The 56,149-nt window shown below is 42.5% G+C and overlaps 5 protein-coding genes across 64 annotated transcripts in view; 1 reads left to right on the plus strand and 4 right to left on the minus strand.

Moving 5' to 3' along the window:
* Window positions 1-3,285: 3,285 nt before the first annotated feature.
* Window positions 3,286-8,601, minus strand: LOC118384286 (ras-related protein Rab-35-like). Of its 2 annotated transcripts, none has more exons than XM_035770682.2 (8): window positions 8,179-8,601; window positions 6,621-7,376; window positions 6,292-6,463; window positions 5,761-5,811; window positions 5,486-5,609; window positions 5,070-5,194; window positions 4,197-4,321; window positions 3,286-3,808 (listed from the first exon to the last, which is right to left on the minus strand). In XM_035770682.2, the coding sequence occupies exons 3-8, from the start codon at window positions 6,350-6,352 to the stop codon at window positions 3,659-3,661; spliced, it is 636 nt and encodes a 211-aa protein (XP_035626575.1). In that variant the 5' UTR covers window positions 6,353-6,463; window positions 6,621-7,376; window positions 8,179-8,601; the 3' UTR covers window positions 3,286-3,658. The 2 variants fall into 2 exon arrangements, with proteins under 2 accessions (XP_035626575.1, XP_035626574.1); XM_035770681.2 differs by having other exon boundaries at window positions 6,602-7,376.
* A 341-nt stretch (window positions 8,602-8,942) lies between these two features.
* Window positions 8,943-14,390, minus strand: thoc6 (THO complex 6). The gene is made up of 13 exons (XM_035770663.2): window positions 14,225-14,390; window positions 13,796-13,887; window positions 13,498-13,562; window positions 13,191-13,294; window positions 13,028-13,065; window positions 12,811-12,859; window positions 12,643-12,714; window positions 12,328-12,430; window positions 12,172-12,221; window positions 10,349-10,411; window positions 9,901-10,011; window positions 9,618-9,746; window positions 8,943-9,181 (listed from the first exon to the last, which is right to left on the minus strand). Exons 1-13 carry the CDS (start codon window positions 14,237-14,239, stop codon window positions 9,101-9,103), a joined length of 972 nt encoding a protein of 323 aa, XP_035626556.1. The 5' UTR covers window positions 14,240-14,390; the 3' UTR covers window positions 8,943-9,100.
* Window positions 14,391-16,523: 2,133 nt separating this feature from the next.
* Window positions 16,524-30,111, minus strand: srrm2 (serine/arginine repetitive matrix 2). Of its 9 annotated transcripts, none has more exons than XM_052518377.1 (16): window positions 29,830-30,087; window positions 28,420-28,674; window positions 27,740-27,832; window positions 22,667-22,852; window positions 22,452-22,538; window positions 22,278-22,340; window positions 21,823-21,855; window positions 21,608-21,721; window positions 21,261-21,399; window positions 20,081-21,109; window positions 19,985-20,026; window positions 18,966-19,924; window positions 18,033-18,773; window positions 17,803-17,892; window positions 17,490-17,597; window positions 16,524-17,186 (listed from the first exon to the last, which is right to left on the minus strand). In XM_052518377.1, exons 2-16 carry the CDS (start codon window positions 28,665-28,667, stop codon window positions 17,132-17,134), a joined length of 3,987 nt encoding a protein of 1,328 aa, XP_052374337.1. In that variant the 5' UTR covers window positions 28,668-28,674; window positions 29,830-30,087; the 3' UTR covers window positions 16,524-17,131. The 9 variants fall into 9 exon arrangements, with proteins under 9 accessions (XP_052374337.1, XP_052374335.1, XP_052374333.1 ...); XM_052518375.1 differs by having other exon boundaries at window positions 18,966-19,948; window positions 29,830-30,086; XM_052518373.1 differs by having other exon boundaries at window positions 18,966-20,026; window positions 29,830-30,086.
* A 5,061-nt stretch (window positions 30,112-35,172) lies between these two features.
* Window positions 35,173-40,865, plus strand: LOC118384259 (nuclear pore complex protein DDB_G0274915-like). Of its 50 annotated transcripts, none has more exons than XM_052518397.1 (8): window positions 35,173-36,028; window positions 36,775-36,870; window positions 37,818-38,051; window positions 38,223-38,382; window positions 38,639-38,680; window positions 38,792-40,054; window positions 40,127-40,198; window positions 40,307-40,865. In XM_052518397.1, exons 1-8 carry the CDS (start codon window positions 35,306-35,308, stop codon window positions 40,477-40,479), a joined length of 2,763 nt encoding a protein of 920 aa, XP_052374357.1. In that variant the 5' UTR covers window positions 35,173-35,305; the 3' UTR covers window positions 40,480-40,865. The 50 variants fall into 50 exon arrangements, with proteins under 50 accessions (XP_052374357.1, XP_052374363.1, XP_052374356.1 ...); XM_052518403.1 differs by having other exon boundaries at window positions 40,127-40,162; XM_052518396.1 differs by having other exon boundaries at window positions 40,163-40,234.
* Window positions 40,866-50,393: 9,528 nt separating this feature from the next.
* Window positions 50,394-56,149, minus strand: part of LOC118384289 (protein yippee-like 3) — an 11,289-nt gene continuing 5,533 nt past the window's right edge. Inside the window, exons 2-6 of one of the 2 annotated variants that reach the window (XM_052518452.1) lie at window positions 55,383-55,499; window positions 54,030-54,148; window positions 53,307-53,350; window positions 52,695-52,803; window positions 50,394-52,522 (exon numbers count right to left, since the gene is read on the minus strand). In XM_052518452.1, coding sequence (XP_052374412.1) covers window positions 52,433-52,522; window positions 52,695-52,803; window positions 53,307-53,350; window positions 54,030-54,146 — 360 coding nt within the window. In that variant the 5' untranslated portion in view covers window positions 54,147-54,148; window positions 55,383-55,499 and the 3' untranslated portion in view covers window positions 50,394-52,432. The remainder of the gene's footprint in view (window positions 52,523-52,694; window positions 52,804-53,306; window positions 53,351-54,029; window positions 54,149-55,382; window positions 55,500-56,149) is intronic. The other variant, XM_052518451.1, reaches the window with a different exon arrangement.

Here is a 56,149-nt window from a genome sequence, read left to right on the forward strand (position 1 = left end):
TTATGGTTTACAAGTTAAGACTTCTGTTAATACAATTATGAAGCACCTTTTTATAGAGACACATTCATGCAAAGAGGATTATACATTTTTTGAAAAATCAGTGGGGCAGTGACATTATCTTGGCCCACGGGGACTAATCATTCAGCTAGGGTGGCAATTTATTTATATTTTTAACTTTTACCCCTTTTACGTGGTATCCAATTGGTAGTTACAGTCTTGTCTCATCGCTGCAACTCCTGTACGGCCCCGGGAGAGGCGAAGGTCGAGAGCCACGCGTCCTCCGAAACACGACCCAACCAAGCCACACTGTTTCTTGACACAATGCCCGCTTAACCCGGAAGCCAGCCACACCAATGTGTCGGGAGGAAACACCGTACACCTGGCGACCGTGTCAGCGTACATGCGCCTGGCCCGCCACATTTTAGCAGACAATTTCAAAGGGACATTTTTGTTTACTCAAATAGACACCAATGGACATTTGCTAGTAGCGGTCGTCAACCACATGGACAGGTTATGTGTTGTGTAATATACTGTATATAGATACTGTTCTAGTCCTCCAAATTACTTACTCTAGAGGAAATTGAGGAAATGTTTTACATTTTTATGAGAAAATATCCATCCAGTCAGATAATAGTTGGTGGGGATTTTAATATTTTAATATGGTTTATTATGAGACTGATAGATTGCCCCATAGGCCAAACATTGGTGTGAACAAATTGGTGACTTTCTGTCAAATCCTGGACTTAATTGACATATGGAAAGTTAGAAATCCTGGAGAGAAACAATACACATGGAGTAAGAGAGATCTTCACTACAATCAAGAATTGACTTGTGGGTGATGGGCTCAAGACTAGAGGTTAACACTGTAGAGGTAAAAATACTGCCTGCAGTCCTGATGATCATAAAGTCATATGGCTGACTGTAAGAATGTGCAGTAATGATGATAAGAAATACTCGGGTGGTTATTGGAAATTGAATAACTCATTGTTATTGCATGGTGATTGAAAAACTGTGATTAAGAATCTAATTTCTGTTTACTGAAATGTAGCTACCTCTAATGCAGAATAGGGGAAATATTGGGAACTGCTGAAATTTAAAAATCCACTCTGCCTGTATTACTTATGGGAAATGGCTTGCTTTAAGAAGATGTGAGGTAGCTGAGCTCTCTGAGAAAATAGCTGATATCACACTTCATGAGGAAGAATCAACTACAGTAGATACATTGTATGAGGAAAAGGCTAGAGGTGCCTTCATAAAGATCCAGAAAACAATGTCTTGAAAAAGGCTAAAAGAACAGTAGATACTTTTGAATTTTGAAAAGAGGAGAACTCAACATACTTCGAATAATTTAAGATTAATGGGGTAACCGCTGAGGATAGAGAGTTATCAGACGTTACCACTAAGTTTTATGAGAATCTTTACTCCTTAGATAACCGTTTGAGTGACTCTAAGGTTCTCCTTTATTCAATAGAAAATGTCAACTCGGTTAGTGAAGAATTCAAATCGGTCTTGTTGTCAAGATTTATCCATTATGGACAACAAATCTCAAGGTTGTGATGGATTAACCTCTGAATTTGACAAAACATTCTCTGAAGAAATAGCAACATTTTTACTTGAAGCCTTTAAGGAGGCTATAAAGAAGGGAGAACTACCTGCCTCTCTGAAGCCAGGGGTTATTACTCATACCTAAACCACACAAGGATCTCTTAATTATTGATCATTGCTGTCCAATCACACTCCTAGATGACGATTACAAAATTATAGCCTAAATCTTTATGAAAAGGTTAAAGATATGTTTGAATTGTGATGTATTGGATGACTTTCCTGTTACCTGATTTTTACATTTTCAGAAAGCATTTGATATTGTAAGTTTACAATTTTATCTTTGATTGTCTTAAGCATTTGAAGTTTGTTCATTTTTTTGTTGATACTAACTGTCAATCCAGCAGATTGTAACATCTCTGGAAAAAATATATTGTAACCTGCCTTGGTGTAAAGATCATCAAAAATCTTAAGGCTGAGAATAATCTTCATTTGAATCCTGTAACTGAATCTATAAAAAATGTATTATCCTCATGGTTAGGGAGGGATTTAAGTCTTCAAAAGAGGGTGCTTTTATCCAAAACTGAGGGGCTATCTCGTGCATCTGATCTTTTTTCATCTATTGACATTCCCAAATCCACTTACTGTAGATAGATAGGCTATTGTACAACTTCACATGGAAAAACAAGCCATATAAGATAAAAAAGAGATGTTATCACCAACAGGGTTTGTGATGGCGGTCTAAATGTCTTAGACTTCACTTTCTTTAATTAGATATAAGTCAACTGGGTTAAAAGGTACCTCAAAAAACCTCAGTTTCTGGAATATTGTACCTCATTTTGTTTTTCAGAAGCTCGGAAGGTTTACTTTTTTACTACAAAGTCCCTATATTGTGGGTAAACTTCCTGTGAAATTGGCAGCTTTTCACAAGCAGGTTTTAATGTGCTGGGCTTTGCTGTATAAACACAACTTTTCACCTCATCATCCGGACAGCTGAAGAATTTCTACACAAACGGTCAGAAACCATCTCAGGGAAGCTCATCTGTGTGCTCGCCATCCTCACCAGGGTCTTGACGTGACTGGAGTTCTGCGTCGTAACCGACTTCAGTGGGCAAATGCTCACCTTTGATGGCCACATGCTGGAGAAGTTTGCTCTTCACGGATTAATTCCAGTTTCAATGGTACCGTGCAGATGTATGACGTTGGTTTAAACACCGTTTCCCATGCTCGTTCAATGAACCATAAACAATTAATGAACATGCACCTGTAGAACGGTCGCTAAGACAGGTCACAGTTATGAAAACATAGGACACTAAAAAGAGGCCTTTCTACTGACTCTGAAAAACACCAAAAGAAAGATGCCCAGGGTCCCTGCTCATCTGCGTGAATGTGCCTTAGGCATACTGCAAGGAGGCATGAGGACTGCAGATGTGGCCAGGGCAATAAATTGCAATGTGCGTACTGTGAGACGCCTAAGACAGCGCTACAGGGAGACAGGACGGACAGCCGATTGTCCTTACAGTGGCATCCGAAAATCACACCTGCGGGACAGGTACAAGATGGCAACAACAACTGCCTGAGTTACACCATGCAGGAACGCACAATCCCCCCATCAGTGCTCAGACTGTCCGCAATAGGCTGAGAGGCTGCACTGAGGGTTTGTAGGCCTGTTGTAAGGCAGGTCCTCACCAGACATCACCGGCAACAACGTCGCCTATATTGCATATAAAGGTACACATTCACTTTATTGCTCACTGTTTATTTAGACATGTTACATTTTTCATTACAAATAAGACAGATACATCACTCTAGTCACTTTTGAAGTCATTAGTGTATTTCCTAAATTAGGGGTTTTAATGACAGTTTGACACAGTGGGGATCCAGTTTCCCTTTTAATGATAAAATGACATTATTATGCATTCATAAAAAATAACTGCTAAGGTAAAAATTCGGCACATAATAGTGGTTCTCTGTCCTTACCCTCTTGTAATCTTGCCTCAGTGCAATGTCAACATGTAATGTCCTGGCTCTTTCCCCATGAGTGCAGACAGACTTTGGATGCTCGACTCTCCATTGGTCTGTCCTGTTCTTCGAAAATCGCCTTCCTTTCTCTCCCTCAGCAACACTTCTTCCCCCTCTTCCTCCTCTCTCTGTGTCTGTGAGAATTGATGTCGACCGTTTCCTTCTCTCGTTCCCGCTCTCTCTCTGCACGACTCTGACTCTGCTTCTTCATCCGAAGGACCATGTGAGTGAAAGCCATAAACATCTGAGAGGGAAGGAGAGATGGGGAGAAGGAAAGAAACAGGGCAATGACTGTAAAATACATACACACCCAGATACATACAAAAGTGCTATTCCTTGGAAAGGGAATTAGCCACCAGAACTAAGTTGAAATAAATGAACTGTTTTAGAGATATGAGATGACCATGGTCACACTGGTGTGGACAATTTATTGGCAGTGTAATTATTATATATTTCTTGTCATTAAAAAAAGCATAATAAACTGATAATTCCCTGTGAGAGCCATATCAGGTCTCAAGCTCAGCTTTCCCAAAGACATCTGGGATATTTGAGGCTTAGTTTGTTTTTTATTATTATTACTGAGGAAGTGAATGAGGTACACCCTGAGTTTATAACATGGCTACTAGGGTCACCTCTTCCACGTTGATGTTTTCTTTGGCGCTCGTCTCAAATACCCGGACGCCAACCGACTCCCCGAAACGCATTGCATCCTGGGAGTCCACCTGCTTCTTGGAGGGGTCGTCATTCTTGTTCCCCACTGAGGGGGGGGCGAGAGAAAGAAGTGGGGATGAATGAAAGATGTTTTGGACAGCATAGTACACTACATGACCAAACTTATGGGGACACCTGCTCGTTGAACATCTCATTACAAAATCATGGGCATTAATATGGAGTTGGTCCCCCCCTTTGCTGCTGTAACAGCCTCCACTCTTCTGAGACGGCTTTCCACTAGATGTTAGAAGATTGCTGCAAGGACAAGAATCCATTCAGCCACGAGAGCATTAGTGGGGTCAGGCACTGATGTTGGGCGATTAGGCCTGGCTCGCAGTCGGCGTTCCAATTCATCCCAAGGGAGTTCGATGGGGTTGAGGTCAGGGCTCTGTGCAGGCCAGTCAAGTTCTTACACAACAATCTTGACAAACCCTTTCTGTATGGACCTCGCATTGTGCATGGGGGCATTGTCATGCTGAAACAGGAAAGGGCCTTCCCCAATCTGTCGCCACAAACACAGAATCATCTAGAATGTCATTGTATGCTGTAGCGTTAAGATTTCCCTTCACTCGAACTAAGGGGCCTAGCACAAAGCATGAAAAACAGCCCCGGCTGCTCAGCCATGGAAATCCATTTCATGAAGCTCCCGACGAACAGTTCTTGTGCTGACGTTGCTTCCAGAGGCAATTTGGAACTCAGTAGTGAGTGTTGCAACCGAGGACAGCTTCATTCCTAATTTTCTATCTATTTTACTCTTCATCCATCCATCCATCACCTCAGCACACCAAACTCACCTAGGATCTTACAGACGTTGTCACAGTTCTGAGTGATCTCATTAAGCCACCTCTTCACGTTCACAAACGACTCTGGGTTGGTGACATCGTAAACAATAATCACACCGTGGGTATTTCTATAATACCTGGTAGAAGAAACAGGGAGAAAGTGGAAAATAGCAAAGGATTGTAAAAGAGTACTGTATAAAAACAGGAAATCGCTGCATTGTTTTTCGGGTGACAGTTATCGTTGGCTGGCACTTTGTCCCGGGCTGGTATCAATAGCACTTTTCTGAGTTAATGACTATAAAACTGAAAGAATGAAACTAACTGAAATTGAGAGCAAATTCAAACCAACTATGGTGATAAACAGCGTTCGTATTGATATATAGCTTCTATACGTGTAGATAGATCATTGATATAGATGATAGATTTACGTTGAGGTGATGGTCCTGAAGCGCTCCTGGCCCGCCGTGTCCCAGATCTGCAGTTTGACTCGCTCCCCATCGATGTCCACCGTACGGATCTTAAAGTCCACGCCGATCGTAGTGATGTAGCTACCTGCAGGCCAAAGCAAGGTTAGAAACACACACAACATGCTAAGCACACATTCACAATCTTGAAGAAAATATTTTTTAAAACACAGTTCCTAGCCACTCGCATTCAAATTGTTTAATAGCATATATTGACCAGATAGAGAACAGCAACTCACCCGAGAAGGAGTTATCTGCAAATCGTAGTAGTAGACTGCTCTTCCCTACATCTAGAACAGAGAGGTCAGACAGGGATGAGAGGTTAGGTGATTAGGCCCTTCTTCATTCACTTCTGAGTAGACAGTATCAGGCTACTTACTGTCCCATTACTAGTAGCCTACATATGGCAAGCCACATCACTAGAGCATGGGTAAATGTTTTAAAATCTATCATATTGTCTGAAGAGTTAGCGACAAATAAGTCTCCTTTGTAAGTCATCAGAACTGTAAGCTTGGTGAGTAAGTGAGGCATGTTCATCATAATCACCCAATGACAAGCAGATTGACTGATATTTGCTGTGTTACTAAGGAGATTAAGCCGTATTATTAGCCTAATTCTTTAAATCACAACTCGCACAATATGAGCTGCCTGCTAAACATCAGTGTAACAGCACGGCACACTTGAATTACACTACTATTTTGACACAGACAGAGTAAGCACTAAGGGACCACAGGAACTTTGTATGAAAATGGAAGTTAAGATGCACTGACTGGAGTCTCCAATGATGAGCAGTTTGAAGAGATGGTTGTAGTCCTTTCCCGGCCCCGCCATTTCTGCACACAGGGCTGTTGGTTTCAGTAATCCTCTCCCAATAAATGCAGTTCCACAGGAACAGATTCCAGTCTTCCCAAATCCCAGGATGAAACAGTCTCCCCCCCAACGCTACCAGTTCAGAATGGAAGAAGATTTTGTACAGAAAACATCCACAAAACACTTACATTGCAATTTCATTTCCAGTCGATTTCCCAGATCAGTTTCAGTCCAGAATTATTATTCAATATTACAAATTATTCCTGTTACCTCGCAAGTGCAATATTACCAGTTAAATCAAGCGTATTTCCAGTTTAGTACATGGCATTCAGTTGTCGTGCTTAGGCCTCAGTTGGTTCTGGTTCCACCTCAGTTCCAGTTCCTCCCACTCCAGTAGGGGATTCCCAGTTATTTGCAGCACCACATTCCGACTCATCACAGGTTTACCTAAGTTCTCTTTCCATCAGTCCGGTAAAGTGTTTTTCCCCCTTAAAGTTGGGCTGCAATGACAGACTGGTGAAGGACTTCTGACACGTTAAACTCTACACATGGGCAAAGAGACTATCCTCATCAAATTGCGTTCTGGCAGTCAGTCACTACATCCATGAGCGTCTGAAAGTGCTCAGTTGTTAGTCTGTGTCCAAGGTAGACGGATTGTTGTTGCTTGATTAGCTAATACTTAAGATATTCCAGTGGGTAGCATACGGATGTAAGGATTCACGTGACTGCTCTTCTCAGTTACCACTCTTGCTTATCCCACAGTCATCTCTGCGTCAAGTTATCACGCACCTCTTACAAGAAACAAAACAACAGGCAGAGGGGCCTGAAAGGTTGTACAAGCAGAGATCAAAAGCAAAAATCTGAGAGGATGAAGTTGTTCCTCTTTCAATCTACAGTCCATGCAACGTTTTCATCCATTGAACTGCTTCGGTCTCAATCCCTTGGTTTCACTTCCTCTCTGAGCTATGGGTGGAGAAATGGTGGGCGCCTTCACAGTATTTGGTTTGTTTCAGGCTTTCCTCAGCTCCCTTCTTTGGACCATACCCTGAAAAAGAACCGCCTGTATGGTACATTTATCAAGGACAATATACAGAGACAGAGTGAGGAGACAACCTGTAGTCTGTCATTGTCAAAACTTCCCTGACTGTATGCCAACCCAGTCCCTGTATGCACCCTCCCTTCCCTGTTCACTAGAACAGCTGTCTCTAAATTTAACGTTTCCAACCGTTTGCCCTCTCTCCACACACATTAAATATAGGCCTATATTAACCACATGAAACATCAGCTTGCATGTATGGTTGAAGGTGAGCTGGATTGGGAAGAAGTTATATGGGAAGTGGGGGAAGTGTTGGGGGAAGTGTTATATGGTTAAATAGTAGAGAGGATATAGGTATCATAGAAACATACTTTTTATTTGATATTCACTAAGTGAGAAAAGTATTTTCAGGGACAACTCATGTCTGTCCGCGTCGCCGATTTAGGGCGAAAGAATAAAAAAAGACTGGGGACAGTTTTTTGTTCCATAATAAAAACAGGAAAGAGTACAAGGGGCGAGCAAGTTAGTTCTTGAAATCGAATCCTGACACATCGGTACATAGTTAAAATATTTGCTAAGGATTCTTCTTCATCGTGATTATCAATGAAAACATTACTGAAAATCCTGGGAAAGTGTCCCTCCCTAGTCCCTACAATCGTCAGCTGTCTGAGAAAAACAAGTTGGCTAGGTCGCAACAATAACACTCGTCGTAAATTAGGTACAATCGCAAACTATTCAAAAACAGTGGATGACACAAACCACAACGTTTGATTTAGTTTAAACCATAGAAATGTGGGTTTAACACACTTACCTACCATGTAACCAGAGGGCATTATCAGCAGCTAGGATCAGCAGTGACTGTCTGCGGCTAGATTCGTTTGTATCCGGGATCTTTGGGGATTGCCATGAGCAAGCCGCTCGCCCACAGACGAAGTTAAAAGTTACTTTCTCGTGGAAATTTGATAAACGCAAAACACAACTCGGCTAGATAACGGTATAGGGCTAATTCCTCTAGTGTAGCTAAATTTCTATGCGTATTTCAAACGCGTCGTGCTACAAAATGATCAATTGCGATCACCAAAACGATGACTTGTGCAATTGGTCAGTCCGAAGAAGAAATGCTAGGATCTATTGACCGTTCCAGACGTCTTGGTTCCGGGGGGGGGATGACTCAGGAAAGTTCGGAGCCTTAGATTGGTCCACGGCCCGACGTCTTCAGGCCACACCTGAGTGTTGTGGAGTTACTTTCATTCAAATCATGTGCTTCTCCTTCCTCTCTGTTCATCCCATCTCCCTTCTTGCTGAATGTGCTTTATCTTGTCTCATCAATACATGCAAAAAACGAAATAGGGCTGTTTGTACTATACTTGTTTAATGGGATTATTGTAGTATTTGGCAGGGTTACTTACACTCGCTGCAAATATGAAATAGGAAAACTGGGGAGGGAACCCAATATTCTAGAATTCTAAATGGAATAATCCAAGACTTTATGTAGACAATACATACAGATATTTCAGACAATGTATTCCTTCAGAGCATAAAACCGGGACAAATTTATCAAGACTGAAGCACAGATTTGGAAAAGTGATCAAAATATTTTATTATCATAAAAAACATGAATCCTGGAATGGGAGTCCTTCGAACAAGAGAGGCATGAGCAAAGGTACAGAATAGTGAAATACAAGTATCCAAGACAGCACATTATGAGCTTAAATGGGGTTGTGTGTGTGTCCTCAGAAAGACAACGAGAAGGTTCTGTAGGACAGGTTGGTGAATACGTCTATCTGGTGACTGCTTCCACCTACTGTGAGCACCTGGAACAGCAAAGACAACAGAACACAACATGACAACCACGTCCTCCATACACTGAAAGCCACCACTGTCCCTGCTTAACAAAACTCAACCATATCGACAGACCATATCAAAACTGAATATCAATTATACCATGTACTGAAGCTCTGATGTGGACAAAACTATTTATTACATTGTAGTCATTAGTAGACGCTCCATACCACACACAGTGCCTTACAGTAGTGAGTGCATAATAACTTTACTTTTTCGTACTGGTACCCCATGGGGATCGAACGTACAACCCTGGCATTGCAAGCGCCATGGTCTACCAACTGAGCCACACAGGATTTGTGAACGAGAACATGTAGACCACAAGCGGGACGAGCAAAGAAGGACATTTAACCTGAGGGGTTGGATGAGTAATGTAGTGTTCAGATGGTTTGTCTAAACGACTCTCACCCTGTTATCAGTGCTGTTGAGGTTCAGTGCCAGCGTGTTGAGGGAGTGGGGGGTGCAGGGGATCTGAGCCTTTACCTCTCCCCCCAGGAGACAGTGGGACACACACTGGCCCTCGCCCACCGACAAGATCTACAGGCGGGAGAGAGGTCACAAATACACACAAACAGACGGACTAGTGTCTACAGTTGGAGAAAGACAAACCAATAAACTCTTTCTCCCTTCACACACAGTCTGACCCACACACACCCTGAAGATTACACACACACACACACACACGTCTCACCATGTCCTGGTAAAAGTTGGCTTGTCGCTGGCATCCGGAGAGAGGGAAGATGGAGGTGGGTGACATGGAGCGGAGGTGCCATAGAGAGAGGGATGGACCTCCTCCACAGAGCTGGTGAGGGAAAATAAGGGACAGGGGTAAGGGAGAATTATTTAATTACATTAAAGGAGATCAAATTACAGGAGGAAAATGCTGAGTAATGTTACAGTATCTGCATTGCAAATAATTTCATCCCGAAGGAGTAAACGACAACAGCGCGAGGCATTCCACAGGGTGAGTTGACCTTGGCGACTGTCCCAACACATCGCCACGGCAGCCACACTGATAACATAAGTGCCACATTTCAGACTGAGGTACTGAACAAGTCATTACAATTTCTAGAAAGAGAGAGAGCTCATCCTATGGGGAAGGGACTGTTGACTAATTGCAAGGGCTGCCCTTTCCTCACCATCCAATCAGATTCTGTTGTCAGGCAGCTGATCCACTTGCCATATTGGGGGCGGGCGCATTCCTAGGAAGAGAGGGGGAGTGAGACAGAAGGGAGAAAGATTTTGTTTGTAGTTTGATGTGTATTTTGTTCAGCAATCTGCAGAAAGGTGCCATATAATATGGATGTCAAACGTTCAGCCTGCTGCACAAGCCCTATGCAGGCTCTAGTGAAGACCACCTGTCTGGTTAAATTGTGTTAAGGAGCATTTTGTCATCACTAAACTGTTAAACAAGTGATAATTGAAAAAAAATCTGTTTTCTTGTTTTACTATCATCCTAAATTAAGATAATTATTTTGCCATATCTAATTAAATGTATATTACCCAACTACACATCCTTTTACCTCAGATTGGTGATGTTATTATAAAAAATGTATAGTCAACACGATGACAAAATATCAATTGCTTAAAACATATCAATATGTTTGGTTTTGTACTGCTGATTTTGTCATACGCGCTGGGGTTCGCAGGACTTAAGACAGCCATCATTTTATTTCTGAAATGGCAGTTCTCTATAAAAGACGCTAAAAACACACCTATGCACAAATTTGACAGTCAAACTATCACTTAAATAGCAGCCAACCGTTGTCACTGTTGATATCCTATGGAGGGTTGTGATTAGTTGAAGATACAACATTCCAAAATATAGATAGAAATATAGATAGAAGCCTTGTACACATTCTCATCTAAACAACAATGTATAGGTTATTCCAAGTTTCCGTGTGGCCTTGAATAGTGTTAGATCAAAACAGAGCGACACCCCAAACGCTGGCCCCGTTCTATTGATTCCAGCGTGATATCGATGGAATTGATTAACAACAAAAAGGTGTGGCGTTATACTTACCGCGTTGGCGACCCACTTGAATCAAAATACAACTTCAAAATGGAGCTACCTGTCTTCTACAAATTGTCCTTTAACCAGTGGTGTATACATTATTCCCAGATCCCGTGTGGTTTTTGAGCTGTGTTAGTTTTAACAGGACATGCAACATTATTACATTTTAGTCCTTGAGCAGATGCTCTTATCCAGAATGACGTGCAATAGTGAGTGCATACGTTTTCTTACTTTTTCGTACTGGTCCCCTGTGGGAATTGAACGCACAAGCCTGGCGTTGCAAGCGTCATGCTTTACCAACAACCTCATCTCTCTCCTCTCGTGCAACAATTGATTTCAACGTGATAAATCGATAGGAGTGACTGACAAAAACCGTGTTGAGTTTGTCTTTCTGTTTTGGTGTCCCCTGTACCAAAACTCTAGCTGACTGTTCTGCATGTTTTCCTTGACACCAGTGATGTAAAAATACATCCAGTTTCCATGTGTATTTTGAGCCGTGTTTTTTTTCAACTGTGCATATACTCCCTGCCCCATCGATGAGTGATTTAATGTCACTTGACAAAATACAGGGTTTTTGGTGCATGTGCAGTTTATAAGGTGCTCCTTGATTACCATTGTTGCACACGTATCAACAGAAAGCAACAGCATCATTTTCAACTTAGTTTTAGGATACATTTAAATGGAACTTTCAACATTCATTTCCAATGGTATTGTACTTAAATCGGGTAACAACTGCTTAATTAGTACAAAAATAGGCGGAGATTGATTTATTTTGATGATATACCAGAAATCACCAAAACAGGTTATAAACATGTTATAAACACAAACATGTTTTTGGTGAAGAAAGAAATAACTGAAATATACTTTTGTATGTAAGAAAGATGCTACATTATAACTTCTGTACATATGGAGGGTAGGGGCAGGCACCCATCCATCCCAATATCTTACCTCGTATTTGTAGACTTCAATGCAGTGCACAGATTGGCCGGTCCTGTGGTCTGTAGGCGGAGCTCAGAGAGTGAGATACATGACAACACTACAGTATAATGTAATACAGCCATGCATTGATTCCAAATGTGTCAGTGACTGACAAGGGAACCTCACCCCATATCCTGACAGCGCCGTCCTCACCCCCAGAGAGGATCTCCCCCTCCCTCTCTCTCACACTCAGACAGTGGATGTAGTCTGTATGACCCTGCAAAACTGACTGGGGAAGGGAGGGAGAGCAATAAAGAGATTGAACATAAAGGTTAAGTGTGGGATGGCAAGAGAGAAGGATGAAGAGAGAAATAATTGGAAGAAAGAGGGAGAGAGGAGATAAATTAAAAGAGATGTAGCAACAAATAATATTTATATAAATGTTCAACATCACATTTCTGAATCTTGAGACACAATCGAAGAAATGAATTTCTCTCAAACCTTAAAGACACCACTTTCCAGATCCATTATGTGGATGTTATTGTCCCCTCCACCAATCACTAGACTGTTCTCCTGAGAGCGAGAGAGAGCGAGAGAGATAATTAAATAGAGAACTTGTCTCAGTACAGTGAGGTACTTAATGAATCTGAAAAGTGTCTGTGTACTTACTGTGGGATTGACAGTCATGGCATTGATCTCTGGGATCTCCAGGCTGGATCTGCAAAGAGGAGCATTTATAAACATACTCACTTGTTGGTCTACAAGCATCGGACAGCAAAGACAAACATCTGGAGATAAAATAACCAACACAAATGTACACAGTCCACACACAGACAAACTTTCATGTGTTTTCTCAAAACAAATGTACGGCCGAGTGGTGCCTTACTTGTAATTTGGCCTCCTTGTCCAAGCAGCCTTGGTATTCTGGGAGAGAGAGAGAGAAACAGAGTCCATCTCACATACCCTCATAGACTGTATAGAAATACATTCTGTTCACACTAAACAGCCATTCATTTTGGTAGGCTTACTTTATCATGTAACGGCCTTACCCGCTTGATAAGCTCCGCCCAGCTCCATGCACTGATCTCTCCATTGCCGGCACTCAGGAGGTGAGAGTCCGTGGAGAAGAGAGAGAAGACGGGCCCCTCGTGAGCTGAGAGAGAATAAACAAGTGAAGGGGAGAAATACAGAAAATTAAGAAATAGAAGAGGGGTAAGAGGAGCAGACGGAGAGACAGGTGTCACAATCTAGGGATGAAGGGTGAGATACAGCATGTCTTGAAAGCTATTTCACACTGGTGTTCAACCATAAAGTAGCAAGTAGAGAATGTTAACACATCAAAGGAAAGAGACTGACCAGTAAATGTGAGGATGGGTGTCTGGCTCAGATCTGTAGCATCTGGGCTAAGCGCTGAGGAGAGACTGGGGAAAATGATTAAAATAGCAATTTACTGTAAAGAACCCAAGTAAATAAGATACATTGGACGTGGGCGTCTCAGATAAAAATGTGCTTTATCCATTCAAACATTTAAATTATACATGTTTATTGCAGAGACAGGCTGATTACATAATCTCTGTTCATATCATTGTATTTGTCACTACTCAAAGTGCAAGCAGCCAGTAAACGACATGTCCTCGACTTCGCTTGGTCTCACCTGAACACCGCTATCTCGCCGTAGTTGTTGCCGGCGGCCAGGAAGCGCCCACAGGGAGAGAAACTCTGGGAGAACACGGACATGTGGAGGTGCTGGACGAAGAACAGTGACACATAGTTAATGTAATTAGGATATCAGATTTTTTTTAAACAATAGCAGCATTTTAAAACATATTGAATGGGTATGATACAAATAGTACTAGCTAGATGTTTAACGTTACAGTAACATTAGCTAACTAATGTAGATAGCTAGATGACTAATAACATGTCTGTAAGCGTTCATGTAGCGAGTGCAAATTAACTTAGCTGCGATCACATTGCTAGCAATCGTGTTATCGGAACAGGAGACTTGATTTCCGTTGATTGCATAACTATTCCTGATATGGCCAGAAGAAAACAGTGTAAATGCATAAACGGTAGAAACTGTTACCTCGACAGGGCCCATTGTGCAGACGAATATACAGTTTTAAGGGTCAGAAAATCTAAATATTGTTAAACGAATGTTTGAGAATGTCGTGTTTCCCATTTAAACCAGTCGCCAAAAGATGACGTCAGAGCACATTTTACAAGCATTCTGGGACATGAAATCGCGGATGCGATAGAAGCCACAGATAGAACAATGAGAATGAGACAGATAATACTCTTTTTTCCAAAACGACTGGTCTATATCTTAACATTATTAAATGTGAACTCATAGCTGTCAAAGATTGTGTGACACCATCATATTATGGTATTCCAGTAAAATAACTTACATATTTAGGCATAACCATTGCAAAGGATCAGAAGTCTAGAGGCTTACTAAATTTTAACCCTCTTATTTAAGAAAAACAGAAGAAGCTAAATCAATGGCTACAGAGGGACTTATCTTTAAAAGGTAGAGAGAGTCCTAATAACCAAGGCTGAAGGTATCTCTAGACTAACATATGGTGCTCTATCTTTATATCTTGACAGTAAAGTAAGCAAGGAGATAGACCAGATGCTTCTAAACTTTCTTTGGAGAAACTGTACCCATTACATTAGGAAAACTGTTGTAATGAACACTTATGAGACTGGTGGGCTGAATTTTCTGGACTACTACTTTAAATAATCATGTTAAGATCAATTGGATAAAACAATTCCTATGAAGATGCACTTCTATGTGGAATTTCATTCCTCATGTCTTCTTTACTTTTGGTGGCCTTAACTTATGTTGGTTTGCAATTATAATATTGACAAAGTTCCAGTGATACTTTCTGCTTTTCATCGACAGGTTCTTGTCATTGTCCTTAATTTCTAAGCACAATTTTTCTCCGGACAGATATTATATATGGAATATATTGTATAAAAATGATTTTGTTTTTAGAATATTGGTTCTGAAATATCCTATTGGTGAGCCAACTGGTAAATGCAGGGGGTCTTTTACTTAGTTATAAGGAATTCTCTCTTTACACGGTCCCTGTAACACCTAACATTTTTGCAGTTGTTTTAGATGCTATGTATTCAGGAACATGTCAAGACCTCACCCTCAGAGCCTACCTTCTATTGACACTGTTGACTCATCAGTAGGAAAGATTTGTTTCTCTTTTGGTCCATTCAACAACAGAGCGATACGATCCTTGTTTCAGCAGGACCTTATGTCATGCCTTATTGGAATAGATTTATTGATAATATCTGTTGGAAAAAAGTTTGGATGTTGCCACACACATTCCTACTTGTTAACAAAATTAAATAAGTTTCCTTTAAAATTATTCATAAATATTATCCTGCCAACCACCATATGAAAAAGTTTAAGGAAAACATCAACTCAAATTGCTCCTTTTGTAATGACCACCCAGAAACAGTGTTGCATCTTTTTTGGCATTGTATTAATGTAAGAAAACTGTTAAGACATCAGTAGATTTATAATTGAACACATTTATGAAGATTTTACACTATTGTGGAGAGATGTACTGCTTGGATTCTTTACATACAATAGAAATAAGCTGAAACAATTTGATGTAATTAATTTCATTATTCTTTTGGCCAAATTTCATATTGACAAATGACAAACTAGCAGTGTCCTTCGCGCCTGTCTGCCTAACACCTGCCATTCGCAGAACTGCTGCGGGGAAACTGTACCCGCCCCTTCTGTGGAGTTCAGCCGTGGCTGGCATCCAACGTTCTTGTGCATTAATGCCACCTATTGTACTGCCCCTGTCTGTCAGATTAAAAATGGACCAATATAAGTATAAAAAGTGTTCCTGCGCAAACAGGAACGTACTGAATTGCAGGCCACAATTGCACCCTTCGAGACACTTTCGATTAATAGCGAGGACAACATGTTCGTTACTCCAATTTCACATATATTATAGCGATATGTGCAGAAATTCGTTTCCGCCTACAATTCTCGCATAATTAATTTTACTGACACAAAAAAAGATGCCACCTTGTCTTGCGTGTTTTGTCGACATTTGGAAAGTTTACCTACAAAATGTTCTGTTTCCATCAACATAGTAACTTAACGACAAATGAACTGAACAAAATGAAATCAAATCAGAAAGTTTCTCAAAGAAGATCAACCAGATTACAGTACTTTCTTCGCATAAAAAGTGTGGATGGGAAACCTGGTTAGTAATTGCACTGTTTACTTACAAACTAATCCGTTGTGGACAGACGTATTTAACATAAAATGGAACGACATTTTCGTTCTAGGTTACAGAAATTACTTCCAAATGGTTGCATGGTTTAAAATCAATCACTGCCAACACAAATGAAGATACAACTTTTTATTTTCACAAAGAGAAACAAACCAAGAGTTGCAGTTTCTAGTCAACATATATGGAAACAGCACGTAATCCATTCGGTGATAACCAAAATACAGATGAGTCATATCTACATGTAGAATGGGCAAATACAGAGGGGCAGAAAAAGCGCAGTGAAAGTTACTTTGTTGTTGTGAGATAATTTAATAGGACTGTGTGTGTGTGTGTGTTTTGATACTGGAATGCTTCACTCCAGTTTGTATGGGTCTGCACAGAGGTTACTTTCCTATCACGGACTCTCACCTACCATTTACAGTTACATTTCTTCCTTACAGTACAGCATAAAACAAAATGTACAGAAACCCTTGACTAAAAGCAGACCTCTTGGCCTCTGTTGGGTTTCAAATTCTGCCTCTCTCTTCCTGTGGTGCTATCCTCATGCCACAGAATCAACAACGATGCTTAATTCACTCGGTCATTCACAGATCAAATGTCCTTAACTTCCCCCTCCCTATAATATCAAATGGTACAGTCCAGTTCAAACCAGCCCAGAAGTGTTTAGGAAAAATCTGAGGATTGAGGGGGAGGGAAAGTTAGTTACATTTCAGAGTGAAGGGTCATTTTCCTCTCCGACTGCTTGGAGATCGGCTTGGGGACTGCCTGCTGCCACTCCTAGAAAAAAAGAGGAAGAATAATCAAATAAATCAATACAGACAACTCCACAATCACGATTGACATACAGAGTAGTTTATTTACATTTTAGTCATTTAGCAGACCATATACAACTAGTGTATTCATCTTAAGATGGCGAGGCGAGAATCACATGTCAATTTTCCCTCCGTAAAACATTAACATGTACTTATTTCTCGAAACCTGTACCTTCTGTTGGAGTCAATCATTTTAAATATGAGTCTGTTTTGTCCAATAGGAACACAGAAATATGTTTGCCTTCAAATTGACTAGTTGGCTACTGACCTGCGGGTGGGTGGGGAATGTGCAGGTCGCCTCTGTCTGGGTGGAGAGTAGCTGAGTGAGCGAGAGTCTCTCAGCGAATCAGCTGGCACTCTGTGAGGTCGCGCCGGGCTGGAAGAGATGATGTCAAATGTCAAAGATCAACTGGTTCCTGTATGTTACAGAAATATTCCAGACTTTTTGAATAACAATAAATAACATTGTCATTTCCATGAATCATAACTAGAAGCATTAAAGTATAGGAGTTGTTCTGGTCACGAATCAATGGAAATAATAGATCTGTAACAAGTAGTTAACATTATGTCAGCATCATTACCTCTTCTTCTTGTCTTCCTTCTCGCTTTCAGAAGAGGATGATGAGGAGGAGGAGGAGGAAGAGCTATGGGCAGCCGCTATCCTGGCACCTCTGGGAGAGAGAGAGAGAGAGAGAGAGGAGGACATTGGAGAGAGGAATCATGTCAGCTCTATTTAGGACATCTCTATCGGCAATGTTCAATATATTATGATCCAAATGTAAAAACATGTCAGTCATTTAACACTCCTTACGCTTTTCCTTGCGCTGCATCAGAGTCAGAACTGTCTGATGAAGACGAAGAGGAAGATGACGAGGAGGAAGATGATGATGATGAGCTGGGGCTGCCCATCTTTCCTTTCTTTTTCTCTTTGACCCCCTTCTCGCTCACACCGTTTTCAGTCCTGACTGGTCGGTCTGTGGGGTGGGCAGAGCCTTTTGAGGGGAGCACCGCAGGTGATTGGGTCCTCGATGTATCTCGTAGAGAGACTCTGGTCTCTGAATGGCTGAGGGCCTGTGGCGACCTGGAGCGGGGCGGGTCAGAGTGCCGTGTTTCTTTGGGGTGGGCTCTGATTTCTGATTGGCTGGGAAGGGGACTGGTCTCCTTGGAGGGGAGCGGTGAGGAGATGGAACAAGCCTTCCTTCCTCTGTCTTCCCCTTTCTCTCGCTCCTCTCTATCACCTCTTCGGTCTTTCTCTACTGCTGGTTTCATCACCTTTTCTACAGGCAGCTCCTTTCTCTCTCGGGCCGGAGAGGGGGATGGGGATGAGGAAGAAGAAGAAGAACGAGAAGATGAAGAGGGTGAGCGACGGGGTGGGGGTACCTCTTTAAGAGGTTGACGCTCTCGCCTCTCTTGCTCTTTTTCACGTTGCCGCTCTTTTTCCCTCGCTCTCTCCAGCTCTCTATTCTTCTCTCTCTCCTGGTGTCTCTGCCTTTCTCTGGATAGCGAGTGACTGCTTCTCCTTTGTCGAACGGGAGAGGGGGATCGCCGGGACCTGAAAACAAATACAAAATATAAATTAAATAAACAATTCAGAATCTGGTTTGGCAATCTGAGGTCTTGGCAGATTTGATTTATTGATTATTGATTTATGTATACAGGAAGTTGCCCCACTGTGTGTGATGTTTGATTGATGTGTGTATAGTTGAGTTGCGTTTGATTTGGTGTGAATAGGTCCTGGTCCTACCTGTAGAGGGGACTCCGTCTTCTGGGACTCCTCGACCTGCTCCTTCTGGCTCCTCTGTCTCTGGAACGGTCCCTCCCTCTATCCCTCGCTCTCTGCCTCTCTCGGTTGTGCTCTAGCTCCCGGCTGCGGCTCCGCCGTGGGGCGTAGTGGCGAGTCGGGGAGCGGGACGGAGGGGAGGCTCTCCGGGTGGCGGCTTGCCGTCGGGGGCTGGGGGAGCAAGTGGGGGGGTCCTGGTACTGCCGTGGGGGGGTGCGGCGAGGGGGGGAGGGCCGCGGGACAACTGCTGCTGCAGGGGCTTTTGGGGAGGGCGCCCTCCTCCTCTCCCACTCTCTCTCCTGCTCAGAGGGGCTGTACTGCTCTGCCCTCCTGGCCTGGCTCTTCACCCCTCCCTCTCTCTCCTTCTCTCTTTCCACTTCAGTGGGGGAGTACCTCTCGCCTCCGCCTTGGGAGGCTCCTCTTCTGGGAGGAGAGGGTGGAGGGCTGGAGCTCTCTACCTCGGTGGGGCTGTACCTCTCCTGTCCCTTCCCTCGCTCCTTCTCTCTGTCTGTGGGGGGGTAGCGCTCTGCAGCAGAGGGGAGTTGGGAGACCGGAGCTTTTTGGGGAGCAGGAGGTGGGTTTTCCCTTTCAGAGAGCAGGAACCTGTCCCCTCCTGTTCTCTCACGTTCCTTCTCTCTCCCGGTAGCTCTCTGTCCGTCACTCTCTGAAGCGCTCTCTCTGCCCCCATTGGCCAGATACCTCTGGAAGGCAGCACCTACAGTGGGAGGGGAGATGAGCGCGGGGAGGGCTTTTTTCACTGGGCTGCTCTTCACCACGGTTCCCTTTTTCTTCTCTCCCTCGGAGGATGAGGAAGAAGAGGAGGATGATGATGATGAGGATGAGTCAGAGGATGAGGAAGAGCTGTCACTGTCACTCCCGCTGCTACTGCTGCTCTCATTCGCTTTCTCCTCTCTTTCCTTTGCCTTCTCCTTCTCTCTTTCCTTCGCCTTCTCTCTTTCCTTCTCCTTCTCTCTTTCCTTTACCTTCTCCTTCTCTCTTTCCTTTGCCTTCTCCTTCTCTCTTTCCTTTGCCTTCTCCTTCTCCTTCTCCCTTTCCTTTGCCTTCTCCCTTTCCTTTGCCTTCTCCTTCTCTCTTTCCTTTGTCTTCTCCAACTCCTCTCGCTCCTTTTCCTGCAGGCTTCGGTCTCTGTTCTCCCGCCTGTTGTCCTCCTCTGCTTGTCTTTTTCTCTCCTTCTCTCCTGCCCCCCTCTCTCTGTCCCTCCTCTCCCCCTCACCCTCTCGTTCTGCGCGGAGATCTTCAGTCAAACAGGTAGATGGCTGTTGGGTAGAAGACAGTCTGCCGGACCTCTCGCGCTCTCTCCCTCCATCTCGGTTTCGCTCCCTCTCTTTTTCCCTTTCGATCTCCCGCTTCCTCTGCTCCTCTTGTTTCTCCCTCTCTTTGCTCAATTCCCTCTCCCTCTCTTTCCCCCTCTCCTCCGGTTTCCTCTCTTTCCCCCTCTCCTCCGGTTTCTTCTCTTTCCCCCTCTCCTCCGGTTTCCTCTCTTGCCCTCTCCTTCCCTCGTGCTCCCTTTCTTTCTGTCGTCCATTGGTGAGAGGTGACTGAGGGACAGGGGATGTGGAGTCACGGGATGAGTTTCTACCTCTCCCGCCATCACTTTTCCGACTAGGGGGAGATCCTTCTTTCTCACTCACCCTCCCCCTCTCTCTGTCAGCTGGGGCTCGGGCATTTCTTTCCTTTCCTCGCTCCCCCTCTCCGCTCCTTCCTCTCCTTGCTCCCTCTCTTTCTGGAGAGGGAGACGAGGAGTCTCGTCTTTGTGGTTTGTCTTTTCCGCTCCTCTGTTTCCTGGTGTCCAGTTGTTTCGGGGGTGGAGAGGGGGATGAAGAAGAGTCGTGTCTGGTCCTCTGCAGCATTGTTCTCTCCTTTCCTCGATCCTTATCTCGCTCCCTCTCTCCACTTCTGGAGCGCCTGCCTTTCTCTCGTTCCAGTCGAGGAGGAGAGGGGGAAGAGGAGTCGTGTCTCGTTCTGGTAGGCTTCACTTTCTCACGCTCCTTCTCTCTTCCTTTCTCTTTGTCCTTCAGTCGCTCCTTCTCCCGTTCCTTGTCTGCCCTCGGTCGGCGTTCAGGGGAGCTGGGATACCTGGGAGATCTCTGAGAGGGAAAAGGAGGTAAGGAGAGAGAGGCGAGCAGAAAATAGAGAATTAGCGAGTGCTGGAGGCCATTGATTATGCCCAATTGGCACAAAGCAGGTTTTGAAATGGTAGAGGGAGCTGATCACCAGACCTGTGATTGGTGGTCTTACCGCTCTGCCTCCCGAACGCTGTGGACTCCCGTCCTCACGACCACGCCCCCTCCTGTCAGGAGATAGCCCCTTTCTCCCCTCCTCTGCTCTCTTGACAGGCTGGTTCTTCTGCCTCTCTCTCAGCGGGGCAGGGGATTGGCTGATCAAACGGAGATATGGCATGAGAGATAGAATAACAGCATGGGGTGCAACTCAAAACTGCCTTGACTTTTAAGTTACTGAATTGAATGACTAGAATTGATGCGAGTAGGAGTGCAAATTTTCGCTAGCTTCGACGGGGATTTGTGGAAAACCTAGGAATTTAGAGTAAGTTACATCCCCCAATTGTTCTGGTGACCCGGAAGTACCTGTGAGCAGAGCTGGAGGACCCACTCCTATGGCGCCGTGTCTTACTCTGGGGCGGAGTCTCATTTTCACTTCTCTTGCGTTTTTTCTTAGACGCCTGCTTCTCGTCTGAGGAGCTGAGATGGCGAACAAAGAAAGTATTTTAGTACACACACACACTATGCACCACGTTCTGTAGGACCCACGTTCTGTAGGACCCACGTTCTGTAGGACCCACCTATCTTTGTCATCCTTTTCTTCCGACCCGTCCCTAGAACACAGAACACAGAGTCTTTGTTCATTAAGCTGAAAAAAGGGTAAAGGCTCACACACACATCACCCCGAACGTGAATCTAGCGCTTGTCTGTCAATCGTTCAGCACGCTTCGTTTTTTCAGGGAACACCCGCAGTACGTGATTCCACATGTAAAACCGGTACGCACTCAGTGCGCAAATTACGTTCAGAGGTGCTAAGTACTCTGGGCCAGCAAATTGTATTGTGTGTGAGCCCTAAGGAGTCTTCGCGAGCACAGGCGATCGTCAATCTGTAGGCGCACACATCTCTTACACAAGAGGTTCCGATCCATTGCAACTGAGATGTTCTGAAATAACTAGCAACATTGCGACACTACGCTGGACATGAAGTCCATTCACTGACTGCAAAATGAAGGGAAAAAGAAAACGACCGGTAAACCTTTTCTTCTTCTTCTTTTTAGTTTTTTTCACCCGTCTAGGAGAGGGGGAAGGGCTCTCTGAGCTGAAGAGAAGAGAGTAAAGTGACATGTCGATCAAACACGCTGTGCATTATTTTTACGCACGCACACAAAATAGGACCGTCTCATTCCATTCCTTCTCCCTCTTCTCTCACCTGTCTCTGTTCTTGTTTTTCTTCCTTTTCTTCTTGCGGCTCTGTTTTCGGGCCGGGGAGTCAGAGTCCTCTGACTCTTCTACCAGCCTGAGAGAGAGACGGCGAGGAAGAGAGAGAAATAAAGAGATGGTAAGTAACAGAGGGGATAAACAAAGGAAAATCAGAGTTACACGAGAAAGGCTAGCTAGCTACGAGACCCCCCCTCCTTGACTTACGCATATTTCTGATGCTGTTGCTTCTCCCTCTCCAGCCTCTCCTGCTCCCTCTTCTCCTTCTCTCGCTCCTTGCGCTCCGGATGGAAGGAGGAGCCATCTACGTAGTCCGTGGCGATGCCGAACGCCGCCTTCAGCCGGTCGTTCTTCTGCTGGTTGGCTGCAGCCAGGGCGTGAGTCTCTGTCGCCCTGAGAGAGAAAGGGGGGTGCGGGGCATTGTTCAATAGGTCCTATTACTGTCACGCTAGGTTACTCCCCAAAGAGTGGAACAGTGGTGTTTCGCCACCTTGTTCAATGGTCAGCAACTGTAGGAAGCGCCACGTCACCAAGCAACAGAACACTTCACTGCCCACACTCGGTTTGCCGTTTTTATTGCTATTGATTCTGCAACGTGGTCTGTCTTTGCGCCTTGGACTGCAAGTTTGTGTCCCGGATTCCAGTTAGCTGCTAGCCATGTGGAGCAGGCGAACATCAGCAGTGCTAGCCCACCAGCGTTTTCATCCCAGGCTGGGCACAAATGCTTCAGGTGTGAGATGATTTCCACACAATCACAAGGTGGAAGTGGAAAATGGACAAGGATTAGTCTGCCCTAAATGCACCAGCATCAAGCAGCTTAGGGAAGAGATCCTCCGGCTGTTAGCTTGGCTGCGAGGAAAGAAAACCCTGCTTTCTATGTACACCGACCTTGCTGTAACCCAGGCAACCCAAATCTCTGTTTTAAATGGCTGCTATAGCAAAGCTGTTGATGAGTCGGGCAGCGTTGATCTCTCCCAATCCAACGGACAGATGTGAAGCGCAACTCCGCGGCCCCATGGGAGACTGGACATAGGAGATCGGGGAGGCAGTTAGGTCACCCATCTAGCCGAGAAGATCCGATCCAGCTATCAAACAGCTTCGCACCGCTTGAGATGGACCTAGCAGCCCCCGGAATCCGCACGGAGCATGGGTGTATACCAACAGCCTGATAGCCATCACAGTTCAGCAGGTTGTTTCCCCATCGGATTCCATCACTACCACAATCCTTGTGGGCAGCTCGATGGTGAGAGATGTTGGTCTGACAGACCGACTAAGGTCCACTGTCACCCAGGAGCCCGTGTCCATGACATCCAAGTCTCCTGCCCACGGTTCTAGTCAACTACTCCAATAGACACCATCGTCACTCACGTAGGTTTAAACAACCTTCGTTTTAGGCGATCCGAGGGAGAACTACACATTGTTTTTTAAAAGACCCTTGCTAGCAGAGGGAAGATAATTATTAAAGACCCTTGCTAGCAGAGGGAAGATAATTATCTCTGGCCCTCTTCCGTGCTACCGAAGGGGTTCGGAACGTTTCAGCCGACTCTTTGCCCAAAACGAGTACCTGAAGAAACTTTGCAGCCTTTTGACTCTTTGCCCAAAACCAATTTCAGCAACATCAAACTGTTTTTACCTGAAGAAACTGTTTTTAGAGACTGACAGACAGGGTCTGGTACAGGAATGTCTTTTGTGGGCGCAACCAGAAGTTTTTAAAGAGATGGGATTCCCAGCAACATCAAACTGTTTTTAGAGACTGACAGACAGGGTCTGGTTGTGGTCCAGTCCCAGCAACATCAAACTGTTTTTAGAGACTGACAGACAGGGTCTGGTAGTGCTCCAGTTCTCCCTGTCATAATAAGCAGAAGAGGAAACAATATCAACTCCGACAACAATGGCACTTTGGTTATTGCAAGTAACCAAATGTTATGTTCCTTTAACTCTGCTTTCTAGTGAGTTTATACAAACTCACCTCGTACCATTCTGATAGGTTGGAGACTGTCTGAAAACGTGGCTGTAACGTTAATAATTTGGTTGTTATTCCATTGGTTACCTCTAGGCAGATGCCCCAGGTGAAGAGTGGCCCACACATTGAATATGACACTCTTAAATGCAATCACTAGTAAAAACCTCTCGTGAATGACCTCATTACTGAGCGCAAAGTTGATTTCATGTTTCACACTGACACATGGCTGACTGTAGAGACTCTCCCCTCAGACTACAGCTTTTCACACTATCATTAAAAGGAAAAAGGGTGGGGACAGCATCTATTTCTATTTATGGTCTCAGCTGTAAGGACATTTCATTTGGTGACTTTGAGTCTTTCAAGCAGCATGCTATAGTGTTTCAATTTCAGCCACCGGTGTTGGCCAAAACCCCGTATAAGGCCACCAAAGCACTGCTTAACCGATTACACCAAGGGCGAGGCCAACCCCCCTCTCCATTCTGTCCTTGGATTTAAGACTGTTGACCGAGACTGTGGACAGATTGGAGAGGTTGGTTGGCCTCTCTGGTCCAGTTCTAAATTGGTTTAGGACCCATTTAACCGGTCGAGAGTTTGTCACCCTTGGTGACTTATCACGGCGCGGGGTTCCACAAGGTTCAATTTTGGGTCTGGTACTGTTCAGTTTATACAGTTGAAGTCAGAGGTTTACATACACTTAGGTTGGAGTCATTAAAACTCACTTTTCAACCACTCCACAAATTTCTTGTTCACAAACTATAGTTTTGGCAGGTCGGTTACGACATCTACTTTGTGCATGACAAGTAATTTTTACAACAATTGTTTACAGACATTATTTCACTGTATCATAATTCCAGTGGGTTAGACGTTTACATACATTAAGTTGCCTACGCCTTTAAACAGCTTGGAAAATTCCAGAAAATGTCATGGCTTTAAAAGCTTCTGATAGGCTAATTGACATAATTTGAGTCAATTGGAGGTGTACCTGTGGATGTATTTCAAGGCCTACCTTCAAACTCAGTGCCTCTTTGCTTGAAATTATGGGAAAATCAAAAGAAATCAGCCAAGACATCAAAAAAAATTGGTTCATCCTTGGGAGCAACTTCCAAATGCCTGAAGGAACAATGCTATTCTATACAAACACTAGTATGCAAGTATAAACACCGTGGGACCACGCAGCTGTCATACTGCCCAGGAAGGAGATGCGTTCTGTCTCCTAGAGATGAACGTACTTTGGTGCAAAAAGTGTAAATTAATACCAGAACAGCAAAGCCCCTTGTGAAGATGCTGGAGGAAACAGGTACAAAAGTATCTATATCCACAGTAAAACGAGTCGTATATCGACATAACCTGAAAGGCCGCTCAACAAGGAAGAAGCCACTGCTCAAACTGCCATTTAACAGCCAGACTAAGGTTTGCAACTGCACATGGGGACAAAGATTGTACTTTTTGGAGAAATGTTTTCTGGTCTGATGAAACAAAAACTGTTGGCCATAATGACCATCGTTGTGTTTGCAGGAAAAGGGGGGTGGCTTGCAAGCCGAAGAACACCATCCCAACCATGAAGCACGGTGGCAGCATCATGTTGCGGGGGTGCTTTGCAGCAGGAGGCTCTGGAGCACTTCACAAAATAGATGGTGTCATGAGGAAGGAAAATGATGTGGATATATTGAAGCAACATCTCAAGACATCAGTCAGGAAGTTAAAGCTTGGTCGCAAATGGGTCTTCCAAATGGACAATGACCCCAAGCATACTTCCAAAGTTGTGGCAAAATGGATTAAGGACGACAAAGTCAAGGTATTGGAGTGGCCATCTCAATCCCATAGAAAATTTGAGGGCAGAACTAAAAAAAGCGTGTGCAAGAAAGGAGGCCTACAAACCTGACTCAGTTACACCAGCTCTGTCAGGAGGAATGTTTCAAAATTCACCCACCTTATTGTGGAAATTTTTACTAGGATTAAATGTCAGGAATTGTGAAAAACTGAGTTAAAATGTTTTTGACTAAGGTGCATGTAAACTTCTGACTTCAACTGTATATTTTACCCCTTGGCAGCTTTATCAGAAAGCACAGCATTGATTTTCACTGCTAAGCAGACTATACACAACTTCACATTTCAATCACAAGAGGATTTTAGCTCCAAGACAAGACCGAGGTACTTATTTCTGGAGCCAAAGCACAGAGAGTATCTGGCCACACATTTTAATTCACAGGCAATAAAGACCAAACACCAGGTAAAAAACCAAGGTGGTATATTAGATATATTAGATTAGAACTCAATTTCGAATCACACATTAGGAGTGTGTGATCCGGGGCGGCAGGGTAGCCTAGTGGTCAGAGTGTTGGACTAGTAACCGGAAGGTTAAAAGTTACATTTTACATTACATTAAGTCATCTGCTAAATGACTTAAATGTAAAAGTTCAAACCCCTGAGCTGACAAGGTACAAATCTGTCGTTCTGCCACTGAACAGGCAGTTAACCCACTGTTCCTAGGCCGTCATTGAAAATAAGAATATGTTCTTAACTGACTTGCCTAGTTAAATAAAGGTTTAAAAAAAAAAAACAATAATTTATGTGACCAAAACAGACTTTTAACACCTGAGGAACATTGCCACAGTGCAGCCATTTCTCTCTCAGGTTGATACAGAGACTCATCATCCACGCTTTTATTACAAGCAGGCTTGACAACTGTAATGCTCTCCTGTCTGGTCTACCCAAGGATGCTATTGGTCAACTGCAAAACATACAGGATGCTGCAGCACGGGTACTGACCAAGACCAGACAGAGAGCACACATTACACCAGTTTCAGGGCTCTGCACTGGCTGCCTGTGAGTTTCCAATACATGTGTTTTTAAGGTATGTACCCAGTAGGTCCCCTGGCACTTGCCGTTTAACTATACCAAAGACTAGGACCAAGAGGCATGGCCAGGCAGCCTAGAGTTACTATGCCCCCAGCCTGAGAACCTGAAGGGGACTGAAACTTTTTACATTTTAAGAGATCAGAGACAGACACCTTTTTAGTTTTACACCATTTTAGTTTTACTTTTCCTTAGGGTGCTTTTTAGTCAGTCAGTTTTTTGTTTATTTTTTTAATCCTCTTTGTTGAGTAAATATTTCAGTTTTTATTTTCTTAGATTTTTCCATGTCTGAAATGTGCTGCATAAATAAAGCCGGATTTGAGTTGATTTAAAGTTTGTGCAGCCATGCTGATCTGTAGTAGTCTGCAGTAGAAATGTCACTAGTCCGTAGTGATGGCCAGATCTGTGGTGGTTTCACTAGTTTCATTACTCTACAGTGATCTGTGGTGGAGTGTACTTACAATGGTCTCTCGGTGGGGGCCGAAGGCGGCTCCTGCTCCTGCAGCATCATGCGGAAGCTGTTCACCTTCTCTTCAATCTCCTCAGCGGAATACCTGTCATCCAACACACACACACAGAGATAAGACTCAGCAGCTAACTCTCCCCTTTTGCACCCCATATCTTCACCCTTTTCTCTCCAAATATTTCGGTCCCTCCCATTGATCTCGGAGGGGAATTGATTAAAATGGTCCGGCTGCCTGGAGTTTGCAATGGGTGAAAAGTGACTGCATTCATTTTGGAACCGGACTGCTTCCCCGGTGTGAACCAGGGCCCCCGCTCTGGCCGACATTGCCCCCCCCCCCCCAAAAGAAAAAGTGATGTTGGTTAAGAATGTGGAGTAATGAGTAGGATTCTGTGTACACATATGCCTTCCCAATGGACCTTCCCAATGGAGACTAGCCTGAAAATGTAAACATATACATTTGATAGAAAACAGATGTTTCTAAACAACACGCTGCATAGTTGACAATATGACAGAGCGGTGCAGATTTACCGTTCAATTTGACCAGGGCACGCCTTCCTCAGCGGCTTCATCCGGTCACATGACGGGCCATAGCCCAGTGCAACACTGGCCAGCTTAATTAAATCCCCTCTCTCACACTTACACCTTCCTCTTCCCCCACCCATCCCTCTTTCTTACCCCTGCTCTTCCATCATGTCCTGCAGCTCTGCACACTTGACCTCCAGTTGCCTCTTTCTCTGGTGTTCCAGGATCTCGGCATTGGGCTGACGGTTCAGTTGGCTCTCCAGCCTCTCACGGTCCTTCTCGTCTCGCTCGCCGCCGCGCTCGTCCCGTGGACGCTTTGCCCGCACGCTCGACAGGTTGCGCTGCACATAGCCGTTGGTGCCGCTGCCTCGTGGCGTGGTCAGGCCAATGCCGTTGTACATGGCTCCTCTGTGGAGAGAGACAGGACAATGGTCAGATAAGTGAGAGTATTAAAATGATGGCGACTGGAATGATAAGAGGGTAGGCCTATTTGTCAGTCCCAAACAGAACAGAATTGACAGCCTACAAATCAGGAAGTACACTATTGTAAAATAAATGTTGGTCATATCATAAGCCATCCACTCTGCACTATGGAGTTAGGCATGCCAATAAAGACTAAATGGGAGTGGATTGGGTAGGTACAATGCACAAATAGTTAACTATAACAATCCTCCCCTATAAACCATATTGATGATATAGAAGAGATTCCAAACTAGGCTACACTGTAATAAATTATTTAATTCAGGAAGTATGATAAACATTTGGTATTTGAAAGTCTGTTTACTTCCTGAATACAACAGTTAGCTTAGTAGAGCGTAATAATATAGTCACCGATAGCTAGCCAAAAAATATTTTAAAAACAGTGACCTGCTTTTGAACCCATCAATCTCTAGGTAACCAACTAACGTTAACTAGCTACTGCTGTACCATACCACAACACTTTGCAACAGGAAAGAGACAAATAAGCCTAGCTAGCTAACGTTAATGGTATGAGATTGGCCAGAAACTGAGATAGCTAGCTAGCTAACTTATTTAGCTAACGTTACGCACTAAACTCGTAGTAGGAGCAAATGGCCGGCTACAATGAATCGTGGATATCTAGCTAGCGAAATAACTAACGTTGGCGAACTAGCGGGCAATACGTCGAAATCAGTTAACGTTACCTGACTAGCTAGTTAATGCACTTATAAAAGACAACGTTTTGACAAACACACTATTTGTGAGCGTCGTCTCCCCCAGTAACCACAAGGATCGAACCAAGGCTTGGAATGAGCCCCCTGCCTTACGGGCCAAACTTTGGCCCAAATAGGCCTTCTATCTAGGCTAGCTAGCAACTAACGTAGGCAGCTACAGTGCGCTATACACTTGTGGAATGCATAAAAAAATAATATAGGTATCTAACGTTATTTGGACAGCAGTCAGATCATTATGTTTTTTGTCAGCTATAGTATCTAGATATCGAAATAGTTTAACCCCGCATGGTAGCTAGCAACTACCGTGGCTAACGTAACGTTTCATAATTAGCAAGTCAATTTAACATGCTACCCAGCTAGCTAACGTTACCTCTGAGTTCCCCGCGAACGGAGACGATGAATGGAAGCAAATACACTGGCAAAAAAAACTAAATAAAATGACAATCGAAACAAAAGCAAATCTACGTCAAGTACTTATTCGTAAAACAAACACCTAATGCCTGCGGATATCGTCACTGGTTGAACATCGGGGGAAAACCACGCGTGATGATGATGGCGACCCCAGACTCCGCATCTAAACTACATTTCCCATCTTCTTCTTCTATGAGGTTAAACGGCGATGGGCATTCAATTTGATGCGTTACCGCCCTACATTTCCCATGTTTCCCATTAACACTTTCCTTCTTCCTCTTCAAACTTTTCTGGCTGACGACACACCTATTGGTGTATAAACTTTTCACCTTGTTGACTTGATGCCACAAGGAACAACAACCCTTCGTATGAGTTTATCTGCTGTATGAGTGGCCTAATGTGAAGACATATTGTCCATGCAATGAATGACAGCCCCCTTGTATCTTCAGGTTATCTAGTTCATTTAAAGGCACGATCTGTAATTTCAGCATTCCTGCCACCTTGTTTACAATAAGGTAAATGATGGGGCTGAGGAAATTACACCTATACTGTCAAATTCATTAAGTGGACAATTATTTGCATATTACTGACACCCATGAATCAACATGATTATCCATATAATACCCAATTGACACAGAATTCACAGCCTTTTGCCAGTAAAAGAAAAACAGGCAATGTTTATATGATCCCTTTTCAAACAGTCCCATTTTCCTCTATTTCTTGTTATGTTATTTCAAAATAACATAATAGTCATTTTGAGTTTAATTATGTTACAGGTCGGTGCAGCCCATAGGCTACTTGGCTATACCATACAAATACAATCAATAGTTTGTTATTTTGTTACTTTAACAGATAAGACACACATACATTCCCCTGCCCTGATAACAGTCAACACATATATTGTATAATAAGAATATAATGGAATATAATAGAATAAAATATTAATAATATTTTCCACAAACAACTTTAATTTTGTGGAACAAAGGTGCTTGCATGTGCTTTAGAAACCTTAGAAACTTGTATGTGCTTTATAAATCTCTTTCTGAAAAGGGAGCTTGTTTGACCCATGTTTAATCATTTTTGTATCTCATGATAAGCTGTAGACCACACTATCTACCTAGAGAGTTTTCATCTGAATTTTTTTGTAGCTGTCTACATACCACCACAGACCGATGCTGGCACTAAAACTGCACTGAATGAGCTGTATTCCGCCATCAGCAAACAGGAAAACGCTCACCCAGAGGCTGCGCTCCAAGAAGCTGGGGACTTTAATGCAGGGAAACTGAAATCTGTCATACCAAATTTCTTTCAGCATGTTAAAGATGCAACCAGAGGGAAAAGAAACTCTGGACCACCTTGACTTCACACACAGAGATGCATACAAAGCTCTCCTTCACCCTCCATTTGACCAATCTGACCATAATTCTATCCTCCTGATTTCTGCTTACATTAAAAAATTAAAGCAGGAAGCACCAGTGACTCGAACAATAAAAAAAAGTTGTCAGATGAAGCAAATGCTAAACTACAGGACTGTTTTGCAAGCACAGTCTGGAATATGTTCCGGGATTCCTCCGATGGCATTGAGGAGTACACCACATAAGTCATTGGCTTCATCAATAAGTGCATCGATAACGTCCTCCCCACAGTGACTGTACGTACATACCCCAACCAGAAGCCATGGATTACAGGCTACATCCGCACTGAGCTAAAGTCTAGAGCTGCCGCTTTCAAGGAGCGGGACTCTAACCCGGAAGCGTATAAGAAATCCCGCTCTGCCCTCTGACGAACCATCAACAGGCAAAGAGTCAATATAGGACTAAGATCGAATCGTACTACACCGGCTCCGATGCTCGTCGGATGTGGCAAACCATTACAGACTAAAAAGGGAAGCACAGCCGAGAGCTGACTAGTGACACAAGTCTACCAAATGAGCTAAACTACTTCTATGCTCACTTCGAGGCAAATAACACTGAAACATGCATGAGAGCACCAGCTGTTTCGGAAGACTGTGTGATCACACTCTCCACAGCCGATGTGAGTAAGATCTTTAAACAGTTCAATATTCACATGGCAGGGCCTCCCGGGTGGCGCAGTGAGTAAGAGCGTCTGCTAAATGACTTAAATGTAAATGTAGTAATAGCTACAGGCAACTGGCAAAATAAAGGAAACACTTGAGTAAATGAGGGTTCTGGCAGATCGGTTATGGTATGTGGGGTGCATTTTCATGCCATGGTTTAGGTCTACTCAACCCTGATAAATACACAGCCATCCGGAGTGAACACCTTCAACCTATGGTGAATCATTTCTATCCTGATGGGAGTGGTCTCTTCCAGGATGACAATACCCCCATCCACAGCACACAAGTGGTCACTGCATGGTTTGATGAGCATGACAATTATGTGAGCCATGTGCCATGGCTTACAAATAGGGCCACAAATAGGGTGCTTTTTAGCTTTGCCAAATAAACAAAAAATAACTAAAGTAACTGTTGGCATTCATTTTCCCTCTGTACTTGAACTGTGACCCCAAAACCGCAATACATAATGAGCCGTGCATTACACCCCTACGAAATATAGGACTGCTGTATTGTCCATTTTTGTTTAAAATCTAGGTTGAATTTAAATCATGGCTGATGATGACTTTGCACATGCTTTATACTGTAGACCTAAATGTCATCATTGATTATTTTAGTTATAAAGTATGGTTACATTTCATTTTCCTTGTTAAAAACCTCTTCAGGATCGGTGTCCCTTTCACAGGACAGTTGAGCAATAGTAGGCTAATGTGATTAGCATGAGGTTGTAAGTAACAAGAACATTTCCCAGGACATAGACATATCTGATATTGGCAGAAAGCTTAAATTATTGTTAATTTAACTGCACTGTCCAATTTACTGTAGCTCTTACAGTGAAAGAATACATTTTACATTTACATTTAAGTCATTTAGCAGACGCTCTTATCCAGAGCGACTTACAAATTGGTGCATTCACCTTATGACATCCAGTGGAACAGCCACTTTACAATAGTGCATCTAAATCTTTTAGGGGGGGGGTGAGAAGGATTACTTATCCTATCCTAGGTATTCCTTAAAGAGGTGGGGTTTCAGGTGTCTCCGGAAGGTGGTGATTGACTCCGCTGTCCTGGCGTCGTGAGGGAGTTTGTTCCACCATTGGGGGGCCAGAGCAGTGAACAGTTTTGACTGGGCTGAGCGGGAACTGTACTTCCTCTGTGGTAGGGAGGCGAGCAGGCCAGAGGTGGATGAACGCAGTGCCCTTGTTTGGGTGTAGGGCCTGATCAGAGCCTGGAGGTACTGAGGTACTGTTCCCCTCACAGCTCCGTAGGCAAGCACCATGGTCTTGTAGCGGATGCGAGCTTCAACATGCATATACCATGCTATTGTTTGAGGAGAGTGGAATGGCTTCGATAGAAACAGTAAATCTATTTCGTTTTTAAGTAGAGAACTCTCAACAATCATTCACGATAGCACATTGAAAATAGTTACTGGCAAATACCATAAATAAGCAGGGCTGGGTTTGGTTAAAATCCTGGATGGGAGACCAAAGTGTATCTTTAGATAGATCACAGTGCTCCCTATTGTTTCGTTTTTCTGATAGTGGATATAATGTTGAAGATCTGACGTTGTTTTAAAGGTACAAATTCAACATATTTTATACAAGGTTTGTCTATGTAAAAATTTGGCTAACATGATGACATAATCCTGTGGTTGAAATTTCACTTTAAAAACAAAAGTTGATTCAAATTGTTTGAGTTACAAACGATAAACAATCTATGAAAAGCTGAGCTCCCACAAACATGCACATGTAATATGTTTTGCTCTATGATGCTCAAACGCTATTCAAGAGTCGTTAGAAGATCATAAGGAATCCTAGGACATAGTATCTGTAATACTGTAATAAGCTCACATAGCTGCTGTCACAATCTACAAACTACACAGTTGTCACTGACTAGTTGGATATTAATTTCCCATTGAGCAAACCATTTCTGTAATTACAGCATTCATATAAAGTAATTTTTATATATATTTTTCTTTGGCAGACTTAATTTTTTTATTGACAATTTGTCAATAAAACTCATGAATGCAAATGTTGATGCCAAATTGTTTTGTGTTCTACTTGTAGCCCTGGTTGTCTTAAAAATGTATATATAAGAGCTGGACATGCAGATAAATGAAAGTCAGATAAATGAAAATCCGAATTTTGCTGAGGTCTCGGGACTGATACGGTTAATGACATTCTCTGCTGCCAATTTGGTCTTTATCCCAAATCTGTGACCTCATCGTGTACATTAAAATAAGAATACATGTATGAGCGGAACTGAAAGTGAAAATAGATATCGCATAGCACTGAGTGTACAAAACATTAGGAACACCTGCTCTTTTCATGACAGACTGACCAGGTGAAAGCTATGGTCCCTTATTGATGTCACTTGTTAAATCCACTTCAATCAGTGTAGATGAAGGGGAGGAGACTGGTTGAATAAGCATTTTTAGGCTTTGAGACATTGATTGTGTATTCGTGCCATTCAGAGGGTGAATGGGTAAGACAAAATATTTAAGTGACTTTGAACGGGGTATGATAGTAGGTGCCAGGCGCATCGGTTTGAGTGTCAAAGAACTGCAACCCTGCTGGGTTTTTCACGGTCAACAGTTTCCCATGTGTATAAAGAACGCTTTCGACACCTTGTAGAGTTCATGCCCTGACGAATTGGGGATGTTCTGAGGGCAAAAGGGAGTGCAACTCAATATTAGGAAGGTGTTCCTAATGTTTTGTACACTGTGTATATGTAATTCATTTTCAGAGTAAATACAAACTTAACTATGTATCTATGTATTCCCTAAAATAATCTCATCACACATCTCAGAAAATCTCTGAAAATGTTGTGACAGTAAGAAGAAGCTGCATATATATATATATATATATATATATGATCATTAAAAAAGCCTCAAACTAAACAAAGATAATGTCTATTACCATATTCGGTATGTTGAGTAACAATATATGATAGAAAGAGAATAATAGCCACATATCAGTAGATGTGTGGAAACTTGATAACCCTACAGAAGGTAGAGGATTTTACATAAACTTGAAACGGTTCCGTAACGACAGACGCTGGGAGACCGGAAGCAAGTACAGGGTGAGGATTTTATAATAAATAGAAACAAAAGCCAGAGAAGCGTCTGGACAAGAGAAACAAAACAACATCGATGCAGACACGGGAATGAAACTGAGGAAGTGACAGATATATGGCAGGCAATCAATGACGTGATGGAGTCCAGGTGAGTCGATGAAGCACTGGCACGCGCAACGTTGGTGGCAGGTGCGCGTTATGGTGAGCAGCCTGGCAACCTCGAGCGTCAGAGACAAAACTAATGAACAATGTGACCATACACACAGTGAGTCAGGATTTCAAGAGAAATGAAACTCTTTTTTTCTTCTTCTTACACGATATGTTCCCTTTCTCTTCAGTCAGTGAAGTACCCACCTCAGTTCTGTATTTTACGCTCTAGACTAGTTACCGCACACAATTTGGTTAGCTGTAGAATAGACACAATGGCGAGTAAAATGACAGCCTCTGTCTCATTGGAACAGGACCTCTTCAAATGTCCCATCTGTCTAGACCTGCTGAAAGATCCGGTGACTATGCCGTGTGGACACAGTCACTGTATGGGCTGTATCCAGGGCTTATGGGAGCAGGAGGACCAGATGGGAGGTCAGATCTGCCCCCAGTGCAAAGAAAGTCTTACACAACCTTGGCCCACTCTTAACCAAAATACTATTCTGGCTGAAATGGTGGCGAAACTGAAGAAGACAGAACTCCAAGCTGCTCCTCTTACGGAAGATGTGGTTGCATGTGACTTCTGCACTAGAGGAGCGAACCAAGCTGTCAAGTCCTGCCTGGTGTGCCTGGCTTCTTACTGTGAGACTCACCTAAAGCCCCACTATGAAAACCCTTCCTTTGGAAGGCACAAGCTGCTGGATGCCACCCGACGATTACAGGAACGGGTTTGCTCAACTCATCACAAACTGCTGGAGGTTTACTGCAGAACCGACAAACTGTGTGTGTGTGCGAGTTGTGCACTGTACGATCACAAAGGCCATGTCACCGTCGCTGCATCAGCTGAAAGAATGGAGAAGCAGGTAGGTGCTAAAACCATAGACATGAAAGCCAGTAGATCGTGGTAGACCTGACATCATCCACGATTTTCCTATGGAAAACTCCCAATGGCGGATGAAGCCAGGAGTATTAGAATTTGAAGTGCGCTATATTGCTGAATGGGTCTGAATGGCAACATTAACATGGTTTACGGTGAAAGTGGCCGTAACTAGTAAAGGACCATGGTCGACGTAGTCGTTTTCATCCTGCCTGAGAGAGTCAACCTAACGCTGCGTGGTCCTGTGTGATGACAAATGTAGGAGTCTGAATGGATCACTACTTAATAAAATATCTGAATTTGTAGCGAACTTTAAAAGAATGAATCGTGGAGATCGAACTTGATCTAATGTTAGAGGCCCAAACAGCCGTAAAATGGTGTTTTGTTTGGCCGTTCTGGCGATTGTAATTTACATAGGTTTTATAGAGCAGACCAGGGCGTTGGACACCACTAGGTTGATACGCAGGCCTGGCTAAAGCTAATTGGGCGAACATAATTTAACTTTATGTGAAAGGTAATCTGAAGTGCTCTGGCACAGTGATTTAGTTCTGCCAATTAGCCTAATCTTGTAAATCACATCCTGATCTATGCTGGTTATCACCTATAGTCTCATCTGTGTCACTATCTGTTCAGCTCTACTTATCATGTTTCCTTTGGTGCTATTAGTGCATTTGTTTGTTAAGAAAGTGGAAAGCTCATGTTGAGTTGTCTGGGGCTTCTCTCTGCTCACAGAAAGAGACAGAGGCCACAGGAGGATCATGTAGACAGAAAGTCAAGGAAAAGGAAGAGGAGGTGGAGCACCTGAGGGGAGCTTTGGTGTCGTTTAAGGTGAGCTAGGATGTGTTGCAAGAGATGGGCTACTGTATATGATCAAGGTAAGAGCGAGGGAGTGGTGGTGGTGTTTGACGTGAACTTAATCTGCCACAACTTTATCTGTACACATGTTGTACTGCATTGAATCTGTTATCTCCATCTTATTAGCGTTCTAAAGTACTAGTGCATCTTTTAATTAGATTGATTTGATTAGATTACCTTTATTATCCCACCAAGGATATATTAATTTGGTAATTTGCTTAAAAAGACAAAATATGTAACAGAAAATAGTACACAATACATTTTATATGAAAGTACAATAGGCTGCAGATTTACAGTGCAAGTGCAATACATATTTACTGTACACACCTATCAACTAGTGAACAGTCCAATTAGACTATCCATTGTACAGCCTAATGGCTGGAATTAAAGAGTCCTTATATCTGTTTTTCCTGAGCTTCTTTTTTAAAGAAGTCGTCTTCCCCTAGCCAGGCTATGACTGAATTTCGGGTGAAGGGGATGTGTACTGTCCTGTAAAATGTTACGTTTTTGGAGGATGAGTTTTGTGTACAGGCTGTAAGCAGCTGATTCTTGGGCCATACTACCAATGATCCTTCCCCACCGTCTTGATCAGGCACTGAAGCTTGGCCTTGCGCTCGCATGTTGCCAAATGCATGTCAGACCAAAGGGCAACACATTCTACAGGACATATTTGTAAAACATTTGTGGGATATGATGATTAACATTAAAATGGTTTTTCTTTTTTCTTTTCTTTTTTTCTTTTTTACTGCCGGTTCGAGTGACTGTTTCTTTGCAAGGGCACAGACATTGAATTGCTGTTTGTTTATATTGGTATTTATGTGGTCACTCTTATCGACTGACTCCCTGTTGATCTTTGTCGGGGGTAATTAAGTACCAGAACATTGAGGCAGGGTCTAAATCACTATATTCCTTTCGATCAGCGCTCTGCAAGGGAAGCTGTTCTGGACAGCACCAGGACGCTCTCAGAGCTGAAAGTATATCTGGAGCGGAGGGGCAACCAAGTGAAGGAGCTGATCAGGGCTCAGGAAAAGGTGGAGGTGAACTGGGCGGAGGCCCAACTGCAGCGTCTGGAGCAGGAGATTATTGCGCTGAAGAAGAGAGACTCTGAGCTGAAGAAACTCACACTGACCCAAGATGACGCATACTTCCTTCAGGTATAAGCACTTCTTTGTTTAATACTCCTTACACAGAGTAGTAGAAGTAGAAACTGGATTATCTTGAGGATAATCGGTTTTGCAGAATGATATCTTTAAATGAACAGACATAATTTGCTGCCCTGGAGTTCAGCTATATGTGAAGCCATTTTCTTTCTTCAATCTTTCCAGCATTACCAAGACCCCAGGAGCTCTCCTGTATCTGAAGACCTGCCGAGTGTCAACATTGACCCGCTGTGTGATTTTGGGACAGTAAAGAGAGCTTATACTCATTTCAAGGAGCAGTTGGAATGCTTCTGTGATGGAGAAATGAAGAGAATATTGAACACAGGTAGAATAATTTCAGTGGTTCCCCACTGGGCACATACGTCAATTCAATGTCTATTCCACGTTGGTTCAATGCAATTTCATTAAAATGACGTGGAAACAACATTGATTCAACCAGTGTGTTCCCAGTGGGTTAAGACAGCATGTGAGATGTGAATGAGGTACTGTATACCTTTTGAAAACCCTTGAATTTTGGAGTCTGTGTTTTAAAAGCTTGTAAGAAATAATAATAATGTGTGTATCTGTGTCCATTTCCACAGTAAAAGCCATCCATATGCTTCAGTCACCAAAGCCCAGCCAATGTAAGTGTGTTTATCATCTCAGCATGCAGATTTTTTTCCAGAAACCCCCCCCACCTAAAACACAAAATACTGTAGCCTATGTGAGCTAAAATGTTTGTGCAATTATTTCAGTTTCAGCTCCAAAGACAATTGGTCAAGCCAATGGGAGCCCCCCAGCCTTCAAGCCCGCCCTGGTAATGGGGGAACCTGCAGTAACCTGCGACTCTCCCCTTTCCCTCTGTACAAAGTCCTCTATCTTGAAGTGCTCTTCTATGAGCAAACCTCCAACTGGCTCAGCGATCCTATTCATCGAAAAAGGGCCATCAAATGACACTAAGCCTGCTGCTAGAGTAGAGACCATCCTCACCAAACCCTTGTCCACCACTGACAACCTTCTCTTGACCAAATCGGCATCTAATATGAACATCAATCCCCTGCTTATTAAATCCTCATCCAACACTGAAGAGTTCACCAAACCTGCATCTGGAGCTGGTATAGCAGTCCTTAACAGCACACCTGCTCCTACAACAAGTAGCAGCATTTTCAATTGTCCTGTTGGTGTTTTTGGTAAGCCTGCAGTTGACGTAGATGATTTTTGTAAGGCAGCATTAAACACTGACAGCGGTCCTTTCACCAAACTTGTATCTGACAACAATAGTAGGGAAAAGCCTAGCACAGGTTTCTCCTTTGGCGAGCCAAAATGTAACGCAGGCTCATCCCTCTTTGGCAAGCCTGAATCTAACACAGGTTCACCCCTCTTTGGCAAGCCTGCATCTAACACAGGTTCACCCCTCTTTGGCAAGCCTGCATTTAACACAGGTTCACCCCTCTTTGGCAAGCCTGCATCTAACACAGGTTCACCCCTCTTTGGCAAGCCTGCATTTAACACAGGTTCACCCCTCTTTGGCAAGCCTGCATTTAACACAGGTTCACCCCTCTTTGGCAAGCCTGCATTTAACACATGTTCACCCCTCTTTGGCAAGCCTGCATTTAACACATGTTCACCCCTCTTTGGCAAGCCTGAAGCTAACACATTTTTATTCCTCTTTGGCAAGCCTGCATCTAACACAGGTTCACCCCTCTTTGGCAAGTCTGAATCTAGCACAGGTTCACCCCTCTTTGGCAAGCCTGAATCTAGCACAGGTTCACCCCTCTTTGGCAAGCCTGAATCTAGCACAGGTTCACTCCTCTTTGGCAAGCCTGCATCTAGCACAGGTTCACCCCTCTTTGGCAAGCCTGAATCTAGCTCAGGTTCACCCCTCTTTGGCAAGCCTGAATCTAGCACAGGTTCACCCCTCTTTGGCAAGCCTGAATCTAGCACAGGTTCACCCCTCTTTGGCAAGCCTGAATCTAGCACAGTTTCACCCCTCTTTGGCAAGCCTGAATCTAGCACAGGTTCACCCCTCTTTGGCAAGCCTGAATCTAGCACAGGTTCACCCCTCTTTGGCAAGCCTGCATCTAGCACAGGTTCACCCCTCTTTGGCAAGCCTGCATCTAGCACAGGTTCACCCCTCTTTGGCAAGCCTGCATCTAGCACAGGTTCACCCCTCTTTGGCAAGCCTGCATCTAGCACAGGTTCACCCCTCTTTGGCAAGCCTGCATCTAGCACAGGTTCACCCCTCTTTGGCAAGCCTGAATCTAGCACAGGTTCACCCCTCTTTGGCAAGCCTGAATCTAGCACAGGTTCACCCCTCTTTGGCACGCCTGAATCTAGCACAGGTTCACCCCTCTTTGGCACGCCTGAATCTAAAACAGGATCCTCCTATGGCAAGCCTGCAGACCAGCCTGGGGTCGTGGAGATTTCTATTTTAGAAAACTAAACCAAGCATTCTCCTATCAATGAAGAAATGCTGTTATCAGGGTTACACATCATGGGATTACACTAGAAATTGTAAATAAATAATAATACAATGAGTTTGCCCATGTTAATATACACGTGTGTACTTTGATTTGTTATGCACTACCAATACTGTGATGGATTTGATGTTCTCTGTACTGAATTAAATGGATTTCTTCCACTGATTTAAAAACTGTAATATGCCCATGATAATTTAACAATTTTCTGCCAGAAGATGGCATTCAAACAACAGTCTCACTCTTATGCAGTCCCTAAATTCTCATGGTCTGTTTTAAAGAATATGTATTCTGACTTCCATGAGACAATCTGGCTAAATAAAATAAATACAAATGTGACAGCTTGATATTATGTTGGTGCAATTGTAGTTTCTTACATATTGTTTCTGTATATACAATTAAGTACAATGTGTACATAGCACTTAACACATGGATCTCACAGCCATTTGTATGTATTTGTTTGGTGTGTGTGTGTGTGTGCATGTGTGTTGCTGTTTTCATACTGACGGCATACCAATCAAATCAGACTTTTTATCACATGCGCCGAATAAAATGTGTATAAACCTTACAGTGAAATGCTTAATTACAAGCCATTAACCAACAATGCAGTTCAAGAAAGAGTTAAGAAAATATTTACCAAGTAAACTAAAGTAAAAAAAAATCTAAAAAGTAACACAATAACAAGGCTATCAGTACTTAGTCAATGTGCGGGGGCACAGGTTAGTCAAGGTCATTTGTACATGTCGGTAGGGGTAAAGTGACTATGCATAGATAATAAATAGCAGCAGTATAATAACAGATGGAGTGGGGGTGTGTGAATGTAAACAGTCTGGGTGGCCATTTGATTAATTGTTCAGCAGTCTTATGGCTTGGGGGTAGAAGCTGTTAAGGAGTCTTTTGGTCATAGACTTGGCACTCTGCTACCGCACGAGAAGTGGTGGCAGAGAGAACAGTCTATGACTTTGACAATTTTTTGGGGGCTTTCCTCTGACACCGCCTAGTGTATATAGGTCCTGGATGGCAGGAAGCTTGGCCACAGTGATGTACTGGGCTGTACGCACTACACTCTAGCGCCTTACGGTCAGATGCCGAGCAGTTGCCATACCAGGTGGTGATGGAACCGATCAGGATGCTCTCGATGGTGCAGCTGTATAACTTTTTGGGGAATCATGACAAATATTTTCAGTCTCCTGAGGGGGAAAAGGTGTTAAAGAAATTCTGCAGCATTGAAGGTCCCCAAAAACCCAGTGGCCTCCATCATTCTTAAATGGAAGAAGTTTGGAACCACCAAGACTCTTCCTAGAGCTGGCCGCCCGGCCAAACTGAGCAATCGGGGGAGAAGGGCCTTGGTCAGGGAGGTGACCAAGGCCCCGTTGGTCACTCTGAGAGAGCTCCAGAGTTCATCTGTGGAATCTTTCAGAAGGACAACAATCTCTGCAGCACTCCACCTTATGGTAGAGTGGCCAGACGGAAGCCATTCTCAGACCATGAGAAACAAGATTCGCTGGTCTGATGAAACCAAGATTGAACTCTTTGGCCTGAATGCCAAGTTTCACGTCTGGAGGAAACCTGGCACCATCCCTATGGTGAAGCATGGTGGTGGCAGTATCATGCTGTAGGGATGTTTTTCAGTGGCAGGGACTGGGAGAATAGTCAGGGTTGAAGGAAAGATGAATAGAGCAAAGTGCAGAGATCCTTGATGGAAACCTGCTCCAGAGCACTGAGGACCTCAAACTGGGGCGAAGGTTCACCTTCCAACAGGACAACAACCCTAAGCACATAGCCAAGACAACGCAGGGGTGGCTTCGGGACAAGTCTCTGAATGTCCTTGAGTGGCCCAGCGACAGCCTGGATTTGAACCCGACGCTCCCCATCCAACCTGACAGAGCTTGAGAGGATCTGCAGATAAGAATGGGAGAAACTCCCAAATACAGGGGTGCCAAGCTTGTAGCGTCATATCCAAAGAGACTTGAGGCTGTAATCGCTGCCAAAGGTGCTTAAACAAAGTACTGAGTAAAAGGTCTGAATACCTAATGTGATATATTTCTGTTTTTTATTTCTAATACATCTGCAAAAATGTATAAAACTGTTTTTGCCTTGTCATTATAGGGTATTGTGTGTAGATTGATGAGGGGGGGAAACAATTTAATAATTTTCAGAATAATGCTGTAACATAACAAAATGTGGAAAAAGTAAAGGTGTCTGAATACTTCCTGAATGCACTGTACGTGTGTACTTGTTCCTACCCAACAAGGTGTGATCTGACCTGGAAACCTGTAAAGGGTGTTGATTTCAGGAACTGCCAGTGCAGAGAGGAGATTCTACAGGTTACACGCTGTCTGCTTCGGAATGCTGTGTGTTAAGTCACTCTCAATGCTTCCCTACATGTCTACTGTGTTTACTACTCATAACCTCAGCAGAGGCAAAGTAAAACATTTTCTGAAAACGTTCTCAGGAAATATCACAAAAACCTTTATTAGGAGTCTTTCTCATTCACTCTGTTATAGGTAAAAACACTCTCAGTTCAGGTTAGTATTTGTTGTGTGTAAATTGCTCTATGAATGACGCCTGTTCTAATGTGCACTCTGACAGGGCCGACCTGTCAGAGTGCACATAGATGGGAATTAAATGAGAGCGGGGCCCATATTTACAGTGTCTGGTGAAAGTCTACACACCCCTTGCACAGCTGTCAAATTTTGCTGCCTTAAAATTATATATACAGTACTGTGCAAAAGTTTTAGGCAGGTGTAAAAAAAAAAATGCTGTAAAGTTAGAATGCTTTAAAAATAGACATGTTAATAATAGATTACATTGATCAATTAACTAAATGCAAAGTGAGTGAACAGAAGAAAAATCTAAATCAAATCCATATTTGGTTTGACCACCCTTTTCCTTCAAAACAGCATCAATTCTTGTAAGTACAATGCTCTATCCATTTTCACTTTCAGTTCTGCTAAAATCGTAAGTGATCATACATTTATTTTTCTTTTAATGGGCATGATGAGGTCACAGATTTGGGATAAAGGCCAAATTGTCAGCAGGTAATACCGTTAACCCCATCAATTCCCGAGACCCCAGAAAAAAAATGACTTTTCATTTATCTGACTTTCATTTATCAGCATGTCTAACCATTACATTTAGCCTCACAATGAAGTGTTTTACCATTTTATTTTCAGGACAACCAGGGCTACAAGTAGAACACAAAAAAAATGACCGCACGTTTTATAAACAAATTGTCAATATAAGAATGGCTGCAAAATAATAAACCTGATAAAAAAAAAATGAATTTATATGAATGGTGTAGGTATTCCTAATGTTTTGTACACTCAGTGTATGTTGAACTAAGAGTTGTGCAGAGTTTGTAGAATGTTATTCAAAATTATTTACAGATGTAAAAGGTGCTTCCACCAAGTATTGACTCAGGGGTGTGAAGACATAAGGTCACATCCTGACCTTAGTTCCTTTTTTATGTCTCTATTTTGGTTTGGTCAGGGTGTGAGTTGGGGTGGGCATTCTATGTTTTTCATTCTATGTTTTCTTCTGTGTGTCATATTTCTATGTGTTTGGCCTGGCATGGTTCCCAATCAGAGGCAGCTGTTTATCGTTGTCTCTGATTGAGAACCATACTTAGGTAGCCTGTTCCCACCTGTGTTTGTGGGTAGTTTGCGGTCTGTTTTTCCACCTTACAGGACTGTTTCGTGTCGTTCACGCTCTTTGTTGTTTTTTTGTCATTCAGTTTATTTAATTAAATTTACTATGAACACTTACCACGCTGCATGTTGTTCCGATGATTCATATTCCTCATAATCAGACGAAGAGGAGAGCCGTTACACATACGCAATCAAGACATCTTTAATCTGAACTTTTTCTTTCACTTTGAAAATGTGGAGGAGGTTTTGGAGATCAGTAGTGGGAAAATCAAAGCGAATCCCTTTTAAGATTTTAAGGCAGCAAAATGTGAATTGTACAAGAGGTGTGTGTCAGGCGTGTACGTACTTCAGGTGAAGTCAGATGCAGATAATTGTGAACAGGCGCACACTTTATTACGGAAGGAGAGATATACAGACGGACGCAGCTGCGTCAAAAACCTCCTCCAGCCATCAAGGCAAAGTGTATAGCGCACACAATAGTCACACAACATAAATGTATAACAATACAAATAAGCTTCATGAAAACACACGGAAAAGAATAAACGCTTAGCCTAGTGCGTACAACACGTAACACACAAATAATTACACACAAAGACATGAGGGGGAACAGAGGGATAAATACATGTAGTGTGATTGGAACAAGACAAAACAAATGGATAATAGAAAAATGGAGCGGCGATGGCTAGAAAGCCGGTGACGTCGACCGCCGCCCGAACAAGGAGAGGGGCCGACTTCGGCGGAAAAAGTGACAGTGTATAGACTTTCACATTGCACCGTTTCAATCTCTTTAGAAAATGAGTGCTGATCTAGGATAAGTTTGGGCTTTTAGATCATATTGAATCTGATAATTATAGTCAGGGTGGACCTCGTCCTAGATCCGCACTTCTACTCTGCATTTTTAATAAATATTGACCCAGACTTCTTTTTTTTTTAATGTAAGACTTAGTTATGTATGTGTAGTCATACATGCTTACCATTGTTTCATTATATGTGTGTTGTGCTGCATTAGTTATTTCTCAGGGCTTTTAATAAGAAGGCATAGATTGGTTTGGCTGATGAGGACCAAATGGACCTAGGTGGAGGATGGATATCTTACCACAGAGTAAGATATTTGTTTCTGTCCACCTAGCCTATCAAAGGACAAGGAGGAGCTACTACCATATTGCCTATCCAATCCTTTAGGATCTAGGGATCAATTTTGGATTGGCCTATATAACATCAGACATTGTTGTGTTTGTAGCCACTGGAGGGAAAGGGCTCCTGATAATTGCGAAGAGGCGCTGGTGTAAAGTACTTCTGTAAAAATACTTTAAAGTACTAATTTTGGGGGGGTATCTGTAATTTACTTTACTATTTATATTTTTGACAACTTTTACTGTTACTCATTCTTATAGAAAATAATGTACTCTTTACTTCATACATTTTCCCTGACATCCAAAAGTATTCATTATATTTTGAATGTTTAGCAGTACAGGAAAATGGTCCAATTCACGCACTTAAAGTATGAAGAGAACATCCCTGGTCAGCCTCTGATCTGGCGGACTCACTAAGCACAAATGCTTCATTTGTAAATTATGTCTCTGTGTTGGAGAGTGCCCCTTGCTATCTGTAAACAAAAAAAATAATGGTGCTGTCTGGTTTGCTTAAATTAGAAATGATTTATGCTTTTACTTTTGACACAAGTATATTTGAGCAATTACTTCACTGTTGATACTTAAGTACATTTAAAACCAAACACCTTTAGACTTTCACTGAAGTAGTACTTTACTGTGATTTTTTTTGGAGTCATTTTCTATTAGGTATCTTTACTTATACTCAAGTATAACAATTAGGTACTTTTTCCACCACTGCGAAGAGGTAGCGGAGGACTCTGTGGAGATCTTGGTCAATCCTTTAGACCCCCTGGAGAGCTGGAATGACCTGTCCTATGTCAACCATGACTGGCCCTGGATCTGCAAGACTAAGGCTTGTCACAAAGCCTTAACACAATAATCATAGTAATATTTTTCTAGTTTTGCAGAAAGCATGGTGAAACTACTGTTTCTATGTTTTCTGTCTGTGTGTTTGCTATATGAACCACAGGCCTGTAAGCCAAAGACACATTTCCATTATTAAATAGAATGGACAATAACGATTTGAACTTGAACTAGAATTGCTGTATTGTTGGAGTATGTATTTGTGCTTTTACCAGTCCAGAACCGTGTCTAAAATGTAGTTCACCAAAATTCCATCCACAGCTTTTATTAGAGTCAAGTCATACTGTATAAAAAATGACTGAGGCTATGAATACAAAGTTTTCACCCCTGCCCGAGGGTCCCCATTAGCTTTTGCAGCATTTTTCATGGGTTTCACATTTCTCTCTCTTCTGAACCCTCAACCAATTTGATCAATATGATGATGTAGCCTATCTCTCTGCCTCATATTTCTGAACAGCTGCAATTTGAACGAACGTTCCAAAAATATATATGAAGGCTACAACCTTCTCTGTCTGTTGTAATGGATATTGCCATAGCACAAGCAAGACGCAGTCTACACATTGCATTGATGTCATCTTTATAGTTAGGCTGCCATATAGCCAGCAGCCTGGCTCCTGTTTAGCCAATGTTGCAATGACTATGGAAAAATAACATTAAATCACTATTGACTGCCTGTCTGTGTCTTGCTTGTTTGATATGTTGTGTAGGCTACATAGGGTGAATTCAGAAAAAGTGGGACACTTAGCATTTCCGTCTTCTGTAACCTCTTTCGACATTGTCATGAAATAAGACTTTGTCGTTTCTTCAAACAATCATCTTTATTTAATATTGATTAATTATTGCAACAATGAAACTGTGGACCCCACACTCTTGAGTGTGTTGCCAAGAGCTTAACTGATAATTTAAAAAAATAGAATACTCATCATATCTATTCTATTAATAAACCGTATTAAACATAATCTTGTAATTTTTCTCTCATAAAATCTATATTAGCCCAACATATGATACATTTATGAAATCCACAAGATGTTTCCTAATGACACAAAAAGGCCAAATGTTGATATAATATTCACAGGAGGCATGACACTTATTTGTGTACACTGAGCCAAAACCATATTTTCAGTTCGTGGGACACCATTATTCTTCTTTTTATAAGAAACATGAATGTGTTGTGATTCTGGATGGCCAAATTGTTAGCAAGAATGCCAACAAACTGCCATGTGGGGAATCGTAAGTGGCTAATTTCAGCTGGTTTCATCTTGTTATTAATACCATGTCTTGTTTTGAAGTGTTTTGACTGATTTCATGTCAATGCTAATACGGCTCAAATTCGCTACCTAGCTAACCAGCAACTGTAACCAATGTATTTGAGAGACAGCAAGTGGTCATTGTGCAAATGTATTTATGTTTTTAAGAAACATTGGAGAGTCGAAATACAGCTTACGTGTTGTCAACAAACTACGCCAACCTCATCTGTTTTGCCCCATGGTTGTACACGCGTCCAACCTGTCTATCACAGACAATATAATGGCATAGCATGAACATTACACAGGTGCACATTGTGCTTGGGAAAATTAAAGGCCACTAACATGTGCAGTTTTGTCACACAACACAATACCACAGATGACTGAAGTTGAGGGAGTGTGCAATTGGCATGCTGACTGCAGGAATGTCTACCAGAACTGCTGCCAGAGGATTTAATATTAATTTCTTTAGCATAAGCCTCTATCATAAGTCATTTTAGAGAATTTGACAGCATGTCCAACCGGCTTCACAACTACAGACCATGTGTATGGTGTTGTATGGGCGAGCGGTTTGCTGATGTCAACATTGTGAACAGAGTGCCACATGGTGGCGGTGGGGTTATGGTATGAGCAGACATTAGCTACGAACAAATAATTGCATTTTATCGATGGCAATTTGAATGCACAGAGATACTGTGATGAGATCCCACGGCCCCATGTCGCAAGAATCTGTACACAATTCCTGGAAGTTGATAATATGGCCTGCATACTCACCAGACATGTCTCCCATTGAGCAGGTTTGGGATGCTCTGGATTGAATTGTTCCAGTTTTCGAATGCATACAGTGCATTCGAAAATATTCAGACCCCTTCACTTTTTTCACATTTTGTTACGTTACATACTTATTCTAAAATTAATTTAAAAAAAGAATCTCATCAATAATGACAAAGCGAAAACAGACATCAAAACTATGAAATAACACATATGGAATCATGTAGTAACCAAAATAGTGTTAAACAAATCAAATATATTTATTACTTTAGAATCTTCAAAGGAGCCACCCTTTGCCTTGATGACAGCTTTGCACATGCTTAGCATTCTCTCAACCAGCTTCACCTGGAATGCTTTTCCAACAGTCTTGAAGGAGTTCCCACATATACTGAACACTTGTTGGCTGCTTTTCCTTCACTCTGCGGTCCAACTCATCCCACACCATCTCAATTGGGTTGAGGTTGGGTGATTGGGGAGGCCAGGTCATCTGACCAGGTCAGCAGCACTCCATCACTCTCCTTATTGGTCAAATATCCCTTACACAGCCTGGAGGTGCATTGGGTCATTGTCCTGTTGAAAAACAAATTATAGTCCCACTAACTGCAAACCAGGTGGGATAGCGTATACCTGCAGAATGCTGTGGTAGCCATGCTGGTTAAGTTTGCTTTGAATTCTAAATAAATCACTGACAGTGTCACCTGCAAAACATCCCCACACCATCACACCTCCCCCTCCATGCTTCACGGTAGGAACAACACATGGTGAGATCATCTGTTCACATATTCTGCATTCCAAAGGACAGATTTCCACCGGTCTAATGTCCATTGCTCGTGTTTCTTGGCCCAAGCACGTCTTCTTCTTATTGGTGTCCTTTAGTAGTAGTTTCTTTGCAGCAATTAGACCATGAAGGGCTTTTTCACACAGTCTCCTCTGAATAGTTGACATTGATATGTGTCTGTTACTTGAACTCTGTGAAGCATTTATTTGGGCTGCAATTTCTGAAGCTGGTAACTCCAATGAACTTATTCTGCAGCAGAGTATGAGAGACAGTTTCCTCATAGTGCTTGATGGTTTTTGCAACTTTTTTTCACTTTTAGAAACTTTCAAAGTTCTTGAAATTTTCTGAATTGACTGACCTTCATGTCTTGATGGACTATCATTTCTCTTTGCTTATGTGAGCTGTTCTGAACATAATATGGGCTTGGTCTTCTACCAAATAGGGCTATCTTCTGTATACAACCACTGCCTTGTCACAATACAACGGATTGGCTCAAATCCATTAAGGAAAGAAATTCCACAAATTAACTTTTAAGAAGGCACACCTGTTTATTGAAATGCATTCCAGGTGACTACCTCATGAAGCTGGTTGAGAGAATTCCAAGTGTGCAAAGCTGTCATCAAGGCAAACGGTGACTACTTTGAAGAATCTCAAAAATAAAATATATTTTGATTTTGTTTACCACTTTTTTGGTTACATGATTCCATGTGTTATTTCATAGTTTTGATGTCTTCACTATTATTCTACAATGTTTTCAAATAGTAAAATAAAGAAACACCCTGGAATGAGTAGGTGTGTCCAAACCTTTGACTGGTACTGCATATGAAAGGACAAAGCAGGCGATCACGTGACACCATTCATTCCTATTTGAAGACTCAATAGCTCTTGAAGCCAAATGAAGTCGGTTAATATGAAGATGGCATCATTGAGACATGCACAGTTTGAGCTGCTCCAGGACCAGGAAGTTGCCATTTCTCCCGACAGTTGAAGAACTGCTCAGACGCGCTGTTTGAAACAGAGGCGTGCTTCACCCGCACCATACTGAAAGACTGGCGGAGCCTGCCTAACTATCCTCAAAAATCCGAAAAGGCGTGGTTTCAGACCGCTATCTCTATATCTGCAAGCTGTTGTCTAGAGCGTACGTGCCAAGACCGGAGTGGGCACATTTGCTATTTAATTAAACAGTTGTGACAAAATTATTGGTAGAGTTGAAAGTGCGAGTTGAAAACACATCGAACTTTCGTTTTTATTCGGTTGATGACAATTTACGCAAAAAAGTACATTTTTATGTGCACTACATCATCACGCACTGCTTTTCACCGCAACCGGTCCATTTGGTGGAAACACCACTTGTGGAAAAATGCGCATATTTTGTTTATGCAGATTTTGTAATATTCGCATGAAAATCGGTGGCCAATTGGATGGAAACCTAGCTACTGTAACAGAAACAACAGGCAGATATATTTACCACATACTTTAATGTGAGAGTTCAGGTTAAAATAAAATACTTTAATGGAAAAGCTTACATAGTCACAATCTGCTACATAATTATAGATATATTCATCCTTTTTGATATTACACATTGCTCTCTTATATTATCAAATACATGCTTATGTACATGCTGCTCAATGTTAAGCTGTATTTACAAGATTTGATCTCAAAAAGGAAATAAGGTAAAAATGGATATCCAATTACACATCAGAAACAATAGATTTTACCCCCAAACTAAAGCATTTGCTAACTGTCTAGCAAGTACTGTATCAGATCATACAATCTTACACTGTACACTCCCACTGCATACACACTCACACACAAACCATAAAATGCATACCCACAGGCAGAATACAGAGAAAATACCCATACGCCAAACATTTACACACACAGTATTCAAACTCACACGGGCCAATCGCACAGAAACACTTACAAACAGTGTAATGCTACAGCCTTTAACGTCATTAACAACTGAATACACATCGATTGTCATTTTAAAGGATTAAAAAAAAAACATGACCAATGTTATATTGCTGACACTTTAACCACGCGCACTCACACCCTACTGTATTGCACTCGATACTCCATTTGAGATAAAACAGTAACATGACAACGGCACCAAACGTAATTACTTTTTTTTTTTCTCCAACTCTGCTTGTACCATCAAACATTAAGTATGAAGTCTTAAAACACACACAAAGCACAGTAACTTGCTTTTTGCACACATTCACCTAAAAACAAAAACAAAAAGGGAACAGCCTTTGAGGACGCTAGGTTTTTGCATAACGGTCTAATTGTCTCAACCCTGTGAATTGCACTTAATGAGAGAGAACTTAGTTTTTTAGTTGACTACGATCCCACACCGATGCACGGATTATATGAGAAGGATTTAGTGAGGTTGCTAAGGAGGTGGTCGCACTGCAACACACACACACACACTCGTAAACACACAACTCACACATGCCCGAGTGTATACAAACTCTTGCTCGCGCTCACACACTCACTGGCACTCACACAGCCTGCACTCGCTCATTCTCTACCACGATAGAACTAAACATTGGGATATAGCGATATTGACAAAGGTGCTCCCGTAATAGTGGGGTAGATTTGATATAAAACTCGTAAAACCTTTGAGTGTGTGTGTATAGCTATATATACATGGATCACACACACACACACACACACACACACACACACACACACACACACACACACACACACACACACACACACACACACACACACACACACACACACACACACACACACACACACACACACACACACACACACACACACACACACACACACACAGAGTATACAAAAGCATTAAGAACACCTGCTCTTTCCATGACATAGACAGACCAGCTGAATTTATGATCCCTTATTGATGTCACTTGTTCAATCCACTTCAATCTGTGTAGATGAAGGCGAGGAGACAGGTTGAAGAAGGATTTGAGATAATTGACCCATGGATTGTGTATGCGTGCCATTCAGAGGGTAAATGGGCAAGACAAACTATTTAAGTGCCTTTGAATGGGGTATGGTAGTAGATGCCAGGCGCACCGGTTTGTGTCAAGAACTGCAAAGCTGCTGGATTTTTCACACCCAACAGTTTCCTGTGTGTATCAAGAATGGTCGATCACCCAAAGGACATCTAGCCAACTTGACAACTGTGGGAAGCATGGGAGTCAACATGAGCCAGCATCCCTGTGGAATGCTTTCAACATCTTGTAGGGGTCCATGCCCCAATGAATTGAGGCTGTTCTGAGGGTAAAAAGGAGGGGTGGAACTCAATATTAAAGAAGGTGTTCCTAATGTTTGGAATACTCAGTGTGTATATAGATATATGTATAAAAACAAACATCACATGCTATTCTTGGCAAAGCTGTATGAAGTGACGGAGTGACAGAGCCGATGGCCCTTACGCAGGGTGAGGGGACACACATTCAGGCCAGGAAGAACAACGGACGAGGGACGAAACATCAATGAAAACATCGCCCTTCACCTCAGTCCCAGCCGTTGTCCTTTATCATGTGGGACAGCTCAATGATGAACTTCCCCTCCTTGTACTTCTGACTCAACTCAAAGGCCTGCTCCTGTAGGAAGAGGGATAGGGGGATAAGAGGCGGGAGTGCATGGTAGACAAGCTTAAAAGACATCCACATTTTCTGAGGATGGGGATTGCGGATATTATTTGAGTTCTTCATTCTTCACAGTGTGTAGACATAGAGCAGTAGTAGCATAGTATGTGTGTGTGCTGGTCCTTACGTATTTCCAGCCCAGTGTGGTGTGGCAGTTCTCACAGTAGATATCTGCCACAGCGTGGAGCCCGGTGAGTAGCAGCCTCTCCTCGGCAGGACCACAGCCCACATTCACCCTGAAAACACCAGGAACAAGAACCGCAGGTCAATTACCGCCATGGTTCCCCCGCCACAAATGTCCGTTTTGTGACCTGACCTAAGCTTATCAGATTTTCTGGTGACCCACCAGGTAAGCTTTTATATTTATTTTTTAACAAGAAAAGTGATAATTCTATCCAGAACCTAATATCAGGGGGAGTTTGCTATGCACCAGCTGAGAAACGACATGCTCACTACTAAATGCAAACTACAGCAAAAACAGAACTTGACATCCACTGTTAGGATAGTGAACTGGCGTCAGGGTGCATTGTATGTCTTACAGGACTAGCGTAAACACACTGAAGTGGCATAAGGAGAACCTGGCAGATGCATGATAATGACAGTGTACTGAGGCTTGAGCGGTAACTAAAGTTAGGACTGTGTTTTAGGGACCTAAAAGGGATACTATTTTGTTCATTAATTATGGGTACACTGTGTAGGCTATATGGTCATACACTGGATGACAAGTAAAGATACTCACACAGAGTTGAAGAGGTAGGCACGACCCTGGCTACCCTGAAAAGACTGGATGACAGAAAAAAAGAGAATGAACTCAAATGTGCCAAAAAGACAGGGAGAGAGAGAGCGAGAGAGACAATGCAAAATCAGTGGTTTTAAGGAAAGAGAGGGTTGAGGAGCAGACTTGAAGCACAAGGCATCTTGTTATGACATGCATTATCTGAATTAGGTCCACATAATTAATTATACCTAGGAGGAGCAGCTTATATGAAGGAACTTTGAATGCCCATTGAGCTAGCAAGCTAACGCTTGTGTGTGTGCAGGGCGGCACCAGAATCAAATTAAATCCAAAGTGAAATGTGATAACTAGGCATATAGTATCCTTAACTGACATTGAAAAAGTAAATCCATCCTTTCCTGGGGGAGGGGCAAAGATTCTCAGCTTGCAGCCAGACTCTGGAATAAGTTTGAGTGACCCTCTCTTGCTTTGTTGCGTTTTTTTGTGGGACTAGAAAAAAAAAAGTTAAATAAATGTTAACCGGTTTCCATGCTTTTAAAATAACGGTTCTGTTCTGGAACTGTATGGATCACTTTCGCTCCCGGTTCAGTTTCTGTTCCTTGAAAAATACCATTATTTTCCGGTTTTCGGGTTGTGTTCCCTGAACCGGTTCCAACCCCTGCAACCAACTATATTCAACTATATGGAATTTAACCCACTAGCCATAAATGGTCCCTGTAGTCTCACCTTGGAGATGAGGTCATCATGGTTGGCCAGGTGTGCTCGGCAGTGAACACAGCTGTACCTGCGGTGGCACGAGTCTAGGTACGCTTGGAACGTCTTAGCCTTCGTCAGCTTCACCATGTCTGAGGAGATAGAGAGGGAAACAGAGTGACTTAGCGCTTAACAGGAAAACAGGAGAGGAGACAGAGGGGATATTGGGCATTACAAGGGCTCATAATGCTAGTCTATCCCTAAATGTGATTGTAGTTAACCCTAAACTTCACTATTTGTGTCGTGCAGTAACCATGAGAAAATGCATTTTTTTGTAAGCGTATTTGCCAAATAGGGTTAGTGAAAGTTGGGTAAACAACACAAACAAAGAGTAACATATGATTCCCATGGCTTTCAAATGAAAACTGGAAAAAGAAAATGAAAGTGTAAGAAACAAGTTCAATAACTTTTGGCTGTCTGTCCTGTCCAACATTGCAAAAAAAGTAATGCCAGCATTGCAGAAACGTATGCACTCAAATGTTAATTTCCTCTCCATTTACACATGACAGGTCACACTTTGTGATGGTACAAGAGTGTCACAAACATTTTTCAAAAGGAATATGAATCACACAATAATGAACTAACTGTCTTATTAGGAGTGGGAAACAGGACTAGGCCCATATTAGCCATATGCATGTCTAATTACCAATGTAAAGTTTGTTTTATATTCACACATTTGGACATTCGGGGCGGCAGGGTAGCCTAGTGGTTAGAGCGTTGGACTAGTAACCGAAAGGTTGCAAGTTCAAATTCCCGAGCTGACAAGGTGCAAATCTGTTGTTCTGCCCCTGAACAGGCAGTTAACCCACTGTTCCTAGGCTGTCATTGAAAATAAGAATTTGTTCTTAACTGACTTGCCTAGTAAAATAAAGGTAAAATAAAATAAAAAATTAATCAGACATTATCCAAAAGCAATTTAAAATGGTAAAAATCAATAGCGTTTTCACGGATTATGACAGAATCATCAAACTAGGTATGATTTATTCTATACATTTCTAGTATACTTTTACAACCTTTGGTTTGAGTAGAAATGGCAGTTTTTATTTGATAGAAATACATAAAATCTTAAATATTGCATTTAAAGATGAAGAAATCTATAACTAATTAATTCAGTGATTGTTGCAGAAAAAAAGTGAAAATGTGCATTTATTTGCAATAACTTTAAAGAAATGTTAATGTCAAGCGCAATTTGTTCTATGTGAAATTAGACAATGTCACCATAAAGTTGTACAATCTTAAATTGTATGCCAAATCAATGTTTTCATTTTAGTGCAACAGATCCACATGTTAAAGTAGTTACAAGGCACAACATTCCTTTTTTTATACTTCTCTAATTTAACAGCAAAGAGGCCCCTTTTCCAATCATTTTCTATTTTGGCTTTGTTGAAGTCCTCCTTTGTCATCCCCAGACAAGCTGAATGGTACCATCTCTGGCACACAAAGCTGCAATATTCAAAACATAAAACAGGGTTATGTTTATCTACATGTAAATTACAGTTCTGGAATACTCAAATTCCGCTACATGCTTTTGCAAATAGGAACATTTTAAAATGTAATTGGATTTTTGTTCAATTGCTAAAATGACATGCATTTGACCACAAACTGACAGAAGCACACATAACAGAGGTGTTAATCATTGTTGAGTATTCAGGCAATATACAATTGAAGTCGGAAGTTTACATACACCTTAGTCAAATACATTTAAACTCAGTTTTTCACAATTCCTGACATTTAATCATCGTAAAAATTCCCTGTCTTAGGTCAGTTAGGATCACCACTTCATTTTTAAGAATGTGAAATGTCAGAAAAATAGAGAATAATTTATTTCAGCTTTTATTTCTTTCATCACATTCCCAGTGGGTGAGAAGTTTACATACACTCAATTAGTATTTGGTAGCATTGCCTTTAAATGGTTTAACTTGCGTCAAATGTTTTGGGTAGCCTTCCACAATCTTCCCACAATAAATAGGGTGAATTTTGGCCCATTCCTCCTGACAGAGCTGGTGTAACGGAGTCAAGTTTGTAGGCCTCCTTGCTCACACACACTTTTTCACTTCTGCCCACTCATTTCCTATGGGATTGAGGTCAGGGCT

This window comes from Oncorhynchus keta, chromosome 5 (genome assembly GCF_023373465.1).
Source record: "Oncorhynchus keta strain PuntledgeMale-10-30-2019 chromosome 5, Oket_V2, whole genome shotgun sequence".
Classification (NCBI taxonomy): Eukaryota; Metazoa; Chordata; class Actinopteri; order Salmoniformes; family Salmonidae; genus Oncorhynchus; species Oncorhynchus keta.

What these genes read in the sequence shown, in the direction of transcription:
- LOC118384286 (XM_035770682.2), bottom strand. Translation starts at nt 6,352, where the DNA reads ATGGCGGGGCCGGGAAAGGACTACAACCATCTCTTCAAACTGCTCATC. An exon ending in GCTCATCATTGGAGACTCCA is followed by an intron (nt 5,812 to 6,291) that starts GTCAGTGCATCT and finishes TCTCTGTTCTAG; the next exon opens with ATGTAGGGAAGAGCAGTCTA. An exon ending in TGCAGATAACTCCTTCTCGG is followed by an intron (nt 5,610 to 5,760) that starts GTGAGTTGCTGT and finishes TTTGGCCTGCAG; the next exon opens with GTAGCTACATCACTACGATC.
- srrm2 (XM_052518370.1), bottom strand. Translation starts at nt 28,667, where the DNA reads ATGTACAACGGCATTGGCCTGACCACGCCACGAGGCAGCGGCACCAAC. An exon ending in AAGGAAGACAAGAAGAAGAG is followed by an intron (nt 17,598 to 17,802) that starts GTAATGATGCTG and finishes CATCTCTTCCAG; the next exon opens with CCCGGCGCGACCTCACAGAG. An exon ending in CATTCCCCACCCACCCGCAG is followed by an intron (nt 17,187 to 17,489) that starts GTCAGTAGCCAA and finishes CTTTTTTTCTAG; the next exon opens with GAGTGGCAGCAGGCAGTCCC.
- thoc6 (XM_035770663.2), bottom strand. An exon ending in GGCGAGATAGCGGTGTTCAG is followed by an intron (nt 13,563 to 13,795) that starts GTGAGACCAAGC and finishes CATTTTCCCCAG; the next exon opens with TCTCTCCTCAGCGCTTAGCC. An exon ending in CAACAGAATCTGATTGGATG is followed by an intron (nt 10,012 to 10,348) that starts GTGAGGAAAGGG and finishes TTCCCTCACCAG; the next exon opens with CTCTGTGGAGGAGGTCCATC.
- LOC118384259 (XM_035770627.2), top strand. Translation starts at nt 35,306, where the DNA reads ATGAAACTCTTTTTTTCTTCTTCTTACACGATATGTTCCCTTTCTCTT. An exon ending in GAGCTTTGGTGTCGTTTAAG is followed by an intron (nt 36,871 to 37,817) that starts GTGAGCTAGGAT and finishes CCTTTCGATCAG; the next exon opens with CGCTCTGCAAGGGAAGCTGT. An exon ending in GAAGAGAATATTGAACACAG is followed by an intron (nt 38,383 to 38,638) that starts GTAGAATAATTT and finishes CCATTTCCACAG; the next exon opens with TAAAAGCCATCCATATGCTT.